The sequence below is a fragment of the Suncus etruscus genome, chromosome 6 (assembly GCF_024139225.1).
Source record: "Suncus etruscus isolate mSunEtr1 chromosome 6, mSunEtr1.pri.cur, whole genome shotgun sequence".
Lineage (NCBI taxonomy): Eukaryota > Metazoa > Chordata > Mammalia > Eulipotyphla > Soricidae > Suncus > Suncus etruscus.
In genome coordinates, this window is record NC_064853.1 from 128547725 (window position 1) to 128619813 (window position 72089).

Consider the following 72089-nt stretch of genomic DNA (forward strand, 5'->3'; position numbering starts at 1 on the left):
TCCATCCTTCTTACATTTATACTTTCCTTTCTTCCTTCCTAGCTTCCTTCCATCTTTACTATCTTCAGTCTTTCCTTCCTTCCTTCCTTCCTTCCTTCCTTCCTTCCTTCCTTCCTTCCTTCCTTCCTTCCTTTCTTCCTTCCTTCCTTCTTTCCTTCCTTCCTCTTTCTTTTTCCATCTTCCCTTCCTCCCACCCTCCCTCCCTTCCTTCCTTCCTTCCTTCCTTCCTTCCTTCATTCCTTCCATCCTTCCTTCTATCCTCCCTCCCTTCCTTCCTTCCTTCCTTCCTTCCTTCCTTCCTTCCTTCCTTCCTTCCTTCCTTCCTTCCTTTCTTCCTTCCTTCCTTCCTTCCTTCCTCCTTTTTTTTCCTTTCTCCCTCCCGACCTTCCTTCCTCCCTCCCTCCCTCCCTCCTTCCCTTCCCTCCCTCCCTCCCTCCCTCCCTCCCTCCCTCCCTCCCTCCCTTCCTTCCTTCCTTCCTTCCTTCCTTCCTTCCTTCCTTCCTTCCTTCCTTCCTTCCTTCCTTCCTTCCTTCCTTCCTTTTATTCTTACTTCTTTTCATCTGTCCTTCCTTTTATCTGTCTTTTTCCTTCCTCCCTTCTTTCCTCTCTGCTATGGCAATTAACAATGCAGTCACATCCTGACTTATACCACTAATCTCAAATCTTTCTCCTTTTCATTGAATTTTTACTTTGAAGTCATGTTATGTGATTTTCAGGTCCTTGCTCCTGCCATGAAGAACTTCACTTGCCTGGAATTTGCACATTCTCTAGTCATAATCACACAGTCCTCCAGAACACTCACTTTTAGTCCTTTGATTCCTCAAGTCTTTGCAAGGCAGCTCCTTTTTTATTGGATTTATTGTTAGACTCACTCCATAGATTCTCACTGATAGTCTCATTATAATTATTTTACTTGTTTTGTGTTTGCTTATTACAGTATCTAAAAATTAGCTTTGTTTTTTTATGTTCTTTTAGTATATACCATTAATAATTTGTATGTTAACAAAAACATGTCTTAAATGCATAAAGAAGATGAGGAAAAGTTTTTTTTTTCTTTGCATCATGACATTGGGAAATTTACTATTTCAGTGCTTGTTATGATATTTAGAAAGCTCTCATTCCATAATATTTATAGTATTTCAGAACATTTTTATTCACTGCAACAGAACCCCATATCTTAGAGGACCATAACTTTTGTTCCACTTACCTCTAAGCAACTACTAATCTTTATATAGATTTGATTCTTCTGGATATTTTCTAATAAGAAATGCATATATAACACTGGACTATTGTGATGGATTTGTTGAGCTTGGCACATATTTAAGGTTTATCTGTATTATAGCACCCATCAGTAGGCAATCTGTTTTATTGATAAAAAGTATTTCTGAGTAATGCCTGATTACAATTCTACTTAATGTTTAAACAGTCAAACCATGTTTCTTTATACAGTGGCTTCTTGAGTCACTTAAAATTACAAAGAAAATATAGACTTATACTCTACATTACATTTTATCTTTCCAGTGCCCTATGCTATTTTAAAAGTGTAGTTTTTGAATCATCCTTTGCTTTAACTTAGAAAATTATTTACGGGGCCGGAGAGATAGCATGGAGGTAAAGCATTTGCCCTTCATGCAGAGGTCATTGGTTTGAATCCCGGCGTCCCATATGGTCCCCCATGCCTGCCAGGAGCAATTTCTGAGCCTGGAGCCAAGAATAACCCCTGAGCACTGCTGGGTGTGACCCAAAAACACACAAAAAATTATTTACTAATTATAATGCACATATAGTAATATCAAGTCATCTTATTTTGTAATCTATCTGGAAATGTCTTTATTTCACCCAGGTAGTGTTTGGGGATAACTTTTTGCTCAGAAATGGGCTTCATGAGGAGTAAAGTTGGGTTCAATAGGAAGTAAACTTTGATTCACTAGAAGCTGTTCAGGGGACCATGTACTGATGTAATCAAAGCCAGGGTTCCTGCATGTGAAGTATGTATTCTAACCCTTTGAACCATCTGGTAGCCTCTATTTTTATTTAAAAAACATTATCATTCTGGGAATTGGTTTCATGGTGACATTTCTTTTCTTTGAGCACTCTGCATAGATTTTAATTTTTTAAGACTCATTTCTGAAAAGGTATGTTTCTTGAATTTCCTTTATAAATGGAGATTATTTTTTGGAATGTGTGCTGATAATAAAATTTTTTCTTGTGTCATGTCTTTCAAAGTTTTATAGTGATGTGTCTGTGTTGAGCTCTTTATGCTTATTGATAGATGATAAGTTGAAATTACAGAGCTCTAAACTCCAAGTAGGATAAACATAATGAAAATGTTTTCTGGTATGGCTTCTTTGACTATTTTTTATTATCCTCTCCTGGATTCTATTATGTGTTTGTTGTTATAATTAATGGTGTTCTATATTTCTCTGAGTTATTCTATTTTTCTTTGGTGTTTTTGCTTTTATTTTCTAGGTTTAATAAATATTATTTATTGTAACTCTAATGACTCTACAAGTTTTTTTCATTCTTTCTGTGTCTGTTCAAACCTACTTTTCTTTTTTCCCCATTATATCCAATATTATTACATTTATTTTTTGAAGTTACATTTATTTTTTGAAGCACTTAGCCAGTAACCCCTGAGCATCAAACGGGTGTGGCCCGAAAAACAAAAGAAAAAGTTATTCCCAAATAACTGGGTGAAATAAAGACATTTGCATTATGTGGCACATTAAAATTATATTAAATATGATTTTAGCACATCTTTTGGTCAGTTTTGTTTTATTGTTATCATTTGTATTGCTGAATCACACTTTCTTGTTGCATATCTAATAATAATTGAAAATAAGTCATTTTAGAACTGATTTTCCCAAGTTAATTTGGCTTATTGACACTTTTCAGAAACAAAAATTACTTAGGTGATCTTCTGAACAAAGACCAAACTTCTTTAAGTGAATAAGCATAAAATACCTCCATCTTCAATTTCAATACCAGGCTTTATCAACCTATTATTGCCTGCCTAGATTTTGGATTGTTATGCACACACACACCAACACACTCCAGAAACCAATTTGTATGCTTTAGTGGTAAACTGTATTGTAGTCCTATGGGCACTTATCAGTCCTCATCAGGGTTTATCTGCTTGAAACTAACTGGGGGATTATTGACTTTAAATTTCTTTTGGTGCATGATGAATATTCTGAAGTCACTGCTGAGTGCTCCAGCCCTGGGCAGATACATGTCCACACTGCAGTGAGAGTAGCCTTAGCCACAGCTGAGTGGTTTTAGCCTTTTTGGATTTACTAATAATAACATCCTAGAGTTATCAGGAAATAGCAGATTTCAATTGCAAAATCTACTAACAGAGATCTGCATTCTAGGCTTTATGCTGGCATTAGAACACACCGAGAAAGCTATTTGCTAAGACTGCATGCTCTATCAGTGTTGCTCAAGAATGATATTCCAAAGGCAAGGTATTGCCTAAAAATATTTAGCAAATCATGTTTTTAGCCATGTCCTCTTTCTGGACAACTTAGTTGGAATATGTTAATAAACCTATGTAAAATATTTATTTGCAAAAATTCATACTTATTATGTGTACAAAATGTCTACATAGCCAGAATAATCTAGTGATAGTCATATATTAGCACATATATTGACATATTTTCTATATTTGTCTCTCCCTGATTTTGAAAAAAGTAGGTTTATCTTTTTATTATACCTCCTAAAGTTTTTGGTAGGAATATTCTGAGTTATTACTAGGTCTCAATATACCACTATCTTTAATATTTGCATCAAAAATAAAACTTCTACCTATGTGTTCAGTTTCTGGAAAGTGAACTTAAAGATTTTGTATCAAATACAGTACTTTTTGGCTCAAGTTGTGGGCAGACTCTTCTTTATTTATATACAACTTTCATGCAATTGAAAAAAAAACAAACCAATAGTGAATTCATTGATCTCAAATAAAACTGAAGCATTAGGTCTAGAAACATGTTTAGAGGTTTTATTATTTAATCAACTTACTAAGATAATAAAAATAAGTAATTGAATTTTTAACAGTAACCCCATTTTGTATGTTAAGTAATCATGAATTTAAACAATGACAATTATAGTTAATTTAGTTTAAAAAACAGTGAGACTTTTATAAGCTGAGTTGGAAAATTACGTTTTCCCCTATGAGTGAATTTAAATGAGCTCTTTGGGCTGTTAAGCCATTAATCACGTTTTTATTTGTATTTCGAGAGTGTTTGGCATCACTCAGGTAACCTTTCTGTAAATTATGTGATTTCTACATCTGGGCTTTTTCTGTCTTAGCTAATAAATGTCAGCACTCACAAATTTTGAATTTGAAGGTGATTTATTATTTTCTCCTAAAGACCTAATGCTTGGTTTCTCAATATTTGGTTATTTTAAATCTTTCTTTCTTAAAACCTCAGGTAATTACTTTTTCTATCATGGCTCATAAAACCCCATGCTTATCACTACCAATGTCATACCATAGCTTTATTGCTGTACTCTGAATTTTTGAAGCTTCTTCACTTTTATCTCTGGGATAAGATTTGTGACTTTGTCTATAATCATAAGTAGGGAGACACTAAAGATGAAGATGCAAATAAAGAAAAGGGATAAGAAATGTTTACTTGAATGTGCCTCAAGATTCCAACTGTCATTCCCTGCAATACAGTAGGTGGCAGTCTTCTCATTTTGACTAAACCCAGGACTTGAAAGAGACGGGCTTAAAGGAGACAAGAGTGCTATAAAACAAATGAAAGAGCTCATCTTGATATAATTTGAGTAAATTGAAAGGTTTTCTTTGCCTGAAATAGTTTTCTGAACAGGTTATCACCTTGATCAGGTTCCATAGTTTATACTTGAAGGACGACTTTAAATATCTTACGATTTATTGTGAGATATTCTAGCCAATGAAGTGACAATATCAGCAAAAATAAGTTCAGCTTTCTTGTGCATGGGGTGGGGGGATCATTGAGTGGTTATGGAAGAAGAAGAGAACAGATTTGGGGTGCAGGGACTGGTTTTGCACTCGAATAGGGTACCTAGTGCTGGTGAAAAATAGGATGAGCAGAACATTCACGTTTTCAGGCTTCTTTGAATTGACTCAGATCACAGCAGAGAAGATATGTCCATGTTTAGGAAGCAATAAACTATAGAACATTTGGGTGCTTGCCTTGCATGTGACTCACACATGTTTCATCCTAAGCACCACATTTGTTCCCCAGGTAACACCAAGCAAATTCTCTGAGTACAAAGCTAGATCTAAGTAACCCCCGACCACTGCTTTTGGGTACAGCCCCAAACAAGTAAAAAAACTGAATTTAATGTGTATTTTTAAGTAAGAATCTTCTCTGGTATCTTCTTGTCTTTATTATATAATCTTAAAGCAGCCTTTGTATTATAACTTTTAACATTTATAAAGGGTATCTATCAATCTTCTGTAATAACTTTTCTGGATTTATATCTTAATGATGAAGCAAATTAGTTATCTCAGGGTATTTAAAATTGCTGTTTTTGCATATGTGTGTTACTATTTTTCTTGCTTAACTTTTTGTTTGGTTTGTTTTTTGTTTTTTTTTGGGGGGGGCGCACACCGGGTGATGCTCAGGGGTTACTCCTGGCTATGTGCTCAGAAGTCGCTCATGACTTGGAGGACCATATGGGATGCCAGGAGATCGAACCGCGGTCCGTCCTAGGCTAGCAAGGGGCAAGACAGATGCCTTACTACTTGTGCCACTGCTCTGGCCCCATTTCTTGCTTAATTTTTGGTTACACATATTCATATATTTAAACAACCATAAAAGTATAGTGTAAGCCTTAACATAGACCTCATTGAAAGGATAAAAGAATTCTACAAAGAATTCTAGAGGCTGGTTAGCAATATTAGAGTCTCAAACAAAATAGTTGAATTAAAAATCTTTTAAGTTCTATGTTAGAGTTTATATAGACTTTTTACATTTTGCATTTATACTTTTGAAAAAAATTTTGAGAAGTAGTAGATGGAAGCTCACACACTTAAGCCCTATAACTCCTATAAGTTGTTATTAACTTTGGCAATCATAAATCTTTTAAATCTGTTGTCAAAGTTGGGTTTTGTAGTTTAGTACTTTAATGTGATAAAAACATAAATATCTCATCTGGCCATAATCATTATAATCAAATTTTGAATGCCCAGCCATTGGCTACTTTGATTTCATCAAGGGGGAAATTTGAGAACTCTTGTATAGTAAATAGTACAAGTTCATAGTAGCATACTACACTTCCTTTATTAGCTGGTGTGCATGAGTAAGGAAGATGCCTGCTCTCTGTTCATATTGCCCTGAAGTTCAGATGGGTGATGTGCTTGTACACCAAAAGGAGCCTGGACCAGTGGTGCCTATATGTGCATATAGATGTATATGTATTTTCTCAATTCCTTTTTCAAACTTCTTATTTGCCATTGTTCTTATCCTCACATAACACAACTTTAGACACAGAATATTACATTAGACATAGAAATTGGAATATTTTGTTTTCTTATTTTGGGGGGGCACACCTAGTGATACTCAGGGATTCTCCTGGCCCTGTAATCAGTGATCTCTTCTGGAAGGCTCAACGGACCATATATTATGCTATGAATCTAACCTAGGTCCTCTGTATGAAAGGGTAACTATGCACTGTACTATCTCCTGGTTCAGAAAATAAGATTATTTTGAGTAATAAATGAGAATTTTTGAATCTTATTTTGTAAACTATATTTTAGGGACTCACAATGTCATATTTTCAGCATTTATGAGACCTCAGATTTCCCTGCACTATACCTCAAAAACGAAATGAAACTAAATAAAAAGTGGATTATTACTTTAATTAGATGTTTCTTTCTTTCTGGAATTATTTGTCCAGTGGCTATAATATAATTAGTGCATATTGCTTTTTCAATATTTTTTAGAATAGTGTTTTACTATGATATAGTATTTTCAAATTTATTTTTGAATAAGTTACTTCAGTTTATGAGATGTACATATAGGACTAAAGGAAAAAATATTTCAACCTTATGATTTATCTGTATTTTTGAACTCACCAGTACCTTTCTTTATATAGCAACAATAATAGTGGTTCTGATATATATGATATGGTGGCTTATTATTCCCTGTAGGTGGCGATTTTTTAAGATATCACTATTAAATTGTGTCTTGGAGAATTTGGCAAAAACAATTAATGAATTTGCCTTTTTATCCTTCACAAATTACTCAGTTGGGGAAGCATTATGTTGTATTATTATTGTTGTTGTATTAAGTTTCAGTGAACTGATACTTAGCTAACTCTGGAATAACATTCTCTATCTTTTGATTTATATATATACACATACATACATATATATACATACATACAAACACACAAATATATATATATATATATATATATATATATATATATATATATATATATATATATATATATATATATATATATACACCCCTTCACCAGTGCAACATTCCCATCACCAATATCCCAAGTGTCCTTCCTCCCCACCCCACACTGGCCTATATTCTAGACAGACTTTCTACTATTTAAGCCTTTCTCTTTTAAATTCTAGCTTTGACACTAACGGTATAACCTTGCATAAGTTATCTGATTTCTATATCTTGCTTTCCTTTTGTGCAAAAGGTAAGTGGAATTAACACTATTGTCTATATGAGGATTCAATGAATTCATGATTGAATTGTGCTCAAATCAGTGCCTCATATAAATAAGCACTACTATAATTTGCTCTAATGAACACTAATATTATTGTTAATGTGTAGCATCTAAATCTGTGGTAGGTTCTGAATTCAGGATATATGTGACAAATGTGCACAACAAAGTTATGAGCAAGCAAAAAAAAAGATGCACTTTGATTAGCATATATTCCCTTTCAGCTGACAAAAAGAGACACAATTTCTTTGTTTCTTTGCTTTCATTCTGTGAGGTATGAGAAATCAAAGATGGTCATCCTGCTGAGTTTAATGAGCTATTTTTTATTTTAAAGTCACATGTTGGCCTCTGTCTATAGTGAAAAGAATGTTAATGGTTGTCTAAATCTTGTAAATTTTTTGGCTAGCATTTGAATTCTTTTTAAATAATATTCAGTTTTTGAGAGAGTAAAAAATAACTCCATCACATCTCAGAGTTTTTACCTTGACTTGGTGTCCCTGGATACCTGTGAGGTCAGTACTTTTTCTGTGTTGCAGTACTTCAGAATTCCATTATCTCTGGCTTGAAAAGTTGTTTTGCATTCTGATGAAACAATCTGAATATTAACCTGCATTCACTTTATTCCCCTGGCTTTTGCATCATCCAAATAAAACACCAAGTCAGGAAATTCACCTTCCTCTCACCTAATCCTCTAATCCTCTTCTAGCTCTGCCTTTGTCCTGCTCCTTTCTTTGATGCCCCAAGATTTAGTTTACAACTCTTTTGCAGAACGTAGTTCTTGTATTTTTATTCTTTTTCTGCTGGAAAGTATTATACAGTATTTGTTTAGTTTTGTTTCATTTTTTTCTTGTTGACTTTTATTACCTAGACCTTTTAAAGGAGGACACCCATTATTTTATCAAAAGACCTTTGATTTGCATTTGTCTTTAGCTCTACAGATTGCATTGAGTTCTGCTGTTTCAAAAGAAATATCTCAGAAAAGAGGTGTTTCCTCTCTGCATGCTAGCAGACATGTACATATACAACTTTAATCTTCAGCATTGCTAATAATGCCCTCTTTGATCACTTAATTAAGTAGGTGCTGGCCAGCCCTTTCTCCTTTAAAATTAATAAATATTTGTGGGAAGATAACTTTTAACTTATATTACTCATCAAATCATGTTCTCATGGGTTTCTATTTTTGTCATTGTTTATCATTAAAAAGTTAGGGTTTTTTTTTTCTTTTTTTGGCCAGACCCGTTAAAGTTCAAGGCATTTTTCCTTGCTCCATACTAATGAATGGGACTTGAGGGACCATATGTGGTGTTGGAATCAGACCCGAGTTGGCCATGTACAAGGAAAACACCCTAATCTTTGGTGACATCACTCTAAACAATCTTACATCTCACCTCCCAATTTTAGAATCTTTATTCTTCTGTACTTTAAAAAGCTGTCTTTTATTCAGAACTAACTTTGGAATAAATCAACATTACAGAATGGAGTTCTAACACCTGAAACTTGTAGGATAAATGTGAGAAAGTGAAGATTAATTAAAGTTCAGTGATGCTTGACTTGGGTTTAGTTAGGCGAGTGTGGTACTATTGACCTGAATGGTGTCCTCTGATATTATGTACTGAGAAGAGAAAGACCAAGCTCAGAAAAGATTGAAATGAGTTGATTATCTGATGATAATATAACGTGTGTGGAGGATCCCAGTGTGTTTTTAAATGGGATTGCTTTGAACTAAACTATTTAATATCTGCTCAAGCTAATTTGCTCTCATTGCCTATTTTTCTGAGTTAAAAGCATAAAAGTTAAGCATTGAGCTCTTTGCTTCTTATATCAAGCTTTTATTTAAAAAACTCAAATGGCCATGCTTTGATAGCACTCATGGGTTGCAACCTTGCCAAAGACTTTAGCTCTGACAATCTCATGTTTCATCTTAGAGAAAGGAGAGAAACAGCAGTAGAAGAGTCTGGAATTTAGCTAAAACACCAGTTTTTATTGAGAAGAATAAAAGTAGATTAGGTTTAGCAAGAGATACTAAAATTCATCACTATCACAATCTAATCATCCAGTTCTAGAAATATTAGCTGAAGTAATAGGAGCTTATTTTGAGAGAAACTTATGAAAGTCTTATTTTTTTGCCCCAGTCAATTCTCTGGTTTTGCGTGTTTCTCTCTCATTTTCTTTTATTAAACTATCATCTTAATAAGGGCAGGCCTTTCGGTTGTTAAGCATCAATGTTTGCTCAAGTATAGAAAGTAGTTAATACATGTTTCTATTGCTGAATTGAATTGGAATTGTTTTTTATAGATTAGGTAAATGAATAATTGATGAAATTCTTCAAGAAGTAAAGATGACATTCTTTTAGAAGGACAGTTGAAAACTGGGAAATGAATTCTATGTGCCTAAATTTACAAGGCTTGATAACAATATTTTTGTTTATTTAGGGGCCACACCTGGCAATGATTAGGGGTCACACCTGACTCTGCATTGCAGAATCACTTCTGGCAATGTTTCAATAACCATACATATGGGTGTCAGAGAGTGATCAGAGACTGATCCCAGGTCAATCTTGTGCAAGGCAAATATCTTACCTACTCTGCTATGCATCTGTCCCCTGGACAGAAGTCTTTTTCTATGAAAGCAGCTTACTAAGTGGTTCTTTGATATCCAGATTTGATCTACATTTTCAGCAGGTCAGCCAGGAATAGAGTAATAAAACATTAATTAGATCTTTCCCAATTCAACCTCAGGTTCATGACTGTGATGTGTATGATACTGTTTAGTCTTCTCCCCATTTTCCACTTCAGTCAAATCTTGGGGACAAAAGGAGCTATGCTAGCACTGAGGAATTTCATCTGTTTATTCATTACCTATTGAGTAACTTTTGGTTCATGCTGATTTTTGAGGAGTATGAACAAAAGTGCTGTAAATATTCATGTTAAAGTTTTGTGTGTCAATAATTGGGTTGTTTCTGAATGTATACTAGTTTGTGTGGTCAGGCCTCCTTTAATTTTATAAAGAGTTGCCAGGGACTGGAGTGATATTATAGTGGGTAAGGTGCTTGCTGACCTAAGTTTGATCTCCAATATCTCATATTGTGCTGAGCACACCAGGAGTGTTTCCTGAGTACAGAACTAGGAGTAAACATTGAGCATCACTGGGTGTAGTGCCAAATAAAATAAAAAAGATGTTATCAAACTTACAAAAAAGCTCTTAAAGTGGTTTTACAATTTGCATTCCCATTAGCTAGAAAATAGTTCTGTGTCTTCATGAAAATGTGTTGTCTGTGTTTTTAGATTTTGTTATCAAATAGGTTGTATAGTGGTACTTAATTGTCATTTTACTTTGTGGCTTCCTAAAGATAGATAATGACAGATAATGTCAAATTATTTATCATTTGCTTAGCTTTTATCTATTATTTGATGAGATTTATTCAGAACCTTTGGCTATTATTTTATTTTCCTCTTTTAATTTTTGATCCCAAACTTGTTAGGTATAGAGTTATTCCTGGACCTGAACTCAGAGTGCAGAACTGGAGATGGTCAGGGGATCATAAACTCTGCCATAGATTGAGCCCCAGTTTGGCTATTGCAAAGAAAGTGACCTACTAATTCTCTGACTCTTTTGGCTTTTGTTTTTAGTTTATTATTATTACCAATAATAATTGAGTTTCCAGAATAGTGTCCATTTGAGATATAAATCCTTTATGATTGATATAGGTGGTTTCCCAAAAATTTCTTGGTCTGTGGCTTATTCTTTCATTCTCTCAATAAGGTCTTTCACAAAATAAGAATGTAGCAATCAAATCCAACTAAATACTTTTCTCTCTAGGATCACACCTTAGTTCTGTAACTAAGAGGTCATTCCTGAACCCAAGATCATGCTGATTGTTCCATGATGTTGACTTTAAGAATACACATCTTTTACTAGGTTAGTGCAGGAAACTCCTCTGACAACTACAAAATGATTTTTTAAAATACCATGCACAAAAACTATTTTATAAGAAGAAAATAACTACTAGTTTTGTATATAAAAGGGCCATAAAGGACTTTTTTATTTGGGTACACACCCAATGGTGCTCAGAACTTATTCCTGGCTCTGCACTCAGGAATTTGAGTGGGACTAAGGCAACCATGTGGGCTGCTGAGGATTGAACCTAGGTTGGCTACATGCAAGGTAATAATACCCTGTTATATTCTTGTTATGGCCCCAAAATTCTCTATATCTAGATAGAGCTATATATGTAGATAGATAGATAGATAAATAGAGAGACAGATGGATAGATATGTGTATAAAGTGAAAGTCATTTCAAGGCACTTGCAAAATAACGTCTCACTACAAGCTACCCAATTAAGGACTAATTTTCATTCATTATTATTAGAACTGCACATATCATAGTTCAATTCCTCCTCCATTGTATATAAATAATTTCTATGATCATTAATTAGAGTTTTGTGTCTAAGAAAAAAGAGTAACATTTAAACTTCATGGGAATAATACAGTACCCATCATCCACGAGGCTCAATTCTCTCAACCAGTTGAAATCTTTCTCTTTCTTATAATGTGGTGGTCTAATTTTTGCCTCTAGTTTTCTGTTTTGGAAACATATTAGGAGAACATATTTTATTTCAGGCTTTCTTTTCCTTGATCATCATTCCAAGCTGGTATTTTTTCCTTCCAGAATAGGAAAGGAGCCAGCATAGGAGACTGCAGCCGTTGACAGAAATGAGCAATGAATAAGCTTGTCTTTCAGTCACTTAGTCCTGAATGTGAAATATTTAACTACTTATTTCTTCATTTCACCTTGGAATGTATATTCTGTTCCCTTCTGTCTATCTGAGTAGGGCATGCTATGATGTTTCCTGAAGATCAATGGGGAAAAAAACCTATCGTTTTGATAAGTTTTAGGACTAGCAGTCTCCCAGTGAACACTGAATACACATCGTTTCCATGGTACAAACCCTTAGCTGCAAATGCTGTCAATGTCATCTGCCCTTGGAGTTTCTCAGGACACTTTATACCTCATATAACAGGGATCTTTTTTATTTTTGGGACACATCAGCGCTGGCTCAGGTGTGTCAGAAATCACTCAGAAATCACTCCTGGGCTGGAGCAGTGGTGCTAGAGGCAGGGAGTCTGCCTTGCAAGCCTTAGCCTAGGATGGACCGGGGTTCAATCCCCCAGAGTCCCATATGGTCCCCAAAAGACAGGAGCGATTTCTGAGTGCAGAGCCAGGAGTAACCCCTGAGAGAAAATGGGTGTGGACCCCTTAAAAAGAAAAGAAAAGAAGAAAAGAAAAAAGGCAAAGAAAAGAACAAAAAGAAAAGAAAAGAAAAAAAGAAAAGAAATAACTCTTGGCAGGCTTGGAAATGATATGAGATGCTAGGTATCCAACCTGGGTTGACTGCAGCAAGGCAAATGCCCTACCACTGTGCTATCACTTGGCCCCAACAGGGATTTTTATAATCCTTCAATAGTTGTGTGTTCATTTATCTCATTTAAGAATATTTGTTGGAAAGCAAAGAGCAGTAGTCTAATTTTAACTAGTATAAATTTAGCTGATAAATATTTATGAAGCTCTGAGTGTTTTATGCCCATTTTAGGTGATTGGAATACAATAGTGAATGATACCATAATTGTTTATAAGACACTTGGGGAAAGGAAGAATTCAGACAAAAAAAAGTCACCAATCAGAATAGTATTGTTACAAAAAAAAACTAGATAGAGAACATTATGGGCAGGCTGCGTTTTCTTCACGGTGGTCAAGATAAGTTTATCAGAAGTAAGGATACAAATTTGAATTCTGAAATATTAATAAGATAAGTAGTAGTATAACAAAAGACAAAGTAAATTTCAGGAAAAATTCCATTTATTTGCTTAATGAGTTCCCAAATCTTGTAACAGTAAATAATAACATATTTTTGTTGTTGTTGAATGAAGATGAACTTCAAAATTCCAAGGCCAAATTTGACAAACTGAACTCTTCTAAATATAGAAAAGTTACTACGCTTATTTAAAATAGCCATTTAGTCATATTGTCAAGAAGAATAGAAGAAATAATGTAAGTTTTCTAAAATTATGAATTTTCCAAAATACCTGGCCCCTTTAGGGGATGTAATTTTAAAAAGCTACATTTAGTTACTGACTAAAATTGCCTATGCAGTTCTAGAGAGCATTTTAAACTTCTAGAAATTTTGGAAGATAAAGATATAAACTTAGAAATAAGACTAGGCATTTCAATCTAAATGATGACATTTATTAAACTATTAGTCCCCTACAACCTAGTCATTGGCTTTTCTTTCTGTGGCTTGTAGTGAACAGAAAAGTGATTATTTCACCAAAGGAGATATTTTCACAAATCCATTATTCAGAAACACCATAAGTTTATTTTAATTTGGATACATATTCATCAAATTCACACATTGTTGTTGGCGTGTCTCTGAATAGCACATTAAAATGAATACCCAGAAGAAGGAAAAACACAGAATGATTCACTTATCTGTGGTATCTATATAAATAACTGGATGAGGGAATACAATGTTTTAAAGAGGAGAGAGAACCTAGCTCAACCCAAAGTATAGGAGAAGAAAAGAAATTCAGTGGGAGAGGGAGAAGACAAATATAAGAAAGGGAAGTAAGGGAAAACAGGGGCCAAGAGCCTTTGGTATACTGGTGATGTGGGAGAGTGATATAACTACATATCCAAAGCACAGACTGAAATGAACAAAACTAAAAATCTTGAGATCCAAAACTACAACCAGCAAACTTTATAATGTGCCTGTCAAGGTGGTAGACTTGGGAAACATATAAGAAGTCTTGTGTAGAAAAGTTGATATTGGTGGCAGGATTGGTACAAGTGTGTTATGTGCCTAAAACTATAGATATAAAAACTAAGATATAAAACTATAGATATAAAAACTAAGATATAAAACTATAGATATAAAACTAAGAACTATAGATAATGCTTTTTAAATTAAAATAGTAAAAATTAATTTAAAAGTTTAATTAAACTTAAAATAAAACTAGATAAGTATGCTAGCAATCTGTTTCAATGGTAAGTATTTTAATGTATAAGTGTATAGTCTTTAGACAATAGCATTATTCAAAAATGGAGTATTTATACAGAATATGTATACAGGAAATATGTATTATACATATATACATATATATGGAACCTTTTATTTAAAAACAATAGACATTTTGGGTTGGAGTGATAAGACAGTGAGTAATGTGATTGTTTTGCATGTGGAAACCTGAATAAATTTTCCAACTTCCTAAATACTCCAACATCATTGAGTACTATCCAGGAGTGATTCCTAAATTATTGATCCAGAAGTAAGTCCTAAGCCTGAAACATCCCTGGGTGTGGCCCCTAAACAAAAACAAAAATAATTAAGTTTTGACCAATTCAAGGTTTTGAAATATGTGCCTAAAACCTTGCCTTTGACCCATAGTTTCCCAAAAATCAATGCTCATGGTCCTGGTCCCATGGTCCCAACCCATTGGCCCTATTTGTGGAACATGGGGCCAGTTGGCCCACTGGTAGGCTGAACTCACTGAAATCTGCCTTGAAGACCTCCCCGAAAATAAAAAGGAGACTAAACTATCTCCATAAGTATGGAGATATTTGCTAGTCAGTGACTTCAAATTTCCCTTTTATAGTTCTTTCACAAGTGGTGAAATTATAGAAGCCATTTTGGCCACAACCAACTCTCACTTGATTAATCTGATGCTGTATGATCAAAGGAATAAGAATTTTTGGAAAGGGTAGTGCTGGAAGGACAAAAGAGTCAACTTTAATGTGATTCAATAAGAAAAGGATAGGACTGTCTCAGTGATTACTTTGGCAAACTTATCTTTACAATAAGAAAGAATCATATCCACAAAAATAACTTCCATAGCTAAGATGGTCTATGAACACGATTTAGTTTGTTAAGTTCCATATGTTTATAATGACATTTAAAAAACAAGGCAAAAGAGTTGTACAGTGTTTGAAAACTAATGTCCAGCAAGCATACCTTCTCATGAATGTATCTTCATAATCTGAAGTTTGGTAGAGTCTGCTTCTGATCTTTAGGGCCTGGCATATATTTTAATGAATTTACATTTAAGTTTATCCCACTGTAACTTTTCAATTGCATTAAATGTATAAAATACATAGATGTAGAAATATATGTGTACAGATATATATAAATATAGAAATAGATGTACACAAAGATAGCTAGGAACACAAAAATACAATATAAAAATCCCTTCCTCACACCTATATTCTGCAGTGCCATTTACAATAGCCAGGCTCTGGAAACAACCAAGATGCCCTTCAACAGATGAATGGCTAAAGTAATTGTGGTACATATACACAATAAAATATCATGTAGTTGTCAGAAGAGATGAAGTCATGCAATTTTCCTATACATGGATGTACATGGAATCTTTTATGCTGAGTAAAATAAGTCAGAGGGAGAGAGATAGACACAGAATAGTCTCCCTCATCTATGGGTTTAAAAAAATAAAAGATAATTTTGCAATAATTCTCAGAGAAAAAGAGAAAAGGGCTGGAAGGTCCAGCTCATGACATGAAGCTCACTACAAAGATTGGTGAGTGCAGTTAGAGAAATAACTACAGAAAACTCTCATAACAATGTGAATCAATGAGGGAAGTAGAAAGCCTGTCTAGAGTACAGGCGGGCGGGGGTTGGGTGGGAAGGAGGGATATTTGGGATATTGATGATGGGGCTGTTGCACTGGTGAAGGGGGTGTTCTTTACATGACTGATAACCAACTACAATCATATTTGTAATCATGGTGCTTAAATAAAAATATTAATAAAAAAGAAAGCTATACATTTATGCTCCTATGTAAAAAGTTGCTTTTTTTTATAAATTCTGTATGCACCTTGTATACAAAATTGTTCATGATTGAGTATGTTATAAAATATACACCACCCTTCACCAAATATTCATTTCCTGCTACCAGTGTCCTCACTATCCCTTTAACCACTCCACCCCCACATACCTTTGGAGCAGGCATTTTACTTCTCTCTCTCTTTCTTTTCCTTTCTTGAAACTGGTTTGCACTATTGTTAATAAAGGGATATCATGCATGCTTTTTATCCCCTTTCAGCACCTAGTTCTTTATTTTTATTTTTTTTAATTTTTAATTTTTAATTATGAAAACAAAGATGCAAAGAAAGAGGACAAGGTAAAGTTACAGTGGAAAGACAATCATCCATAAACAGAATTCTCAGAAATCCCCTTGCTATATCTGAACTTTGAACTTTAAGCCAAAGAACATTAAGAAAAATAAAACAGAACCCATGTACCATTACTTTGTCCCACAAGTCCCCAGATTGTAATACAAAATATTTCTTAGCAGCACTCAAAGCAATCTAAAGCCATTAAACTTATGTAACTCCTTAAACATTGAAGGCAAAGTACTTTTTTACATTTCCATGCACATGCATATTAGTTTAAGTTAACCTCAAAAGTTTAAGTGGGTTATTTCTCTTAAGGATTAGAGTCAAAGGAGCACAGTAAAAACGGTGTTAGAGTGGCAATTATTGTTTGCATAGGTCCACCAAAATATGAGGAACATGGAATGGAAAAGCCTTGGCCTAAATACAGGATGGTGCGGAGCATCCTCTCGTTTCACCTCACAATTAAAGGGCAATGCAGAGAACCCTGTCCTGTAAGCAGGTCATTGTTGTTGTCAAGTCTTCCTAGTGTTAGGGAAAGTCTCTTTTGAGCAGGTCGATGTCAGAGCAGTAGTAGGGTCTTCCCTGGTAGAGGACTGCTTCCAGGTATTGGTATATAAAACCTTGGATGTTTTGTAGATAGCTTCCCTGGTTCAGGGGTGAATGGAGGATGCCCATTCTTCTGAGGCCTGTGCCTGGTCATTAGATCGATGTTCAGGGTGTAAGGTCCCATTGCACTACAAGATTTGTGTGTTCCAATCTCTATTAGTTAAGAACTTATTTGTATGTATAGTATTTTCCCATTTTAATGTGCCTGTGCAAATAAGGAGCAATGCCACATGGCATTATTGGCACATATGGGGGCCGTAAGAACAAGTCCAACAATCCCCATGACATGGTTCAATCATAACCATTAAACAGAGGGACTCTTTCATCAAAATTCCTTATTCAACATCTCACAAAGAGAAGAAAAGATGAAAAGTTGGTAGATTCATCACTGTAAAAGGATTCTTAGTAAGAGTTATAGCTGTCAAAGAAAATACACATAAAATATTCAAAAGACATATGTGTCCATTTTATGTCTTTTGAAATAGTTGGGGGTTGTTAAATCCAATGCACAACTTTGGTTTGTGATTAGGACTGTGCAGTACTGAAGTTAAAAAGAGTAAATGTGGGGTATTGATGGTTGGGAGTGAGAGAGTTAAGGAGTAATAATGAGCTTTGTAGGGGTGTCAGCACCTAGTTCTTTTTGACAGTGATCAATTCCAACTATCATTTTCTATCATAACTGCATTCACTACTCTTTGTGGCAATTATCTTACAATGGACTGGTTCTCCTGGCTGTTATCTCTATTGTCTCTGGAAATTATTACCATACAGTATTTGTTATATCCCAAGTGAGGGAGATTATTCTGTGTCTATCTATTTACCTCTGACTTATTTTACCCAGTGTAATACTCTCCATATCCATCCATGTATAAGCAAATTTCATGACTTTGTTTTTCCTAACAGCTACATAATATTTTATTGTGTAGATGTACTACAATTTCTTTTGCCACTCATCTGTTCTTGAGTTGTTCACACATTCTAGATATGATGAATACTGCTGCAATGAACATAAGATTGTATAGGGTTTTTCTGCATTGATTTGGGGCCCCTAGATTATATTCTTAGGAGTGGTATTGCTAGTCATATGGAAGCTCAATTCTAGTTTTTTGAGAAGATATTCATATTGTTTTCCAAAATGCCTGGACCAATTCACATTCCCACTATCAGTGAATGAGAGTCACTTTCTCCTTGCATCCACTGCAGCATTGGCTGTTATTGTTCTTTATGATGTGAGCCAGATTTGGTAGTGTGAGATGATATCTCATTTTTTTTTGATTTGCATCACCCTGATAAGAATGTGGAACAACTTGTAGTGTGTGTTTTGGTCATCAGTATTTATTCTTTGAGAAAATAAAGGAATATCTGTTTATTTCTCCTCCCCATTTTCAGATGAGGTTAGGTGTTTTTTCCTTGCTAAGCTCCTATTGGTACATTTATTTCTTGGATATTAACTCTTTATTATTATATTATTTTTATATTATTTTATTATTATATATTAACTCTTTATTGAATGGATATTAGGTGAGTAGTTTCCCATTCAGTGGGTAGTCTTTGTCTCCCCATTACCATTTCCTTTGTATAACAGAAGATTCTTAGTTTAATATAATTCCACTTGCTTGGACAATAGTATTTCACCCTTGAAGATGTCAATATCATGGAATACTCTGCCTAAATATTTTTCTTTATGTGTCTTATTTTTTCAGTTTTGATGTGGTCTTTAATCCATTTTGTTTGGACATTTGTGCATGGTGTTAAATAAAGAGAAGTTTGTGTTCACTCTTTTGCATGTAGTTGACCAGTTTTTCTATCACCATTTGTTGAAGAGGCTTTCCTTGCTCCACTTCATATTTATTGACCCTTTATCAAAGATTAATTGATCATATGCTTTATTTTTATTTTTTTTGTTTTTAAAAGAGCTGTGCTCATGGCTTGCTCTTGGCTCTGTGCTCAGGGATCACTCCTGACAATGTTTTGAGAGCTAGATATGCTGCCAGATATCAAACCCAAGTGCCTTACATGCTGTACTACCTCTCTAGTCCTATATACTTGCTTTAAAAAATATCACCAGCTAAGATTTCCTGTCAGCACTGAGGAACTGATAAAAATTGTCAGGGAAGTGGATTGAAGGAATAATGTTAATTCAATAGTTAATATTTGAAGGTAACTTTGGTAGCTATAGTTAAGAAATTAACCACTGTTCTTAAGTTTGACAAAAGACTAGCAGGATTCTGAACTTAAAGGGGGAAAATGTTGGTTGAAATAGAAACCACACTAGTAATATATAGGATAAATTGTATTTTTATACACAACTTTATGTTTAAATCCTTGGTCCTTAACAGTATTAAGTCTCAGTTATCCAAATTTTAGAAGTACCTATTCCCTGAAATCTTGATTTTATTTAGATTTCTCCCAACTGCTTCTTTCAAAATCCTGTTTCATTGAACTAAACCTGTCCTGTATTAGGTAATGTGTTAATAATTTTGCTCAGTATTTGAAAATTTTATTGTACTTCTCAAAAAACATTTCTTAAGGAACTAGAAAGTTTTGCTATTAAATGTAATCTTTAAATAAAATAAAATAAAAAATATCACCATACATTCCAATTGTCTGTATACTATAAACATTTTCCTAACTGTATAATCATAAAGAGAAAATTGATATAAGTGTTCTTTAAATCTGAGAAGTCTACTGTATGGGGAGAAATGCTAAGTTCTCAGTCAATTGTTACAAGGAGCAGAAATTATGCCACTTGTGCATTCATATAAGTAAAACAAGTTTCTTCTAAAAGATATCTGACTGCATAGACTCAATTCCTTATCTTCCAGGTGAAACTTCTATATATATGGCCATTCTAGTTATGGCATTGTATTAATAGGGAAGAATGCATCAACTTTTAGGTGACTTAGCGAAAGGTCCCAAGCATTTGGTGCCAGAGATTAATTAGACTACCAACTTGTAGTGCTCAAGAACATCCATGGGCTACATCTTGCAATATATGTATGTGGGGGGGGGGGCTCAAACTGTACTTGGTTGATAGCATAGAAAGCATACCTTATCTCCTATACTATCTCCTCGGTCACAGGCAGTTCTAGCAGACCAGGGTAAATGTCAAGCTTACAGAATAATGAGATATGTAATACCAACTCAGTGGAATTTAAAAGTACATCTTAGCAAAAGGTTTCAAAATTATTTTTCTGAAGCTAGAGATACAGCATGAGGGTTAAGAATTTTCTGGCATATCACCAACCCCCAGTTTGATCTCTCTTCTCCACAAGGAATGACTTGGGAGTACAGAGCCAGAAGATGACCTTGAGCATGCCCGCTTTCTCACCAACCACCTCCTCCCCCAAAGTACTTGGCAACAAATTATTTTTCTTATGCCCTTTAAAAATCTGATACTTATACCATTTATTATTTTAAGATCATCTAAGACTAATTTAAAATTGACATTGTTTATAAACTTTTAGTATAAACTTTAGAATAGTTAGCTAAATATAGAGTTAACTTTTATAATACTTTTTAATTCTGTATGAATTAAATGGAGTTATCTACTCTACAGTAGATAGACTTTGAAACATTCAAAGGAATCAAATGCACAGTGGTAGAATAATATTCACTCCCTTCCAGAAAAGAAAAAAAATATCCTAATCCCCAGAATCTGTGAATATATTACCTTACATGGCAATAGGGACTTTGCAGATGTTATTAAGATAAGGGCTTGGAGATAAGGGAAATATCCTGGATTATCTGGATGAGCTCAAACTAATAATGAGTCCTTAAGATCAGAGAACATTTTCTTGCTGCAGTCAAAGAAAGATGTGGTGTGTGAAATAGTCTGTGAGATAGAGCATTGCTTGTGCTGCTGACTGCCACCCTGTTCCTTTCAGGAGGCTCTCATGGAGAATGTTTCCTGGCCATTTCCAGTGTCCAGAGGCCGTTTGTCTTGTTTCTTTCTCCATTAAGTGATACAAATTACTTATGTATTGGCTACATCCAATATATGATTTTATTATATATGTCTCAAATGCTTCATACAGCTTAGCTTGTTTGATAGTTTATATTATACAATTGTGATTATCTAAGTAAAAACTGCTTAAATAAAATTTATTATAAATTTCTTAGGTATATATTTGTTATATGTGAAAACATTTCCATAATATTATTATCATACTGATCCTACCCTAATCAATTATTGTAACCACCCTAGGGTGTGACCCAGTGATAGTATATTGGATTATTCTTTACTTGGTATTCTGCTCTCACCCTAGGGTGGTACCTGATTCTTGTCTATAAAAGCAAGGATCTGAGGAAGGCTAGGGGATTTCTTCAGCATTATCCACTTAATAAAGCTGATGTCTCCTGAAGCCTGACTGTCTGTGAATTTTCTACCCTCTGCTATCCTGAACCCTCAGACCCACCAGCTGAAGGGGGTTGCAGACGCATGGCCTGGGCTGAAGGAGAGAGGCCCCTCTCCATCCCATCACTATCTAGCCCAATCCAGGGCTGTTATTCTACATATATTAATATTTATTTTATGTGTAAAGTACTTAATGGTTTTTTTTTTGTTCTCAGTGATGTTGAGGAAAATAGAATACTTTTAAGGTGTTTATAAAAGTTTCTCATTAACAAGAACTGTAAGAAATAGAGAACTTAGATTTTTGACCTAAATGCAAGCATCTAAAAGGGACAAGAGAGAGTCTTGGACTTCAGGCAATATCTAGCTTAGAAGATGTTGTTTTAACTTTCAGTGGCTAAGATACTACTGATATGGGCTCTGCATTACAAACGCAACTTTGAACTCGTGTTTTTTTTTCTTTTATAAATATGGAATGCTTCACAAATTTACATGTCATCATTGTGCAGAGACCATGTTAATCTTTCTATCGTTCCAATTTTAGTACATGTACTGCTGGAGTGAACAAAAACTTATGATTTCTTATGACCAATGAGTTGAGAGGAAAGAGAGACATACAGTTTGTTTAATATTTTCTTCCTCAAGTCTATCTTCATTAAATCATAACTGTATTAAGGTGGTGCTTTCATTAGCCTGGGTTCAGAAGACAGCATGGCAGAGCCCCTTAATCAGTCTAGAGTTTGGTCTAGCTTTCCCTGTATAGAGATAGTATTGTGAGCAACACAGAAATCATTCAAATCAGTGTTATGATAATTATCATAACATGGGGTATCCTATTTTGAACCAATAACTGCTGAAAAATATAAAGAAATTCAATAGTTTAGGCACAGGTCTCAGGGATTTCCAGGGAGACTAGGGCAGAGGTCATATTGTCAGGTTGACCTCTTTGAGAAGTAAAGAAGTGAAATTTACAAACTCTGATATTTAATGATGGTCTGTTTATAAAAGTGGCTGAGTAGATGAGGATAGTGAAATCAATACCTTTCTCATTTGTAAACCCACATATGCTAGCGTCTAGAAAACTATTTTTAAACCTTGGATTCACTACTTATTTTGGTGATCTTGAGTAATTTATTTGACATCTCAGATTGTCAGTTTTCTCACAGGTAAAATGGAGTAGGTTTATCACATTTAGTGTGTCCTATTTTGATTACAAGTGACAGAAATCCAAGCCCAACTACATTTACTAAAAATGTAGTTGATTGGGTTTATAATTTAAATTCAAGAATTATGTTGTAAATTACCCTGTGTACAGCTATTATTAGCTTCTTGGTTCTATTTTTCTTTGGGTTTTATAGGATGTATGTGTTTCTTTTTATATTTTGTTTTATTGCATTGGCTAAATGTTATCAGCTCTTACAGCTGTCAGGTTTTCAAACTTATCTAAATTCTCAGATTAAAATATTAAATTTAAAAATAATCTTTAATGATAAATGCTGATACTTAATATTGTTTCATAATTTCTACACCATAGATGAATCTCAAAGGAAAATGTATAATTATGTTATATGAATGTATATTAACTCTACATAAACAATTTATATTGGCTTTTTACAAAATTTCTAATGTTTCAAATATTGCAAATGTCAAATTTCTTCTAACCTCTTAGTATATACTACCTTTGAAAAACCTAATTAGTTTGTACAGATAACTGTGAAGAATACTGTCCGTGGAATTCCTTTCTTTTTTATTATTGTAATAGTTATCCATTGATACTTAAACAACATTCTTCTAGAAAAAGACACAAAAATAAAGATAAATAGATAAAGGTGTATTTTAAATCTGTTCCAGTTTACCTCTAAAATGGTTTGGATTTGGAATTTACCTCTGACCTATTGTAATAAAATCTTCTAGAAGACTTAAAACAAACATAAGGCCATCCAAACAAGTTGATTTTATTGCATTGGTTTGAGTAATGAACTGTATAAATTGTTTCTCTGACAAAACTATTTTGTTTGGTTAGGATAACTGAAATAAAAACCAAATAAAACATTTTTTGAGTAGAGAGATATTTAAAGATGGAGAGGCTCCTTTTACAGCTAAACTACATCTTTAATCTGTAAAATACATGAGATGCATAATTTACATTCTTTATATAACTTTGAAAATCTGGAGGATTGATAGCTTTATACCAATGCCTTGATTTCTTAAGAATGGACTTTGCTGCTCAAACTGGATTAAAAAATGCATTCATTTAGTAGGCCTAAATTTTATGCCAGTCTTCTTGTAAGAAGTGCCATCTTCACTTCTTTCCATTCTGTTTTCCATATGCAGCTAAAACTAGAATAGTATTTTCAATACTTCTGTCTATAATGTTTTTGATGGCTCTTCATCACCCGTTTAAGAGCAAGATTTCAGATACTTCAGCCTTCTATCTTCTGGCCTTTCTTAAACTTACCTACTATTCACTACTTTATACTTTGTGATAAAACAACACAAAATTATCTTCAGGTTCTTGCAATACTCTGGATAGTTTCTTTCTTTTAGTTTTTTCCCCCTCAAATTACCTCCTTCCTGGAATGTTCTTTTTATCCTTTTTAAAACCTGTCTCATTATAACTCATACTTCACAATCAGGGTGGAATATCATAACCTCCAGACAATGTTCTCTGACCCCTTTCATGTTCTTACAACCAGTGATGAATGCATATCTCTCTGTTTTGAACTTTTCTACTTCTATTTATCCCTCTCTGATGTGCATTTAACTTCCATCACTGAACTCTCTTATCCAAATCTCCACTTGCCTCTGCCCTACTCCTGCCCCCAGAAATTTCTCATTTCTTAGCATAGGTCTGGCATTATTAATAAGTGTTTGTATAATATTTGTTGAATGGAATAAGAAAGTGTCCCTTTAAAGATACTCAGAGAATAAATAAAACACTGAAATTATGGGATGTATTGGTTCAGTTCAAAGAGGATGTAATGCAAAGGTAGTATTCACCAGGAATCAAAGAAGTGGCTTAAGTGATAGAGGAATTTCTTGAATATAGGAGACCCTGGGTTTGGTCCCCACTACTACTTGGCCTGCCCTGCACTGCTAGAAATGGACCTTATAAATGTAGTGCTATGGGGCAAGTTTTGGTGCAGAGGCAGAATGTTTGCCTTGCATGCAGCTGACCTAGGATGGACCACAGTTTGATCCCCTGGCATCCTATGTGGTCTCCAAGCCAGGATTGATTTCAAGTGCATAGCCAGAATAACCCCTGAGTGTCATCGGGTGTGGCCCACCACCCCCAAAGTAGTGCTATAATGGAAGCACTTCTATTATTTTTAATTTCCTGTGTAAGTACCTCACTTCTGGGAAATATCAAGTTCTCTAGAAAACTTTTCATGTATTTTTCCTTGCACTTAGATTTCTCTGTGCATAAATAACTTCAATCAGTATAGTACTTGCCACATTTGATTGTATTTACTTTCTCTATGTGCCTCTGTACTTTAACTATTCCTTGAACGTATATTTTTCCTTTGTTCTTATTTATCTCCATATACTATTCCACACCTTCATTATTTAATAAGATGCCCAACATTGAATATTGGGCATATCTACTAGTTTCACTGTGCTGGTCACAACCACTTTTTCAGAACTGTGTCCTGTAGATGACAGGGACTGTTGATATTTCAGAACAAAAGTAAATACATATTACCACTGATTATAGGAACAACAATTTTATATAATATAAAACGTGCTAGAAATCCAAATCTAGGAGTAAGAAATGGCTGACTATTGGAACTGCCAGGTAAAGTGCTGATTGCTTCACCTGCGAAGTATCCACCCTGCTGTGCTACTTCTGAGGAAACTGAGGACCTGAAGGGAGCCCTGTCCTGTGCTTCTCTGTCTTTTCTGAATCCTTGAAGCTCTCCTCAGAGCCCTGGGAGGAGAACCCCCCAAAAACTGCATTCTGAAGCTACCCAGCGAGCAAGTGAGTAAGAAATGGCTGACTTTACAAGGCTAGAAAGGGGAAGCCACTAAACTCTGCTGGAACTCAGATGCCAGCACCCATATCTGCCTGTCTTCTGTGCTGTGCTCCATTTTCGGCCTGATTTCATCCTGTGTGTGGCTCATCTGTGGATGGCTCACCTTCCCTAGAGCCTTCCCTGGAGGTGAGTTAACAAGCCCAGAAAGGGAAAGCTGCTGAACTCTGCTGGAACTCAGATGCCAACACCCCTATCTGCCTGTCTTCTGTGCTGTGCTCCATTTTCGGCCTGATTTCATCCTGTGTGTGGCTCATCTGCGGACAGCTCACCTTCACTGAAGCCTTCCCTGGAGGTGAGTTTACAAGCCCAGAAAGGGTGGAGCCAGAGAAGCATGGTCGCTCTGCTTTGCTTCCCAGCCATGCTCATCATTTAGCCAATGAATACAACCACAACAAGTAGAAAAACCCACAATACAAGTGTGACAATGGGGAAACAATGCAGGCCAGCGCCAGACATAAAGAATGACAATGGCAACTCTGATGACTTGAACATAACCAACCAATTAGTCAGTCTCTCAGATAAGGAGTTTAGAGTTGCAATATGGAAGATGTTCATAGAACTCAAAGAAAGTATATAAGAGAACAATAATAAGAATCAAGAGAATATAAAGATAGAAATCAGAAAACTCCAAACTGAAATTTCAGGTCAAATAACAGGTCTGAAAAACTCAGTAGATGAATTGACGAAAAAAATGGTTGAGCTTTCCCACAGGTTAACAGCAGCTGAGGATAGAATTAGTACACCGGAAGATGAGATGAATAACAATTCTATACAGCAGAAGAAATTGGAAAAAAAGCCTCAAAGAAAATGATCAAACAATGGAAAAATTACTCAAAGAATGTGAACAGATGAAAATAGAATTCTATGATAAGCTCAACAGAAACAACTTAAGAATCATTGGAATCTCAGAGTCCCAGGAAGAAAATCTCCAGAAAGAATCAATGGTCAAGAACATCATTAAAGAGAAACTATCAGAGCTAATGAATACATGCAATCAAATCCCGCATGCACAAAGAGTACCAACCAAAAGAGACCTCAGAAAAACCATCCCAAGACACATCCTAGTCACCAATGACAAATCCCACAGATAGAGACAGAATTCTGAAAACAGCAAGATCAAAAGGGTAAATTACATTCAAGCAAGCATCCTTGAGATTTACAGCAGACCTGTCACCAGAAACACTCAATGCCAGAAAGCAGTGATGGGATATTGTGACAAAACTGAATGAAATAAATGCTTCACCTAGAATACTGTACCCAGCAAAACTCACTTTCCAGTTTGACGGAAGAACACTGGTTTCACAGACAAAAAACAGCTCAGAAACTTTACAGACTCAAAACCAGTCTTAAGAGAAAACTGAAAGACCTAATTTAAGACAATACTAACCAAAAGGCACACCAAATTTTGATATAAAGATGGCATTAAATCCCAGGACAATTCTTTCTCTCAATGTCAATGGACTAAATGCACCAGTTAAGAGACACAGTTTCGCTAAATGGATCAAAAAACACTATCCAACCTTTTGCTGCCTACAAGAAATGCACCTGAATAGTCAGAACAAACATAGACTCAAAATAAAAGGCTGGAGAAAAATTATCCAAGCAAACAACACCCATAAAAAAGCTGGAGTGGCCATACTAATATCAGATAATGCAAATTTTATACTGAGGAAGGTTGTAAGGGACAAAGGTGGACATTTTATATTAATCAAGGGGTATGTAGAGTAGGAAGAAATAACTCTCCTAAACATATATGCACTGAATGAGGGGCCAAAAAATATTTAATACAACTGTTGACAAATCTGAAAAATAATATCAATAACAACACAATAATTGTGGGGGACCTCAACACGGCTTTGTCAACACTGGCTAGGTCAACCAGACTGAAACCCAACAAAAATATAGTAGACCTGAGGAGAGAAATGGAAGAAAGAGGCCTAGTGGATATATATATATATATAGGATACTCCATCCCCAGAAACCTGGATACACATTCTTCAAATGCAGAGAAAGGATTCGATAAGGTCCAACACTGTAGTGTACCTGAGACACACCCATTTCTGGGAGGGTTCTTGGGAACTGAATATTAGGCGTAACCTTACCTGCAAGACCCTCCCATTCCTGGGAGGGGTCTTGGAAAAGTTAGATAAGGCTGGGACCAAGGGAATTCGGCCCTTTTGGCCGTTTCCTTTGGCCCTGAAGATGGCTGAAGTGAGTTAAGACGCAGGGCTAGCCAAGAACGGCTGAATGCTTGAAAGGTTATGAGTAGGCCACACACATGTGGTGGATAGGGCATGAATAAAATTGTTGCTTCCTGACGCCTGCCTGTGAGTGAGTGATTACACCGATTACCTGGGCCTGGAACCTGCTGGCTAAATGGGGATGCGGAGCCAAGTGGCCTGGGATGGCAGAAAGAAATCCATCGCTATCCACCGCCATCCAGCCCCATTCTTAGTTATGTAATGCAAGACAACACCCATTCTTGATCAAAACTCTCAGCAAGATGGGAATGGAAGGAACCTTTCTCAATATAGTTAAGGCCATCTACCACAAGCCAGTGGCAAATATTATCCTCAATAGAGAAAAACTAAAAGCCTTCCCTCTAAATTCTGGCACAAGACAAGGCTGTCCTCTCTCACCACTCCTATTCAATATAGCACTGGAAGTACTTGCTATAGCAATTAGGCAAGAAAAAGATATCAAGGGAATCCAGATAGGAAAGGAAGAAGTCAAGATCTCACTGTTTGCAGATGACATGATACTCTACTTAGAAAACCTTAAAGACTATCAAAAAGCTTCTAGAAACAATAGACTCATATAGCAAGGTGGCAGGCTACAAAATTAACACACAAAAATCAATGGCCTTTCTATACACCAATAGTAATAAGGATGAAATGGACATTAAGAAAACAACCCCATTCACAATAGTGCCACACAAACTCAAATATCTTGGAATCAACTTGACTAAATATGTGAAGGACCTATACAAAGAAAACTATAAAATTCTGCTCCAAGAAATAAGAGAAGACACGTGGAAATGGAAACACATACCCTGCTCATGGATTGGCAGGATTAACATCATCAAAATGGCAATACCCCCCAAGGCATTATACAGATTTAATGCTATCCCTCTAAAGATACCCATGATATTCTTCAAAGAAGTGGATAAGGCACTTTTGAAATTTGTTTGGAACAATAAACACCCTAGAATAGCTAAAACAATCATTGGGGAAAAGAATAAGGGAGGAATTACTTTCCCCAACTTTAAACTTTACTGCAAAGCAATAGTTATCAAAACAGCATGGTATTGGAATAAGGACAGGCCCTCAGATCAGTGGAATAGGCTTGAATACTCAGAAAATGTTCCCCAGACATACAATCACCTAATTTTTGATAAAGGAGCAGGAAATCCTAAATGGAGCAGGGAAAGCCTCTTCAACAAGTGGTGTTGGCACAACTGGCTAGCCACTTGCAAAAAATTGAACTTAGACCCCCAGCTAACATCATGTACAAAGGTAAAATTCAAATGAATTAAAGACCTCGATATCAGACCCAAAACCATAAGATATATAGAACAGCACATAGGCAAAACACTCCAGGACATTGAGACTACAGGCATCTTCAAGGAGGAAACTGCACTCTCCAAGCAAGTGAAAGCAGAGATTAACAGATGGAAATATAATAAGCTGAAAAGCTTCTGCACCTCAAAAAAAATAGTGCACAGGATACAAGAGCCACCCACTGAGTGGGAGAAACTATTCACCCAATACCCATCATATAAGGGGCTAATCTGCAAAATATACAAGGCACTGACAAAACTTTACAAGGAAAAAGACATCTAATCCCATCAAAAAATGGGGAGAAGAAATGAACAGACACTATTACAAAGAAGAAATACAAATGGCCAAAAGACACATGAAAAAATGCTCCACATCACTAATCATCAGGGAGATGCAAATCAAAACAACTATGAGCTACCACTTCACACCACAGAGAATGGCACACATCACAAAGAATGAGAATAAACAGTGTTGGTGGGGATGTGGAGAGAAAGGAACTCTTATCCACTGCTGGTGGGAATGCCGTCTATTTCAACCTTTATGGAAAGCAATATGGAGATTCCTCCAAAAACTGGAAATCGAGCTCCCATACGATCCAGCTATACCACTCCTAGGAATATACCCTAGGAACACAAAAATACAATACAAAAACCCCTTCCTTCCACCTATATTCATTGCAACACTATTTACCATAGCAAGACTCTGGAAACAACCCAGATGCCCTTCAACAGACGAATGGCTAAAGAAACTGTGGTACATATACACAATGTAATATTATGCAGCTGTCAGGAGAGATGAATCATGAAATTTTCCTATACATGGATGTACATGGAATCTATTATGCTGAGTGAATAAGTCAGAGAGAGAGAGAGAGAAATGCAGAATGGTCTCACTCATCTATGGGTTTTAAGAAAAATGAAAGACATTCTTGCAATAATAATTTTCAGACACAAAAGAGAAAAGAGCTGGAAGTTTCAGCTCACCTCACGAAGCTCACCACAAAGAGTGATGACTTTAGTTAGAGATATAACTACATTTTGAACTGTCCTAATAGTGAGTATGTATGAGGGAAATGGAGAGCCTGTTTAGAGTACAGGCAGGGTCGGGTGGTCAGGAGGGAGATTTGGGACATTGGTGATGGGAATGTTGCACTGGTGATGGGTGGTGTTCTTTACATGACTGAAACCCAAACACAATCATGTATGTAATCAAGGTATTCAAATAAAAAAGAATAAATAAATGCAATAATCCCAAGGTAATACAGTTTTTGTCTGTCTACTGTACTCCCTCCTTCATTCTTGTTTTCCCTCAGTACCTGTGAACTCTGATTTTCTCCAATGAAACTCTACTGTGTCCATTGAGAAAGCATCACCTGTCTGAACATATTAGCAACCTGAATAAACTGAGTCAGATAATAACATGTACCTCTCTGAGTGTGACAATTTCTGGATATTCAATTGTCATGATAAAATTCAAGAGGTGATATAGGTCTGCTTACCTAAGCAGGAAAAATATGAGAAGCAAGCTTAGCAAATACAATATGTCAAGGAAAAGATACTGTTCCAACAACATCTTTTGAATATCTGTCTTGAAGTCTACCTAAATTCAAACTACCCTTAGATATTAATTTACATTGTTTCTCTGGCAAATACACTTGAATTTGGATTTCTTTTTTTTTAAATCTTTTTTATTTAAACAACTTTATTACATAAATGATTGTATTTGGGTTTCAGTCATGTAAAGAAAAATTTAATTCCATTACAGTGGCATCCAGAGTTTTTTTTTTGTTTGTTTGTTTTTTTTAACAAAGGCCAACATCGCTTTCCTGTTTCTGAAATCATGAAACCTCTTGAGAAAAGCTTCCCTCATATTTAAAAGTGCTGTTTTAAAATAGTATTGTCAATATCAGAATTATTTTCTTGGCGATGTTTCAAAAGTCTTGGAAAGTGAATCAAAGTTTCTTTGTCAAAATCTTGAGCAAAAACAGATAATTTGTTTTCAAACTAAATAACTTCTTCTAACATTGAAAAAGTTGTGTTTCCTTTCCCCTATAGCTTATGATTAAGCTGATTTAGATGTGAAGTAACATCCACCATGAAATACAGTTTTTGAATCCAGTGATCATTTGTTGTTTTTGAATCCACTGATCATTTGTTAATTCTGGATAGTGAACACCCTTCTCAAGGAAAAATGCCTTGATTTCTGATAATAAGAAAGCAAAACATTTCAAAATGTTTCCTCTTGATAACCAAAATGTCCTGAAAATTTGAAACCCTACTATACGGAGATGGAAGAGGTAAAAGAGAAAAAACTTTCAACAGTCTTTTAAAGCAAGAACAGTGTTAGAGAAAAGTAGTGATTTCACTTAAAGAAAAAAATCTATTTCCACTTTAGTGTGTGCTGCAAGAAACCAAACTAAAATACACACAAAAACAAAAGCTGCACTTTGTTAAAGACATATGATATCATATCATAAAGGAATTATGATAGAGTGCCTGAAACATTCTAAAAATATTTTTTTTTATTTAAGCATATTTGTTACAAAATTATTCATACTTGAGTTTCAATCATAGAATGTACACCACCCTTCACCCGTGCACTTTCCCCACCACCAATGTCCCTTGTTTCCTTTCCCTTTACCCTCCTCTGCCTATGTCAGGGGCAGGCATTTTGCTTTTTTCTCTCTCTCTCTTTTCTTTTATGACACTGAGGTTTGCAAAATTTCCTTTATGACATTGTGGTTTGCATCCAGTTCTTGTCCAGAGTGATAAGTTCCAACTATCAATATCATAATGTACCTTTCTGTATTATAGCTGATCTCGCCACTTTTTATGGCAAGCTTCCTATCATGAACTAGTCCTTCTCTCCCTCATCCCTATTTTCTCTAGATATTATTACCATATTGCCATTTATTATTCTTATATCTCACAAATGATTATTCTGTGTCTACACCTCTCCTTCTGACTCATTTCACTCAGAATAATAATCTAATTATTGATGTATGTACAGATGATGCACTGTGCATGGCTCAGTGTTTTTGTGTAGTCACAAAAAACAGAAGTTGCACACCCGTACATTGTATCCACTCATTGTATGATAGACTGAATTCAAAAAAACTCCCTGCTGAACTAAACTCTGTGACTGATGACACAGTAAAGATAATTTGTGATATTCACAATTGTGATCAAATCCAGGCTATTCACCACTCTGAGTGAGAGTATGGATGCCAACTACTAGCATCTTCTCCATGAGGAAGTGAAGTAGCTGTTAAGGAGAAGGGTGCCTCTCGCCTTGCTGGCAAGAGGGAAGAAGTGCAATTCCTATGAGAGCAGAACTCTGACTTTGTACAGCTCCTTTGGACAAGGAATGGGTAGCAAAGCTTGTGTATTTCTGATTGGCACTTATATTATGTAAAAGTCATAATCAATATGAAAAACAGCATTTAAGGGCATTAGCTCACAATTTAATCATGAGTAATCTGAACATGAGAATCCATGGAAAAGAAAACTCTGGGTTGAGAATCCCTTCATGGAAGATACACACTCTTGTGCAAAATAAAATATGTGTTTTAAGATCACTCCAGGCACTGTATTTCTTTTTTTTGTTTGTTTGTATAAGAACCAATTTTTATTCTTTTTTTTATTTTCAACATTTTTTTTATTTTAATTATGACAACAAAGATGCAAAGAAAGAGGACAGGGTAAAGTTACAGTGGAAGCACAATCACCCATAAACAGAATTCTCAGTAGTCCCATCGATGATATCCCAGCCTTGAACTTTCAGCCGAAGAACATTAAGAAAAACAAAACTGAACCCATGTACAATACAATTACTTTGTCCCTCAAATCCCCAGTTGTAGTACATACTATTTCTTAGCAGCACACAATATAATCTAAAGACATTAGACTTATGTAACTTCTTTTTTTTTTAATATAATTTTTATTTTGATCATAGTGTCTTACATATTGTTGACAATAACATTTTAGGTACATATTTACATAAAATCAGGAGGGATTCCCATCCCCAAATTGTCCTCCCTACCCCTCCGTTGTTGTCCTACCTCCCATTTCCTCTTCCCTCACCCCCAGGGCGGCTAGAATATGTGGTCCCCTCTGTATCCAACCCACTACTTAGTAGTCTTGCACCTGTTTGGTCTTGATGCCTCCCTTATCTCCCCCTCTAACTGTAGGCAGGACTAGCTAGTTCAAGTTGCGTGGTTTTGCCTGAGAAGGAGAAGATAAATAAACTGGGGTAAGAGTCTAATACTCCCAAAATGGGTGGAATCCTTCTAGAGGCTCTCATCATCGATTTGGGAGATGAAGGAGAGAAAGAAGGTGAAACACTCCATCAGTACTAAAAAAAGTGTCAATTATCCAGTGAGGACTCCAGCTATATCGATAAGCACCACAAAAAAACAGCCGAAAAACAAAGCAAAACAGACAGACAAACAAACAAACAAAAAACAGAACAAAAACCAACAAACAAACCAAAAACACGCCATGGTCTTGAAATAAGAAACATGGCATAGCACATAACGAGGGAAAAGAAAAGAATAGAAAAAAATAAGTATAATTGGGGACGACGATTTCAATAATCACACCCAAACAGAGAAATCGACCAAAATAGATAGGTAAATAAAAATAATAATAACAATAATAAATGAAGGTAAAAGATATATATGTATATATATATATATATATATACACACACACATATATATACATATATATAAAATACTAAGTTTTTGTGCTTTTTGTATTTTTGTTTTTTCCCCTCCTGCCCTGGCACAGTAAATATTGGGGTCATTCGAAAAGGAATTCACATGGCCTAAGAAATATGGGGTTTCTCCGTCCTTGGAGTATACTGTCATGGGATCAGCTCCAGACTTTGCTCAGGATCATTTATTCTCCTGGTGGTGTTTTTTGGCGTGTGGAAGACTTCTGTTCTGTCCAGGGTAATACACTCAGAGCTCTGTGTTTAGAGGTCTCAGTATCTGCACAGATCCTGAGGTAGGACTTATGGTGAGGTCAGTCTTTGTGGTTCTAGAGGTTCTGTTACCTCAGTGTCGTTTTAGTCCATCTTCTGTGGTTGGTGACCTTGGTCTTTGCACTGAACCTAGGATGGCACCTAGGTTAGCGTCTTTCTTTGTGCTTCCAGAAGGCCCATTCTGTTGCAGTTGTCTCTGTCAGACCTTTGGGACTGGGGGTCATGCTTATTGTGCAAGTCATAGTTCAAACCCTAAACTAGGGCTTTTTTATTGGTCCCAAGATGTATACTGTCTGGTCGTGGTTCTAGTAGCCAGTCATCTGTAAGTCACGATCTTGGCTTTTGGACCTACCAAAGGGTGCCGAGTCTTCTGGTTTTGTCTTGTCGTTAGCTGGTAAGGTAGGCTAATCTGCTCTAAGGTCAAGTTGTTCACATTTTCCTCTTTGTCAGGATATCATGTTAGAGCTGGTCCTTGTTGTTGACCCCGCAGTATTAAGGCTGTTCCGGATGGAGTTTGTTTCCTGTAGCTGTTGTGAAGAGCTGTGCCGATTCTATGTCTGGGATCCAGGGTTCAAGGCTGGATGAATGGCATCTAATCATCTGAGGTCTAAGTGATTCCACATGACATATTTTCAAGGTAGGAGATACCCCTGTATTGTAAACAACTATGAGTTCCCATCTCTAGTAGATAAGAGCTCTTTTTTTTATATGTAAGGTTTCCCCATTATTTAGTGTGTCTTTGCAGGGGGAGGTGGAGCCACATTGTATTGTCGGTGTGGTTGGGGGTGGACAGAGGGGATAACAGACACAGGTCACATACCCAAAAATGATAAAAAAAAATATATAATAATAATAATAATAATAATAAAATAAAATAAATAAAAACGTATGTGCTCACAAATGTATATATAGGACCAACATTTAAAAAAATAAATAAATAAATTTAAGAGGAAAAAAAAAAAAGAACGAAAATGAGTTAGCGAAGTTTTTAAAGGACCAAAGTGGTGCAAAAGACTACCTTACATTTGGGGGAGAGCAGATAACGAAGTGGTGTGTTACAGGTCTTATGCCTATGTTGGAAGTACAGTTTTTCCCATTGTCTTTTGGGTTTTTCTTGTGATGTGTGGGTTCCCAGGCATCTTCCTATCACACCCCCTGACCTTCTTCAGGTTGGTAAAAATTTGCGGCAGGGAGGTCTTGGAAGAGTTCTTGCATTGGGGATACTTTTGGACCTAGGTCCGGTTTCAAGAAACAGTCCACGTTAGGGGGAGTTGGTAGGGAGGGCCTCGCAGCATGAGTCCGCAGGGGAGTTGGCTGTCTTTTCTTGCCCAGGACGAGGTGTGGGTTTGACTGGGTGTCCCTTCTCTTGGGTGCTGGGTACTGGTTCGTTGGGGTAGGAGGTCGATCTTGTTGCCTAATAGATTAAGGACTGAGGGTGAAATGTTTTAATATAGAGGGAGGTCTGGATGGGATTGAGGGGTGGAGGGATAATTCCAGAGGGGGGAAAGGGTAAGGTGTATGGAAGGGGTAGGGAGGGAGAAAAGAGAAAAATACATTAGAAAGAAAGGGAGAAGAGAAAGGATAGAAAGTAAAGAAAAGAATAGAAAAGAAAAAAATAACCAAGGAAGTGGTGAGAAGAGAGGAGAAAATAGCAAGGGAATGCTGGTTTGCTTGAATGTGTTCAGTGAATAGAGCATGTAGTTTGGGTCTGTACGTCGCTGTTACTGCTTCGGTGGTCTGACTGGTCACGTGCTTGAAACCCTAAAAGAAGGAAAACCTAGGGATAAAGTGTATGTTAAAGAGTTTTCTCAGGGCCAACTCGTAGTGCAAACTGGGTATGGTATCTCGTGTGGTATCCCGAGTTGCCATCTTAGCTTGTCCGCCCTTTGTATCCAAGAACGCCTGTGGACAGAAAAGCTGAGAGGTTATTTTAAATATAGTAAGATAAAGGCATTAATACGTAGTTTTATGGGATGTTTCCATTGGAGCCAGTGGTTTGCCTTGGTATTCTTTACCTGTGTTCCTGTATACAATCTCTACATGATTATTATGGGCCATTATTGTAGAAGGTTAATTACGTACCTGTTCTCTCTATGCTGCTGTTCTGGTGTTGCTGTTTTCTTTGTGGTATAATGTGTAGTCGCGAGTTTGTGTTGTTCCTTTTTCATGTGTTTTGGGCACTGTTCCGAGGTATATGTTGACTATTACAGTGGTTGGAGTTTCTACCCTGTTAGACCCTGTTATTTGATTGTTAAGTATTAGTTGTGATTGAGATGTATGTTCTATGTGCTTCAGAATAGTGCTACCATTCTGTGTTTATCTTTTGTCTTCTGACTTACTTCGTTTAACATAACATGATCTAAGTCCATCCACGTTGCTGCAAAATCTGTGATTGTATCATTTCTGACTGCCATGTAATATTCCATTGTGTATAGATACCACATCTTAATGATCCATTCATCTGTTGTTGGACATCGCGGTTGGTTCCAAGATTTGGCTATTATACTGAGTGCTGCGATAAATAGTGGGGTGCACACGTATTTTGGAATGAATGTTCTTCCAACTTGGGGGTATATACCTAGGAGTGCAATTGCTGGGTCAAAAGGGAGCTCAATTCTGAGTTCTTTGAGTACTCTCCAGACTGTTCTCCATAGATGTTGGACTAGGGGGCATTCCCACCAGCAGTGGATGAGAGTTCCCTTCATACCGCATCCACGCCAACAAAGATTGTTCTCAATATTTTTGATGTGAGCCATCCTCACTGGTGTAAGGTGGTATCTCATTGTTGTCTTGATTTGGATCTCTCTGATGATGAGTGAAGGTGAGCATGTTTTCATGTGTTTGTTAGCCATCCTTCTGTCATCCTCAGAGAAGTGTCTATTCATTTCTTCTCCCCATTTTTTTATGGCTTTGTTTGGTTTTGAGGGGCTCAGTTTTCTGAGTGCTTTGTAAGTTCTAGATATCAGCCCTTTATCTGATATGTCTAGTGAAAAGATTTTTTCCCATTCTGTTAACTGTCTTCTTGCATTAAGTAAGGTTTCTTTCGCCATGCAGAAGCTTTTTAGTTTGATGTAGTCCCATTTGTTTATGTTTGCTGCTAAAGTTCTTGCCATTGGTGCTCCATTCTCAAAGACCTTTTTGATATATAGGTCTTCGAGTGTTCTCCCTATTTTATTCTCAATAAACTTTATAGATTCGGGTCTGATTTCAAGGTCTTTGATCCATTTTGAGTTGACTTTTGTATAAGGAGTGAGGTATGGGTTGATTTTCACTTTCATACATGTGGTTTTCCCGTTGTGCCAACACCATTTGTTGAATAGGCTTTCTTTGTTCCATTTCAGATTCTTGCCTCTTTTATCAAATATTAGTTGGCTGTATATCTGGGGGTTTATGTCTGGGAATTCTGTCCTGACCCACTGGTCTGAAGTCCTGTCTCTGTTCCAGTACCATGCTGTCTTGATTACTATGGCTTTATAGTATAGTTTCAAGTTAGGTAAGGAGATTCCACCCAGCTTCTTGTTTTTCAGTATGTGTTTGGCTATCCTGGGTCTTTTGTGGTTCCAGATAAATTTTGTTAATGATTGTTCTAATTCTTTAAAGAATTGTGTCTGGATTTGGATAGGGATTGCATTAAATCTATATAGGAGTTTGGGTAGGATAGTCATTTTGATTATGTTAATTCTACCTATCCATGAGCATGGGATGTTCTTCCATTTCTTTAAATCGTCTTCAATTTCTTTCTGGAGTGTTTTGAAGTTTTCCTGGTATAGGTCTTTCACTTCTCTTGTAAGGTTGATTCCTAGATACCTGATATTTTTTGATACTATCTTAAATGGAATTGTATTTTTAATCTCTCTCTCCTCAACTTCATTTTTTGTATATAGAAACGCTACTGTCTTTTGTGTATTGACTTTGTATCCAGCCACTTTGCTGTATTGGCTGATTGTTTCTAGGAGTTTTACTGTGGACTCTTTAGGGTTTTTAATGTATATCATCATATCGTCGGCAAATAGAGATAGCTTGTGTTCCTCTTTCCCTATTTGAATTCCTTTGATTCCCTTCTCTTGTCGGATTGCTATTGCTAGGACTTCTAAGGTTATATTGAATAAGAGTGGAGAGAGTGGACAGCCTTGTCTAGTTCCTGACCTTAGTGGGAATGCTTCTAGTTTCTCGCCATTAAGTATAATGTTGGCTGTTGGCTTTTCATATATAGCTGTAACTATCTTGAGGAAAGTTCCTTCTAACCCTATTTTTCTGAGTGTCTTTAACATGAAAGGATGTTGGATTTTGTCAAATGCCTTCTCTGCATCGATTGATATGATCATGTGGTTTTTGTCTTTCGTGTTGTTGATGTGATGTATCAAATTGATTGATTTGCGTATGTTGAACCAACCTTGCATTCCTGGTATGAATCCCACTTGGTCGTGATGTATGATCTTTTTGATGAAGTGCTGAATTCGGTTTGCTAAGATTTTGTTAAGTATCTTTGCATCTATGTTCATTAGTGAGATTGGTCTGTAGTTTTCTTTTTTGGTGGTGTCTTTGCCTTCTTTGGGAATGAGTGTGATATTAGCCTCATAAAAAGAGTTGGGGAGGATTCCTGTGTTTTCTATGGTTTGGAAAAGCCTATGGAAAAGTGGTAGTAAGTCTTCTTGAAATGTTTGATAGAATTCACTTGTAAATCCATCTGGGCCTGGGCTTTTGTTCTTAGGGAGTTTTTTAATTACGTCTTCAATTTCCTCTGAGGTGATTGGTCTGTTTAGGCTTTCTAGATCTTCCTTTTCCAGTCTTGGAAGAGGGTGTTTGTCTAAGAATCTGTCGATTTCTACTGGGTTCTCTAGCCTAGTTGAGTATAGTTGTTCATAGTATGATCTCATGATATGTTGTATTTCTTGGGGTTCTGTTGTAATCTCTCCCCTTTCATTTGTGATCCTGTTGATTTGGGTGTTTTCCCTCTTTTTTTTGGTGAGTTTTGCCAATGGTTTGTCTATCTTGTTTATTTTTTCGAAAAACCAACTCCTGGTCTCATTGATTTTTTGGTATTGTTTTCTTGGTTTCGATGTTGTTTATTTCTGCTCTGGTTTTTATTATTTCTTGCCTTCTGGTTGTGGTTGGATTTCTCTGTTGCTGTTGTTCCAATTCTTTGAGGTGATCTTTTAAACTGTTGGTTTTGTTATTTTCCTGTTTCTTGACATAGGCCTCTATTGCTATGAGTTTCCCCCTAATTACTGCTTTTGCTGTGTCCCATAAATTTTGACATGTTGTCTCTTCATTGTCATTTGTCTCAAGGAATCTTTTTATTTCTTCCTTGAGTTGTTCTTTGATCCAGCTGTTGTTGAGCAGGATGTTGTTTAATCTCCAGGTACTAGTTTTCCTCCATTGCTTCTTCTTGACATCAATTTTAACCTCTGTTGCATAGTGATCTGAAAGGGTACTTCTTATGATCCTTACCTTTGTGGTCTTATATAGGTTGGCTTTGTATCCTAATACATGGTCTATTCTGGAGAAGGTTCCATGTGGGTTTGAGAAGAATGTGTATTCTGCTTTCTGGGGATGGAGGGCTCTATATAAATCTATTAGCCCTAAATCTTCTAATTTTTCATTTAGAGCTCTTATTTCTTTGTTATTTTTCTGTTTGGTGGATCTGTCCAGTGGTGATAGTGGAGTATTGAGGTCCCCTACTATTATCACATTTCCCTTCATGTGTTTCTCCAGGTTTGACAGTAGTTGCCTCACATATTTTGCTGACTCTACATTAAGTGCATAGATATTGATCAGGGTTAGTATTTCTTGATCTAATGTTCCCCTGATCAGTAAGTAGTGTCCCTCTTTGTCTCTGATCACTTTCTTGAGGTTGAATACAATTTGTTCTGATATAAGAATTGCTGTCCCGGGGGCCGGAGAGATAGCATGGAGGTAAGGCGTTTGCCTCTCATGCAGGAGGTCATCGGTTCGAATCCCGGCGTCCCATATATGGTCCTCCCGTGCCTGCCAGGAGCAATTTCTGAGCCTGGAGCCAGGAATAACCCCTGAGCACTGCCGGGTGTGACCCAAAAACCACACAAAAAAAAAAAAAAAAAAAAAAAAAAAAAAGAATTGCTGTCCCTGCTCTTTTTTGTTTTCCATTGGCCTGAATAATTACTTTCCATCCTTTTATTCTAAGCCTGTGCTTATCCTGTAGCTGTAGGTGTGTTTCTTGCAGACAGCAGAAGTCCGGTTTATTTTTCCTAACCCAGTTCTCTACTATGTGTCTTTGAAATGGAGAGTTTAGTCCATTCACATTTAGGGAAATTATTGATAAAGAGGACTGTTGTGCAGTTGTATTGTGTGCAGTGGTTGTTGTTACAATAGGGGGTTTGGATTGTGTAATTCATCTCTGAGTAAGTCGCTTAGGATCGGCTTAGTTTGCACAAATAGTTCAAGTTCGTTCATGTTTGAGAATGTTTTTAGTCTGCCCTCCCATATGAATGATAGTTTTGCTGGGTATTGGACCCTGGGTTGGAAGTTTCTTTCATTCAGTCGTGTAAATATGTCATTCCACTGTCTTCTTGCTTGAATTATTTCAAATAAAAGATCCGGTTTGATTCTTATGTCCTTTCCTTTGTACTTGAGGTTTTTTTTCTCCCTTATTGCCTTTAGGAGTTCCTCTTTCTCATTGTTTTTTGCCATTTGGATTATTATGTGTCTTGGTGTGGGTTTATTAGGGTCTATTTTATTAGGGACTCTCTTGACTTCCTGGATTTGTCCTGAAGTGTCTTTCCAGAGTGTGGGGAAGTTCTCTGTTACTATCTCCCTGACTACCTGTTCTTCCCCCTTCCCTATTTCCTCCCCTTCTGGTATACCCACAATTCTTAGATTGTTTCTTTTGTCTTTGTTCATTAGATATTGGATTTTTCCTTCCAGTTCTTTGCCTTTTATTTCTTTGTTGGTTTCTTGATCATTTTTTGATTGTAGTTTTCCTTCGAGTTCTTCGATGTGCTTCTCCAACTCTGTGTTTCTGCTCATAAGACTTGCTACTTTGTCTTTTAAGTCCTACACTTCTTTTTGTATGGAATCTCTCATGTTCTTTGACATTTCTTCTTTAATTTGGCTGATTCGTTCGTCCATGGATTTCTTATACTCGGTTGCTAGGGTTTCTTTCAATTCTTTTATTAATTCTTGCATTTCCTTCCTCATGACAGCTTTTAGGTCTTCTTCCCGTGGATCTGTGCGTTTTGGTGGACTTGAAAATTTGATAGGGTTTGTCATGGTGTCTCCAGTTATTAGCGATTTCCTTGCTTTACGCATTGTTCTTTGTATTTAATGGTGTATTTTGGAGTGCTGTGGCTTCTAATTTTGGCCTGCTTTGACCCCTTCCTGAAGGTGTTTCTAGAGGGGCCTGTTGGGTGAGTTTGTTGAGCCTAGCCCTTTCTCCTCCCCTTTGCTTCCTAGAGTTCAGCCTTCCTGCTGTGGGTCTTTTCCCTTATCTGCTCCTTATTTCTGTCAGCGGTGCAGTTCCACTCCTGGCCACAATGGTTACTGGCGCTGTTGAGCCTAGCTCTCAATCCCCCCTCTTTTCTCTGGGAGTCAATGGATTTCCGCCCCCTCCAAACCTCCCTTGAAGGAGTTCCCTCAGTCTACCCTTTCAGGCTCTGCCCTCACCCTTGGGGTGTCCCTGATCCGCTCCAGGGCCCAAGGGGGTGGATTGCTCTAGGTCACCTGAGAGTCCAGATAGCTGGCCCTATCTCCCCCGACTATTCCGGTTGCTCAACTTGCCTTTCCAGGCGCCCACCCGGGGGAAGGGACTCACTGGGGGGGGGGGAGGGAGTCGGTCCTGACGACAAGGAAACAAAGTTTCACCCAAGCCGCACAGGAAACAAAGTCTCCCCCAGGCCGCACAAGGGAGCAAAATCTCACCCAAGCCGCACAGAAAACCCTGTCTCCCCCGAGCCGCACAAGGGAGCAAAACTCTCACCCAAGCCCCACAGGGAACCAAGTTTCCTCCGAGCCGCACAAGGGAGCAAAACTCTCACCCAAGCCGCACAGAAAACCCTGTCTCCCCCGAGCCGTACAAGGGAGCAAATCTCTCACCCAGGCCGCACAGGAAACAAAGTTTCCTCCAAGCCGCACAAGGGAGGGAACTCTCACCCAAGCCGCACAGGAAACAAAGTTTCCCCCGAGCCGCACAAGGGAGCAAAACTCTCACCCAAGCCGCACAGAAAACCCTGTCTCCCCCGAGTCTCACAAGGGAGCAAAACTCTCACCCAGGCCGCACAGGGAACCAAGTTTCCTCCGAGCCGCACAAGGGAGGGAACTCTCACCCAAGCCACACAGGAAACAAAGTTTCCCCTGAGCCGCAGAAGGGAGCAAAACTCTCACCAAAGCCGCACAGAAAACCCTGTCTCCCCCGAGCCGCACAAGGGAGCAAAACTCTCCCCGGAGCCGCACAAGGGAGCAAAACTCTCACCCAAGCCGCACAGGGAACCAAGTTTCCTCCGAGCCACACAAGGGAGGGAACTCTCACCCAAGCCCCAGGCACTGTATTTCTAAACCCCACCCAACCTGGTCTGAAGAAGCAGGGTAGCAGGAAAGAAATAATAAACCAAGCTAGCCAGAAAAGGATGATCATGGAGTCCATGGCCTTTTACCTTGTACTCTGCTCTGCCTTGAGCCCAAAAAGCTAGAACACCTCTTTATTAAAACCAATTCCCAATACCAGGAGGCTTTAGGTTGAGAGAGAGAGAGAGAGAGAGAGAGAGAGAGAGAGAGAGAGAGAGAGAGAGAGAGAGAGAGAGAAGTTCATTTCAGTGGGTTTTTATCAAAGGAAGAGATTTAAGAAAGAATGACTTTGGGGAACACCTTTGTTTGGAGATGATACTGGGTATCATCTTACACTCTTGGAGCTGGCCACCAGGGCTGCACATGGGGATCGCACTGACAGAGGCTAAGAGCAGAGTCCTGACTCCTGGAACGTTCACCTGGCACACAGAAGAGCCAAATTAAAAGTGTAAAGAGCCCGATGTGGCTTGCGAGCCGCAGGTTGCTGACCACTATCCTAGTCCAACCAAAAGTCAGACCCTTATAGATGAGGACCTAAAAAAACTAAAACCCAACTTTAAACATATTTGTAATCATGGTGCTTAAATAGAGGTATTACCATATATTTTTTAAATATGGAAAGCTTCACGAATTTGCGTATCATCCTTGTGCAGGGGCCATGCTAATCTTCTCTGTATCGTTCCAATTTTAGTATATGTTCTGCTGAACCGAGCACTATTACCATGTTTTTTAAAAAAAGAAAATATGTTCTTTTTAAATAAGCATTTAAAATATGCATTTAAAATGCATATAGGAAGGGATAATTCTTTAAGATATTATTTTTTGGAGCCTGGAGCAATAGAAGAGAGGGTGAGACATTTGCCTTGCACACAGCGAACTCTGGTTTAATCCCTAGGCATCAAGAGCTTGCAAAACGTGTTTTCAAAGCATAGAGCTAGCTAGGATTAACCTCTGAGCACTGCCAGGTGTGGCCCAGAAACAAACAAAAAAGATAATGTTTCTCCATTGAGGATAAAGTAAAAAATCATGGCTAAAAGAAAATCAAGAAATATTTATTATATATATTTGGGGGGGACCACACCCGGTGGTGCTCAGGAGTTATTCCTGGCAATGCACTCAGAAATCACCCCTGGTTTGGGTGACCATATGGGACACTGGGAGATAGAACTGCTGTTCATCCTGGGTCAGCTGCATGCAAGGCAAATACCCTACTGCTGTGCCATCACTCCAGCTCCTGATTTTTTTATTATAAAAACTGGACTAACACAACCACACATATATCATCAGAATATATCTCCTATCATTGTGGCAATTCCTTGAGATACAAATGCTGTCTTGAATATAAATTATTCTTATTTGCAATCAAGTAAATGAAGTCCCCAAGTATGAATTCTTGCCCAAATCTGTGTGCCCAAATCAGTCTTTATATATTGAATCACAGTCCTGCTATACAAAAATAGTCTTTGGGGACTAGAGAAATAGCATGGAGGTAAAGCATTTGCCTTTCATGCAGAAGGTTATTGGTTCGAATCCCGGCATCCCATATGGTTCCCCGAGCCTGCCTGGAATGATTTCTGAGCATGGATCCAGGAGTAACCCCTGAGTGCTGCCAGGTGTGATTCCCCCCCCCAAAAAAATAAAAGTCTTTGAAGTCATAGTGACTATTGCCCTTTAGACTCTATCAGATGATAACTCTGGCACCCTCCAAAATATTTGTAACTATACCTTCCTGAGCCCAGAAATTTATTATCAGGTCTATACCACAGGGCCATGTCTTTTTGGCAGTGACCCTTCCCAAAATAGCATATGTTCAAAATGGTTCATTCTAGAGACTATGCTGCTGAGTAAAGTCAGTCAGAAGGGAAGGAGTAGATACAGAATGACCTTGCTGATACATGGAATTTAAAGATGCAAAGCAAAAGAATAACAAAAGGCCAAAGGTAAAGCAATAGGAAAACTGAGACACAAAACTGCATTTTGAATAATAGGAAAGGGAAGGGCGAGTTTCAGCCAGCATGGTGTTTGACAGGCCTCTGCCCTGCCAAAAGCCTTTTTAACCAGACCTGGGAGGGGTGTGGGATGTGGGTCACCCAAGCACCCCTGTACCTCCTTCCTCAGGAACTCCAGGGTTCCCCTGGGCCACATGCCTGTTCAAGCCATTGAGATAGGTCCCGACGAGGAGCTTAAAAGTTACCCTTGGCTATCCCCATTTTCCACCCAGCTCCAGAGGGAGTGTGTGGGAGGGGCCCTTGAATTTCCGGCCTTTCAGCTCTTGAAGGATCTCTTTCCTTCCTGGGAGCCGGGAGTTTCAGCCAGCATGGGGTTTGGCAGGCAAGCCATTGAGGTGGGTCCTGACGAAGAGCTTAAAAGTTACCCTAGGCTCTCCCCATTTCCCACCCAGCTCCGGAGGAAGGGTTTGGGTGGGGCCCTTGAACTTCTTGCTTTCCAGCTCTTGAAGGATCTCTTTCCTTCCTGGGTCTGGAATTTTCTGCCAGCATGGGTAATGGCAGCACAAGAGGTTCTGCCTTCAAGATGTCCCAGGCATATTTCCTTACTAACCCTGTCCATTGTGAAACGTAGAGACAAATATTTGAATGTCATTTTGCTTAATCTGTTTGTTATATTCAGAATGCAGCACAGAAGCTCATTTTATTTCTTTACTCCCTCACTCTCATCTCCTATTATCCCACGTTTAATCATTTTTTGTACTAATTATTTTTATTTTCACCAAGGTGGATTGCATATCTTTCACAGTAATGTTTTGGGGGGTCTGAAGTTTCAGCAGGCAACACGGGGATGACATGGCTCTATGCGGTAGGCTTTCTGGCCAAGCTTAGGGGAAGATGCAGTCTCAGCTACCCCCCATAGCCCTCTCTCTCCTTCCTCCCATTCCCCAGGGTTACCTCTGGCCGCCTGCTCAGGGTCCCAGCAAGTGAGTTCTGGTGAGGAGCAGTTTAAAGGAGACCCCAATTTCCCTGTTCCTGCAGGAGTCGGGGAGGGGACTGGTGAATTTCTGGCTTCCAGCATTAGGAAGCAAATGCCTCTCAGGGAGTTGGAAGCTTCAGCAGGCAACATGGCAATGGCATGGCTCCATGCACTCTTCACTTGGCCAAATCACAGACCAAAGAAACAATAACCTCCCTTTTTACTATTTCTAAAACACATAAGGGACACGTGTATCTCCTTTGTATATCTCAGATGTATTCCCTTAACATCTGTAACTCCTTTCGAATATCCTCCTATATAGTGACAATTTTGCCCACTGGTTTTTCATTTGATTTTTTTTTTTTTGCTTTTCCTCCATTGAGATCTGTTTTATAAGCAATAATGGTAGAAGAGTATCTCTGTATAGAATTCATGTTTGAACCAAGTTATGGGGAATGTTGGACTTTATTCGTCAGCCCCCAGATGCACCAACAATAAATAATACATATGCAAACAAGTTCTTATCTAATAGAGATGGGAACATAAATTTGGTAATTCAGATAGACCTTATACCCTGAACATTGGCATAATGATTTGGCTTATGCCTCAAAAGAATGGTCAATGTCCATACACCCCTGAACAATGGATAAACAACCACAATTGTCTATAACATTACCAGGATCCAAACCTCTACCAGGGAAGATCAGCCACTCTCTGGCATTGTCTTACTCCAAAGAGTGCTCTCAACACCCAGTTGACTCAGCTACAGCCTACTTGCAGGACAGATCGCTCCACATCTAATGGTGTACTGAAACTAGAGGATGCTCCACATCAGCCTGACTTCGATTAAAGAAATGTATAGAATCCAGAATCTTCAAATATAGGAACCTATATCAACAACAGCTAAAGTGTGAAAAAGTTTCACAAGGACCATGAAGAATTGAACAGACTGGTATACCTGAAGCCCAGAGTAGGTCTTATGCCAATAAACTTTGGGGGTGAGGCCTTCTTGTAATCAGGCCAAGGATTTTTTTTCCATTTTCCTTATATTTTTCTGGGCCTATGCAAACAACAGCAAATGCCACTGTCACACCTTTATTATTCTTTCTTAACCCTTATCCTTTAAGGAAAAAAAAAACAATTTACTGAACTTAAAAACAAATAACTGTAGTAGAATGCCTATCTTGAATACAGGCAGGGGATGGGAAGAGGGGAGGGGTCATTGGGAGGGGAGAATATTACACTGGTGAAGGAGAGTGTTGTGTTTGTGACTGACCCAAGTATAATCATGTTACTTTAATAAAAATATATTTAAAAAAAAAGGAAAGGGAAGGGCATTGATATCCTATAGAGAGAGAGCTGGGCTCACTGGTGATGTTGTGAGTGTTGGAATCCTGTACATAGGAAACCATCGTTATCAGTATTCTAAATCACAGTAATTCAATTAATAAAAAACATTAAAAGAAAATATTCTGTTTGTATGACACACATGATAGTCCAATAAGTGGCACTCAAGGGGTCTTCTCATGCACCACAGGAACAGCAAGACTCAGAGATCTTCACAGGGCCAAGGTTCCAAAAGGCAAAAAAATTCTGTTATGAAGTATCTGAAGTAACTTCCCAGAGATGCTGCGCACCACAACTGGTTCATCTTTCCGCATACCGTGCATTCTGCTGTTCTGTTTCATAAGCATAAAATCAGCATTAGGGAAAGCAAGGCATTCACTGACACCGACAAGTTGAGTTCTGTGAAATGACACCCAGATGCTGGTGGAAGTAACCAAATGCTGACTCGGTGACACACTTGTCACAGCAATTTTCTATGGTGAGGCAACCTGGAGCAACCTTCAAAGCAAAACTTGTATTCTTTTAGTTTTGGAGAGATGTTAAATAAAAATCAACATTTGATAGACTTTGGCAATCTAATTTGTTTCCCTTAATTTAATTTTCACATGAGCAAAGCACAGACTAGAAAGGTGTTAAAATGCAGAGAGAAACTTTATAAGATTATCCTTGCTCCCTGTAAGGGTGATTCTTGTAGGGCTCTGCTAAATTTTAATGTGCGATGATATTTCAGTAAAGGGCTGATTTTTTTTTTTGAGATTTTATTGTGCACACAGATCAAAAAATGCCTATCTGGGGTCAGAGCAATAGATCGTACAGAGAGTAGGGCATTTGCTTTACACAAGACTGATCCAATTTTTATCTCCAGTGTTGGCGAGCCTGTGTCTCCACAGTGAGGGTTCAGTGAGATACAGGACTAGAAGCAAATATCGATGTAAGAAATAAACCACACAGTGAAGAGGTACAAGAATGGGTTCAGAAGATCCAGTGCTCAAGCAAGGAATTCAACCACCCAAGTTTTCTGCTCCTAAGACGGAACACAGTTCAGTGGAAGAAGACTAAAGAATGAGCCTCTCTGCCTTTCTCAGACCCCTGCTTTTATTGACAAGAATCAGGCCTCACTCTAGGATGGGAGAGAAATACCAAGTAGGGAATAATCCAATAATTATATTGGGATAATTATTATCCCAATAATTATATTGGAATTATTATTATATTATTATTCCAATATTGGGATAATCCAATTCCCATCTCCAGATCACACTTAAGGCGGAGTACGAATATTGATTAGGGTAGGATCAGTAACCCAACACTCCAGCATCCCATATAATCTCCTCCAAGCACTGTCAAGAATAATTCCTGAGTTCAGAGCCAGAAGAAACCCATGAGCATCACCAAGTGTGGTCCATCAAACAAACAAAATGCATAACCTTGATACTTTCCTAAGGTCTTTATCTTTGTTTTGTAGGCACCCTATTAAACAAGGGAAATACTAATGATATGTTCATTCCATGAGTTTAGTGAATACAAGTATCTCCTGCAAATAATACCTCTTTAAAGAGTACAAAGAACCAACAATAAAAATAATTTCAATTACATACTTGAAACAAATTATACATTTAAGGAATAATTTAAAAACAATATAAAGAAACAAGTGACCAGTAGATGATAAAATACCTTAGTGTTTATGAGAAAAAATAGGCATTTTGTTTAAAGTCTAAGCTAAGAGTATATTTTAATGCCCCCAAGAATATCCTTAATTAATCACATTTTTATGCACTTTCTTCCTAATTTTCTTCCTTGTCTTATTTGCTGCATGCTGCAAAACATCAATAATTTGTTGTAGACATATTGCTTACTTTCACAATTTAGAATTAAAAAACAATACTCTAAATATTCTAGTCTGAATCTTGCTACACATTTTAGTCAGAACCAGAAAACGTATGGGTTCTACGATAATGGAAGAACACAAAGTGGCCACTACAACTAATTAGTTAGCTCTAAACAGTGTCCAGTAAAGGTACCTGGGGTTGAACAGAAACCTAGAGAAAGGCTATTTTACTGGTAAATACTGAAATACTTCACTCTGGACAAGACCAACACTAATGCCTAGGCTTGTCCCTCTGATGGAGGAAGTTCCTGCCCTCCTGGCAGATGATACCATATCCTGAAGGCAGATAAGAAAACTATTCCCCCCTCCATGGAATAAAAGCCAAAGATGTTTCCTACATAGCTTATCCAGAAGATCCCAAGATTACCCCAAGCTGCCTAATATCACAAGATGGCAGCTGCTTAGATTTTTGTCATCATAGTTCTTCTGTGGGACATGCCCTAGATGAAGGCTTACTCTGGAGTTGCATATTGGGTACCTTAATGGTTTAATGTGAGCAGCTTTGGGGCAGGGATTGAGAGGCCTGTTATAATTTTGGACACTTTTCTACTGTTATTTGAACATTTCTGGAATCATATTTTTCTTCTCTGATCTCCCAGACTCATCAGGGGTCACATCAGTCCAACTGGATTAAGACAAGGGTCCAGGGTCTGATCCTTTCTCTCCTAAAAGGTTTTCTGGCATCTTCTATAAATAAAGCCCCTAATTCCAAGACAAACTTCAAGTCAAACCAATAAATGCTTTCTTTGGGCAGAGAAAATGGAATTCTACCTCAATAGCCAGAGTTTAGAACTCTTCATTAATGACACAGTGCTCTGCCATATTAAGGTCAGAGTTCAAATCTCCTCTCATAACTTTGGCCAAATTTCTATAAATCTTTGATGTGTAGGCTTCCTCATGTACACAGTAAGGATGATATTAGTGTCTTCTTTCACAGGGCAGAAAATCCATCTCAGAGCTAACTTGCTTAATGCAATTTTAACAGAGCACAGAGCTAACAATGAAACTAGACTAGCTAATACTATCGTGATTCTTTTCACATAAGATTATAAATAACTCCCCCATATTATTTTTAATGGCAGCTTATTCTCTACTCAAATGAATGTAAAATTTTTCAATAAATTTCCTTATAATTAGATGTTTAGCTTAGCAGTTTGCTACTATTACAAACTATATTGAGACGGATATCTTTGGGCATGAATTACATTATGTTTAATCTTTCATCATCGTGTCAATGTTTCTTAAATGAAAGTGACTAAATCAAGGAATAAGCAGTTAACATAAAGCAATTACATTTTTCCAAAATATGCTATAGAACTAATCTGATCATTTTCATAATTTTAATGCCAGTTTAGTCCTAGATACCAAAAGATAACCCAAAATAACTCTTCCAAATTTAAGGAAAAAATTGAAAACTAAACTCTTTGGACACTTATTTTCCTCACCATTTTCCTGAGTGCAATAATTCTTTGCAATGGATCTCCCTTACTTTTGCTTATCTAGAAGTTAAATTTAAATTTGACAAAAATGTAAGGTGATAGCTGATCCACACACTATGTCTCAATCTGTAGATCCCTCAGTAAATACAGAATTGCATCAAAAGAATTAATCCATCTTACATTGGTATCAGAAATAGCAAAAGAACAAAAAAAAAAGAGACAAACATCTAAACCAGGAATACATGGATTCAGAATTGCAAAAGAACAGTTAGAAAAGTAAATTCATTCCTTGCTCTCAAAAGGCTACTATAACTGAAACTAAACTAATAATTATTTTATTATGTATGTAAATTAAACTGCCAGTTTATATGCTTTAAATTTATGAGGTCATACACCAATTGTTTCCCAGTAAATTGGAAAACCATTAGTGCACATTAGCAATACAGCATAATGTACATGACATAAATTCTGGGTGACACTAGTGTTAGGTAAATAATACTGAATTTATGCTTTGAATGTTTTTTAAATGAGTCAGAGTTTCTTGGAAAGTTGAAAGAAATATTTTGTTTGTAAGAGGTCTTTTACATGGTTAGGATATGACTGGTTTTAAGTAGTCCCTTACATTCAATTCACCCTCACCTTAAAATGTTGGATGAGAGTATTGAGCAATAGCACATACAACAGGTATGGCTTTTGCATTGCATGCAGCCAAACCAGGTTCAATCTTTGGCATACTGTATGGTGTCCTGACACTGCTAGAAATAATTCCTGAGTGCACTGCCAGGTATAGCCCCTGAGCATCACCAGGTGTGGTTCAAAAATAAAAAAAAGTGTTGGATGAGTATGAAGCCATCCATATACAGTGCATTTCCCAGTAACCCCTGCATCTGAGTTTGGTCATACAATAGAGTTCGTGCTATGGAAATACAAGGAAAAACATGCATGTGAAATACCTGGAAATTTCCTTCAAAAGGACATGTAGATACTCAATAGACTCTGAAAATTTTTAGTGATTGATATATAGTGAAATATATAGGATCACAGTCAAAATGCAAACGTGGTAGATGAAAGCATATGACTGGCAAGTAAGTATGTGCTAAATACTTTCTAAGTAGGATTAGAGAAACTTAATGATATTCCCACACAAAGTATATAATATGAAACAGAAGTAAGTTTATTTTGGGCTCAAGTACTTAAAATTAATTTATGAACCATATTCATAAGTGATTCTTGTATTATTTCATGTTATTACTCCAACTGCTATGAACAATTTTGGTTCCAGATCTTTATATGTCAACTCATCATGGTTCACCAAATTTGTAGATCACCTCAAAGATTACACTCTAAGAAATGGCCTAAACATTCAACCCTTTTGGCATCTGCTTCCAAAAAGTTCCATCTGCAACAGTAATACCAGGCATGATCCAAAACATGTGCTTGGTGCTAAAATCAGGTCTGTGCTTATGTTGAGAACTCCACCTAACCACCTTTCCAATTAGGGTTTCTAACTCTTATATCTGTTTCCATTTCTACCTTCCTTATGGCCATGCTTCACTTCAGTCTGAGGTGCTTCAGTCTCAAGCATCATAATATATGCTGTATAGAAAGAATCAGAACTGTTCAGAAGTTCACTTCTCAGTGCAGCCTGCTGCTAGAGTGACACTACACTATGACATTTATTCAAGCTAAATAAGGGAAGGAGGGGGGCATTTGTGGTGGGACTGTTGCACTGGTGAAGGGGGGGTATTCTGTCTCAGATGACTGCAACCCAACTACTAACTTGCTTGTAAACATGGTGCTTAAATAAAGATTTATATATTAAAAAAACACAATTAAAAAATTGAAAAAAAGCATCAGTGGCAGCAACAAGTATCACTTTTACTCTAAAGTAATTATTTCCCTTTATCTAGCCTTCCTCTGCCATAATGGTCTGTGGGTCATGTGTTCCTGAAATGTAGTGGTAAAATAGAAGATACATGAATACTTGAGTCAGCATCTAGAAAGCTACCCAAACTGCCTTAGACTAGGTGATGAGGAAGGACATCATTTGACTGCATTGTTATTGAGATCTCTATATTTTTGTCCTGTAGATACTGTATTCATTCTTCTAAGAACAGACAGATCTATGCTAATCATGGACAAGATTCTGTACCAAAAAAAAGTAAATAAAAATGAGTGGTATTTTCTCTGGAGTCAAGTGTCAGGGCAGCCAACAAAACAAAGCTGGGAATAGAAAAGGCATAAATTCATCTTATCAGAAACAAGATATGATTATGTATCATGTATAGTTACTTAAGATATAATCAGTATTGTGCCAGAAATTCTAGGAGGAAATGTGGGGAAATAAATGGCAAGTTTGTGTTTGATGTCTAGACCAGGCTAATAAATGGACTTCTGCATTGGGAATAAAACACCCTACCCTAAACTGTCATTTCAGACTTTCTTCATCCTGATCTATGTAACTTTGACATGCTCGCTGGTATCTCAAGTTATGATGTGAATTATCTTTTACTGGACTATATGTCTCACAAAAACAAAATTCAGTGCCTACCATATAGTAAAAGAAAAATTCTAAAAAAATGCCATTCTAAGGATGAATTTGAATGGCCTCCATAAGGGTCGTGCACATCTGTCTTTGCTTCTCTTTCTCATTCTTTTATTTTTATTTATTTATTCAATTATTTTATTTTAGGGTAACACATACAGTTCACTGAACTTACCAGGAATAATCCATAAGCTCAGGGCCAGGAGTAACCCCTGAGCACTAACTGGGTGTAGCCCAAAAACTAAAAAATAAACATACCTAATACCTTTTAAATGGTGACTTTCCTATCACTCTACTTTAGTGGAATCCATTTGCATTGTGATGTGAAAAAATCATTTTATTATATAATTTTTTATCATTTGAGAATTCTTTAATGTACAAATGGCACACATATTTGTATAGATGTGTGTGATATGTTTAATTTATATCTCTATAATCAGAGTGTTGTTTTAAATATCATATTTAAATTATCAACTCTATTCTCTGTTCTACCTCTTGACTCCTGTCCGAAAATGCTCAAATTCCTAAACTTATTCTGCACTGTTCTCTTGTTATTCTATCTCTTAACTCTTGTCCTAAAATGATCAAATTCTTTAGATCTTATTTTTTTCCATTGCCCCAAACTGTCAAATTTACTACAGTATTAATTTTTTTCTTATTTTACTTCACAAAATTTCTTGTTTCCTTCCACATATCAAGTTAAAGATATATTCTAAAATGTCATAGTAGATGACTTATTATTTTTACTGTAAAGTTCTGAAACTTAATTTTTTAAGAAATACATGTGCTTTTTTCTGCCCTTAAGATATGTAGTCTAATAAATAAAAAGCATTAAGCCTTTACAATGTGCCAATTGGTGACATAAAATATAGTAACTTATTTTATTCGTTGAAGCCTTTCTCCTAGGGTTAACATCATTTTAAAGATGTAATCAAAGATTTAAAAATTCTGAGTTCAGGTGGTGTCCTATTGTAAGTGTTTAGCTGTCTAACTCAAATGAAAATATTAATCAACGTAAGTTTAAAATGCTATATGATAGACTTTGGGCAAAGAACCTTAGAACTTTATAATCTGCTGTATCAAACACCTTCTCCATGCAGATGAGGAAGGCAAATACACAAGCCATTCATAGTGGAAAAATCAATGCATTACTTTAATAATAGGTAGATTGCCAATTCAGGCTGTAGCCTGAATCAAACATGCAGCTTAGATCCAAAGGGCTTTCTCTAACAGAGTAGATTGGATTGATACTCTCTGAATGTGTGAATGTGGAATGTCTGGAGGGACAGAGTATAGATAAAAGATAGGTGGTTGCCTTTCCATGTTGAAGTAAGTCCTCTTGTTTGTAGAGACAAGGAGAAAAAAGGAACAAAGAACTTAATTGAGATCCTGATTACTAACAAAAATGGCCCAATCAGTGAACCAAATTCTGAAGAATTTTATTGATCTCTTTCATTAGAAAAATAAAGGTCAGGGGGTGGGCTCTTTGAAGAGATCATCACTTCCTCTCTCATGAAGATAAATGTTGAAGCCAGAATATAAATGATATGATATTTGATATAGATTGTTTTTTCACTAAGTATTTTCTTGGAGAATGGAGACTTGGCAATACCTGCTGATGAAATATTCAGAGGACCATAAAACACCAAGGTTTGAACCTGGATTAACCACATGCCAAACAAGTCCTTTACCCAGAGTACTATCTCACTGGTCCCCTCCCTCTAAGAATTACTATTTGAACCATTCTACCAGAGAAAATTATTATCTGTACATTTTTAAAAGAATTTCATTTACAAACATAGCTGCAACACAGTGCTCTAAGGATCACTGTAGAATATAAACAATTCCTCCTAACTTCTCTTTCCAGAAAACTACTTTCCAGTATGCTACTGATTCTTCTCAGTCTTGCCAAAGCAGCCTTCTCAGGTCAGATAGTGGGTTATCAACTTTGTCATTTGATCAGAAATCTAAAGTTCTCCATTAGTGATATGTGATTAGCACTGATAAAAAATTACCATGATATATGCAAAGCAATGATAGTTTTGGAGGAAAAAACTAATAATGTAAGAAATAAGTTTTTCTTAAATTTTTGTGTTTTGGGGGGGCCACACCCAGCAGTGTTCAGGAGTTACTCCTGGCTCTGCACTCAGAAATCACTCCTGGTTTGGGGGATTATATGGTATACCAGGGATCGAACCTGCCGAGTTCGTCCTGGGTCAGCTGCTTGCAAGGCAAATGTCCTACTGCAGTGCTATAACTCCAGCCCATGTTTTCCTTAAATTTTAAGAAAAACTATAAACCTGAAATAATAATGAAAGGAAAAAATCTTTTAGTTTATTTATAAAATTTTTAAAAGTTGGTTCCAACCAGGCCAGCTCCATAGACTCACTCTTTTCTCAAATGAGAGGTAAACCAAACTATGAAAAATCATGGGTACACTGGCCTTGCAGCTCAAAACTGGCTACCTCATCCTGCCAAAGCCATGACTGTCGCATTCCTCACCCAGAATCACTGTTTATCTGATATCCATTTATCTGACGGCCCTGCTTTATCACCCCTCTACAATTTCTTTTCAGGACACCAATCTGACCAAACTTCAGATATGCCATTTCTGGGGCTGATATCACCAGGTCTTTTTGGAGCAAGTACAGGTTCTCTCCCCCTATATCTTCCTTCTTCCAGGAAGCCTAGCACCTGTGACCGTACTCAGAAATTCAGTTGCCATGTTAAAATTGGGCCCTCTCCATAGATACTTTGCTCAAACAAGATGCAAACCAATTCTTGAATCAACATGGGTACACTGGTCATGCAGCAGAAAGCCTATCATCTCAGGAAGAGAGGGCAGATCAAGCTCTTGTCCTGTGAAAGTCATGCCTGCTGTACCTATCACGCAGAATCATGGTTTTTTCAATAGTCCTGCCTCATCATCCTTCAATGGAACATCAATATGACCAGGCTTCAGTTATGCTGGTTTTGGGAGCTGCGTTTTTTTTAAATATCTTTATTTAAACTCTTTGATTACAAATATGATTGTAGTTGGGTTTCAGTCATGCAAAGAACACCCTTCACCAGGGTATTTTGAAGCGAATGAAAGCACCCCCCCCTCCCATCTTTCTTCTTTCTGGGAGCCTAGAGGCTGAGAACATACCTCTAAAAGCTTCAGTATCAATAATAATGATTTGAATTTCTGGACAACTTCATTTGTTTGGTGCTTCCTATTGGAATATTCCAATTTAACAGAATGGACAGCTAACAATACAAGTTTATTAAGCCTTTTACCATTGTATTAATAACTTTATTAACGATATAATAATTTTCACAAATGTGCTTACTACTGTACTTTTTATTTTTTTAAATCTTTCTTCTCTTTCTTTTATTTTATTTTTGTTTCTTTTCTTTAAAGTAATTTGCTTTTACTTATCTGGAAACAAATATATGAGGTCAACTCAATTATGTGATGCATTTTCTTTAGTTAAAGTAGAAAATAATAAATAGCAATTAAGAAAAATATAAAAGCTATAAAATCTGTACTCTTTCCAGAAAATATGAAACTTATTGTACATGATATACCAAAACCACTGTTTATAAAATATAATTAATTTATTTAAATACATTATATCACATAGTTGACATAGTTGATAATAATGCATCTATTTTGGGTACATGGGAGCAAAATTATTTTTTATAAAAAAGAGAAAGAATTAATAGAGCAGAACAGCAAGAAAATTTGTGAAAATAATTTTATCCTGCAGTAAGGTTATTAAGTTGTGTCAGAGGTTTAATAAAATTTTAATGCGAGTTGATCACTCTGCTACTTCATTTGTTTTTGAACATGAGGTAACTTGTGTCAACATTCATGTTTCCTACAGAGATAACAGTAATAAAAAATTGAGTTATGGGGGCCAGAGTGATAGTATGGGGTAGGGGGCTAGAGCACTTGCCTTGTATATGGCTGACCCAGGTTCAATACTTGCCATTCTATATGTTCACCCAAACTTGCAAGGAGTGATTTCTGAGCACAGAGCCATAAAGTAACCCCTGAGCACTGCTGGGGGTAACCCCAAAACAAACAAATAACTACACTGACAACTTCCATGACAATAGTAGTGAATGAGAGAAATAGAATGCCTGTCTTAACTACAGGCAAGGGATAGTGGTGGAGGGAGATGGAGGGTATTGGTGGTGGGAATGTTGTACTGGTAAAGACGGAGGGTATTTTTTCCTAAGAAATTAAAAAAAATTTTACCAGGGCAAAAGAGAGAGAGAGAGAGAGAGAGAGAGAGAGAGAGAGAGAGAGAGAGAGAGAGAGAGAGAGAGAGAGAGACAGGGAGACAGAGAGAGAGACAGAGAGACAGAGAGAGAAAGAGAGAAATGGTCTTAATGAATTAGACTTTTTAAATCAGTAGTTTTGTGGATAAATCACCTATGGTCTACTCAGCCCTTCAGAGTGCAGAGTCAAGGGTAATCCCAAGCACTGCTGGATGTGGCCCCCAAACAAACAAACAAACAAACAAAAAATGCTCTACAACGGTATGATGCACCATTACAGGCAAATACAGTCATGGCAAGGTTGCTGAGCCAATGATTAGTACACAATGCTTTCTCTCCAGTTGAGACATAAACATAAATATGAAAACCTAGGTCATAGTAAAAGTTTTGGCTATAAATAGATTTGTTTCCCTTAAATAGAAGCAATATTTTATTTTTAAATAAAATGATATGTAAGTAATGCTATTACATATTATATACTACATGTAATTAATTGTTATCTCTTATACCTTTGTACTAACTTTTCAGGACTATTTTGTAGTATTTTTTGTTTGTTTTGATTTTGGAGCCACATCTGGTGACACTCAGGGGTTACTCATGGCTATGCACTCAGAAATTGCTCCTGGCTTGGGGGACCATATGGGACAGGGGTGGTGGTGGTGGGTGGGATTGAGCCATGGTCTCTTCTAGGCTAGAGCCAGCAAGGCAAACGCCTTACCACTCCGCACCACCGCTCTGGTCCCTATTTTGTAATATTTTAAGGCAAATGTACATGTGTATACAGTATAATTTTTCTATAGATACCATCCCTGTTTTAATTTTGTTTCTTGAACATCCTTTAAAATATTGAAACCATGTTATATACTTAAAGGGTCTTAAGTCATTTTCAGAAAAAATGAGAAATAAATAAATAAATGAATAAGTTAATGAATGGTAAATTAAATTTACCTCTCCAAAAATTCTTATATAACTGAAAATAATATCCCTCTACACTTAGTTGAATACTGAAAAAAAGAATTATTATTTTAAAGTTAATGTTGGCCATTTTCCCTATACAATTTTCCACATCAGAAAGTTAGAGTTTTACTGCTCTTAATTCCTGTCTCCAAACTCAATTCATATCCAAACAAGCTGTTTTACTCAATAAATATTTATAAAGCTCCCTTCTGACACACATTCAAAGTTGTTCTGTCAAAGAGAAAAGGTTAGCAAAGCTCAATTAGACCAAATGGGATGCTTGAGAGAACAAAACTGTCTTTGGCATTTTTTTTGAACATTAATACTGAGAAAGTCGATTCTATGTCCTTGAACAAGGAATTTTGTTGCTCTGGACTGGAAGTAACAAATTGTCAGTAGCACCTGCCAATGCCAATCTCTGTATGGGAGTGGGTGATAAATCCATTATATCAGGGCTTATATGAGCTATTATAGAAAAAAAACTCAGGTAAGCATTCTCAAGCTATTTTATAGCATTATAAAAAAGCTAGCACTACTTCTAAAACTTTCTCAGAGCAAGGTACCATTTAATACAGAAATATCTTTTAGGTAAGTCTTCTAGGATTTCCAATATTTAGGGTATCTTCTGAGAAAATAAGATGTGATTTCAATTCACTGAAATTCTATTTCCTCATCTTCTAATTGTACTTCTTTTTGGTTTTGGGGTCACATCCTGTGGTGTTCAGGGGTTACTCTTGGCTCTGCACTCAGAAATTGCTCCTGGCAGGCACAAGGGGCCATCTGGGGTGTCAAGATTTGAACCACGACCTTTTTACTGGATTGTCTGTGTGCAAGGCAAATGCCCTACTGCTGTGCTATCTCTCCAGCTCCTGCTAGTTTGTCTTCTTAAGTAAAAACTAGAATATGCAGAAATTCTCTTCTTGGTCACCAGAACATTCCCACTTAAACACTCAATATAACATTTGAAATTAACATTTAAACTGAGCAAATATTCACTTTAGTTAGGCAAGAACAAGTTATGGCTGAAGATGTGAAAAGAACCGGCTGGTTCTAAAATGTAATTCCTGTTTCACAATGGGAAACAGGAATAAAACACTATGGGATAGAGCAATGAAAAATTTGTATTGTAACTAGATAGAGATTTCTATGTATCATTAAGGAGGTACATGGGAACATAAAGTCATTACCCATGTGAATGAAATAAAAAGAAGGGAATTTGTTAAATATCAGCAGTTTAATTTTCTTACTCTTATATATGTTACCAGCAAGAGCTATTGAATAAGTATATTCCTAACTCATAAGATGATGTTACATTTTTAAAGCACAAGATGATGTTACATTCTTAAAGCACAAGATGATGTTAACTATTTTTCTCTCCAAATAAAAATACAAATGGAGTAAATAATATATTTTCTCCACATCTCCGAAGATATAAAGATAAAATAATAGGCCACAAAATCATGACATAAACCATTCAAAGTAAGTCCAATGTTCAAATATGGGACAGGAGAAATCAAGCGTTAAACTAGTGTTTCTGAACTGAAGGCTACTTGGCTCCCTGTAGGCTCCCAGATGATTCCAAGAAGATCACAGGTGGAAATCGCATAAAGGTGAGCTGCAAATGAGACAAGAAAACAGGTTTGAGGGGAACAGATTGAGAAACACTGCTTTAAACTACACGGATGAAACTAAAGTTTGACTGCTATGAAAGGACATTTCCATTAAGTGGCTGATAAGTCCAAGATTATAAAAAACAAACAAAACCATTTTCTAGCTGAAAAGAAAGAAGATACAATTCTTTGTCCAGTAATGTCAATCAGACATTGCTCAGAAGTTGGAGAATCTACTCCTAAGAAATTGGAGGTGAAGTAGTTGGAAACTGTGACAGGAACAAACTTTGAAACAATCTGGAATGATTTCCCAAGACAAGTAAGGGTAGAGTGTTGTTGATATGTCACAATGAAAAAAAGAAATCTAAGTAGATGTATTCCTGGTAATTAGAGCTGCCCATATGTGAAAAGACTTCTACGATGTAATAAACTCCCTGTCATTAGCAGAGTTCAAATGCAGGCTAGATACTCAATCAACTGACAACTTGCTATAGAGACAATAGTGCTATGTATGCCCCAAAGTCTCTCCAACAAGATAATTACACTTTTGTGAATATAATAGTGATTTTATTATTAACAATCCTATAAAAAGGAGTGACACTGTCAGCTTGTAGAAATATCTTCTCCAGTGGAAAATCATCAAGCATTGTGCTAGTATGTCATCATTCAGTAGATTGTGATTTGAAGTGGTAAAAAGAAGAGATAAAGCACAATTAACTCTCATGTACTTATTTTTGAGTATAAGCTTATCAATTGACAGTACTGTCAAGTTCATGATTAAAAACATATTTTGAATGCAAATATACCATTTGGCTTTTATTTCTATTAATGGTGTCATGAATAGTTTGTTTTGAAAATAAACTATGATATGTTCTTCAAAGAGAATTGTTTGAGGAGATGGAGAGATTCTAGAGTGGGTAGGTAACATATGCCCAACCCAGGTTCAATCCCTGACATCCCATATGGTTCCCAGATCACAGCCAGGAGTAATTCCTGAATGCAGAATCAGAAATTACTTCTTGGTGTTTTTGTGCTGGGTGTGGCACAAAGACAAACTAAAAAAAAAAAACAAAAAACAAAACAAAAAAAACAAACCTTGAACAGAGAATAAATAATTTATTTGGACTAAATACTAGGAAAACAATCTTGAAATAAATCTATTCTAAAAATGGCAATTTTATTATGATATAAGTTATAATCTGAAGAAGTTCATGGATATAAGTTATAATCTGAAGAAGTTCATGATAAAAAACTGTTTTAATTTTTAATTTTTTGTGTTTTTTTAAATCTAGAATAATCTCATTTCAAAGTGAAATTTATGGCATAGAATTAGATAAATTTTCAGAATATGCAATTATTTATGATTTCTGCAATTTGAAATCCTCCTGACTTACATAGTACATGTAAAGTCTACGGAACTAGAATGATAGTACAGCAGGTAGGACATTTGCCTTGCGAGTAATTGATGGAATTTGCAAACCAGGGTTAATTCCTGGCACCAAATATGGTCCCTCAAGCTTGTTTCAGGAATGATCCCTGAATACAAAGTCAGGAGTAAGGTCTGAGCAACCACTAAATGTGCCCTCCCCAATAAAACTAAAAGTATATGAGGCTACTTATCAGTAAATACTTATTTTAAAAAATATCTTTATTTAAACACAGTGAATACAAACATGACTATAGTTGGTTTCAGTCACAAAAAGAACAACCCCTTCACCAGTGCAACATTCCCACCACCAATGCACCCCATCTCCCTCCTCCCACACTATATTTTATACATATTTTCAAAAATAAAAACTTATACTAAAATTATAGTTGTCTAAAAAACAAATTAAATAAATAATTTAGACCATTTAAATTAATTATTTTTGGCAAGTATACTGAATAAATACAGACATTATTCATTGAGCATTGCAAAATCCACATATCTAGAATCATATGACTTATGAGACAATACTGTTGAAATCTTTTGGAGGGAATCACAGAATCAGTAATTTTCTGGAAAAGGCAGGTAGCAGAATGGTGGAGTATTAGGAGGGATGGAACTTTTGTAGAATTAAAGTCTATCCCCTATTACAGTGTATTAAAGTCTCATGAAAACTGTCTGATGCCAAAAAATTTTGAACTGAATCTGACTCAGAAGCAACTGGATAGAATTCCAGATCTAATGTCCTGTGTCTTATTTAAAGCCAGAATCTAAAACTGATATTGGGTTAAGCAAGTGACTTATTCAAATTAAGATGTGACAAAGATAGATGCATTTTCTAAGATTCTGTCTCTTGGCAGACTATTACATACAATAATTGACTCTACTTCAAATGCCCCTGTGCTTTTTGTTCTAGCATTTAAAATAATTATATACATTTGAATAGTATTTTAGTATATATTGATGTGTTTTATAGTTCTAATGCCCCATTCTTTTTTGGTTTTCTCTATTAATAACAGATACCTCTAAAAATAAAATATGGTAGAAAACTTATAAAAATATTTAGACGATATTCTTCTAAATGTTGTTAGGAAAATTATATTATTTTGTAAGTTATAAAGAAATAATATTTTCTATTGAGAGGTATACTTAACTAATAATAAAAACCAAGCCTACCACACTCTTTATTCATATCTAGTTCAGCTTGATTTGCATATATATTTCCTTTGGGAGAACAATAAATCATTTTGTAACTCTCTATGTGGTTGGTTTGCATGGATATTCACTATCTAATATCAATAAAAAACTTTGTTAGGATATATCAGATAATAATAAGTGCTTTCCCAATTGCAAGTCACTTGCTTATAAACTATGCTGTCCTTTTATTCTCTTTTGTCCTTGCCCTCATTTGTAAATATGCCATTGCATCTTGGGAAAGATTGATTTTTGTTAGGTGAGACATAGCAAGCAACTGGAGCTTTCAATCTGGTGATCTGCAAGTACGTTGCATCAGATATAATCAACATGTTTGCATTGGGAAAGTCCAACAGGACATTAAACAATTGTTGCTCTTAAATAAACCAGATAAAAAAAAATCTAATGATTATCTGTGAGGTATCCCTCCCCGATTGCCTGCCCTAAGCTTTCTCTTGAAATGTTAATCACATCTGAATTACAGGGCTGCACCCCACCATAGTGGTGGGAATCTAGAGGATGAAGAAAAGGGTCTGGCTGAGGGGAAGGGAGGAGAAAGAGGCAGAGAGCCAGAGGAGAAGCAGCAGAGAGGAAGCTGCTTGGTATAACCTTAGCATAGAAGCCATGTGAGAAAAAGCATATGGTGGATAGGGCCTTGGAGTTAATCTGGCTGACTCTAATGAAACTTTGCTTGTGTATTATTTGTCTGCCAGTACCACCTTGCATCTTCAAACTCATCCACCAAAGGGGCTAAAGGCCTCACCCAGACATGTGGTCATTACATTTTATATTAAACATTACATTTTATATTAAATCAGTAATTATTGTGGTTGAAGAGGTTTCAATATCTGGGTCCAAATTACAATTGTTATTTGCATACAAAGCTTCTGCTTATATAGGAATTCTTCAATAACAGTTTATTTATGCTAAAATATTTTATTTTCTTTCTTAAAATAGGAGCCTGACTTTATCTGGCACACAATGATAAAAGATGAGAGCATGTAGACCAATCTATTTGTATGAATGTGTTGGTTTGATTTCCCTTTTTGGCAACTGCAAACTCTAAAGCATTAGGAATAAATGTGTTCATTCAACAAAAAATGTGTCATGTGGATTAAAACTGCTATGATCCAAGCAAAAGAGTCTTAGAATAATGGAAAAGATTTGTGAGGAAGTCAGATATTTATGACATAATGGATATAAAACTACTTAATGGGATGTTTTATGAAGATACACATACATTTTCTGAAGATCTTCCTAACTGACCTATAGTTTCTAAACACCAATGGTTATTCAGTTACTTCCTATTCCCACAACCAATTTCCTATCAAGATTGTAATGTTTGTACTGCTAATGTCAGTATTTTGTTGAACCAGTAGAAATCAACATTGAATGTCATGGATCAATTGGTCTTGACACAAGAAAATCTTCTGGGGTCCCTTGAAAGGTGTGTAACAGAGGCCAAGGAGACAAGTTGGGTTCAAGCTCTGTTCCATTTATTCAAAGCACAAGGTGGAATACTTATACTCAATTTCTTGACAGATCATAAAGCTAATTTACAAAAAATTGCATATAGGCAAATTGTTCAAGACATATTTCTGATGCAGGATAGTTTCACTTTTGAGGCTGCTTCTTGCGATCAGTAGTTTCTCAATAGCAAGATCAGTTGATATTATTTTGGTTTTATGCACACTGAAATGGGGCCTAAAATGTTAACTTTTACTATGACTGCACATAGGCTAAGAGCAAAATTAGATTAGAAGATGAGTAATTATTCTGTAAGACTAAATAAAAATACCTGAATCTATAGCAAATGCTCCTCATAAGGTGTGTTTATATATCAGTAATTTCTAAGAGAGACTAAGAAAAGTGAGTAATACTTAGATAAAGAATATTTGAATTCAAGTAAATATTAAATCTTAGTAATCTTAGAATGTCAGCTGAAGTATGTCTCAACTAAAATTTATGTCATGTTCATTTATTTCCTGAATGCTTCATGGACAGGCAACCAGATTTTTATCAAGTCCCTAATGCCTGTGAGTACAGATTATTCTTTCAAGCACCTTTTCTTACAGATGCTACTTTTTCCCAAATGTCCTCTATGCTAGGATAGACTGCTTTGAAAACATTTCTGTAATAGCAGGCAACTTTTAAAAAACTCTCCTTTAGATGACTACACTAAAAACTATCATAACAATGTGAATGAATGAGGGAAATAGAAAGCCTGTCTCGAGTACAGGTGTGGGGGGGTGGGGAGGAGGGAGATCTGGGAAATTGGTGGTGGGAATGTTGCACTGGTGAAGGGGGGTGTTCTTTACATGACTGTAATCATAGAACTGTAATCATGTTTGTAATCACGGTGTTTAAATAAAGATAATTATAAAAAAAACTCTCCTTTGGGCAGTTAGGATCTTCATAAACTTGGTGTCTTCCTAGGTCTCAAGATTTGTTATTACAGGGGACGTAGCAGTTGAATGATCACAGAAGATAATTACCAGGTGAAGACTGGAGAGCTAGCACAATGGTATGGTGCTTGCCTTACATATAGACAACTTGTGTTAGTCCCCTAGCATTACATATGTTCCCCAAAATAAATATTGACCACAGGGTCAGGAATAAGCCCTGAGCATCACCAATGTGGCTCCAAAATAAAACAAAATAAAAAGGAAGAAATAAATTTACCAGATCTTTGTCATATGATATATAGATTCAAATATTACATTTCTGAGCTAGATTTTCAAGGGAAAGAAAGCAAAAGACGCATTGGAAAAATATAAATGATATAATTGCCCTAAAAAGGATCTCAGTGGTTTAATTTGGAACTACACTAACTGTAATCGCAATGCTTTGCCATTCTTCACAAAACTCCAAAAAAGAATAGAAATTCTCCAAAAAGGGAAAGGGGGAATTGCTATCAAATATGGTATACTGATAGGTCCCATGTTCCTTTTCTTCTTTGTCATTGATAAATACAAGACCAAAAAAAGTAGACAGAAATATTGATATGAGCCTTTTTCTGGGCCTCTCAATTCAAGTCCATCTGACTTGACTCTGACAAGCTACTTGAAGATATATTTTTAAAATGTTTGTGCTTCAGAACCAAGACTGTACCTGGGTTTACATCCTATCAAAAGCAGACAGTCAAAAAATATGCCAAAAATCCTTCTTTTATGTATCAGTTTGAAAAATCTGCAATTTTTATTTTTTTTGGTGCAGGAAACATAACTTCTTTCTGTCCATAGCTTTTGGATGTTGCTATGTATCAATCTACACATTTATCATAAAGAAAATAATAATAAGCAAGAAAAATGGTTTCTATAAATCAAAGGTGTATAACCACTTTGTTTTTTCTTCTGATTTGTAAATGTTTAAACAAAATATGGAAATTACGATTTAGGGAAAATATCTATTCATGAAGGGCATCAAAAAACAGTTTTACATTGTTTATATGCAACAGAAAGCTTTCTGACCAATGAATATTTTATTATGTGCTTAGCAGCAGCAATCTCAGCAAAAGCAGCAACAGCAGCTACTAAAATTTGATGTTTAAGCCTTGTGATGGATGCTTTACAAACGTCAATGACTGATGCTTCTAGACACTTGTGTAAGTAATGGCACAATTTTCATGTCATAAGTGAAGACACCAAATATACCAGGAGGGACCTGGAATCATTTACCTAATAAAAACTTAGAGTTGGCCTGGATATAGGAGTTATAGATTTCTTGGATCCCTATTTTCATCCACAATGCTATAGTTGTTCAAAATAAACCACCAGCTTTGGACATTATTGTCATAAAATATCTAAGCAGTTGGGAAAATTTTCTTATGTAAACACCGAAAAGACAGTTTGCAAACTAAGAGCACTCCAAGTAAAACATAAACTAAGGCATACGTATTTTGTTGCAATGTATCTTAGAGAGTGAGGAAAAGGTGATCCTTCTTCATCCATATTGACTAAAACGTTTTTGTTTTGTTTGTTTGGGGGCCACTTCCAGCGGTGCTCAGGGCTGATTGCTCAGGGATGACTTTTAGCTCTGTGCTCAAGAGATCATATGGTATGTCAGGGATCAAACCAGGGTTGAGGGCATGCATGGCAAGCACCCTGAATGCTTATTCCTTCAACCCCTAAACTTTAAAAAAAAAGTGATTAGTTTTTTTCTTCACATGGCTCAGAAGTCTTTATCTAGTTATATTTATTACTGATGGAGCCTCTAGGACTTTAAATAAACAAGTGGTATAGTTTCATAAGGGGGTCATAAGTACCAATATCATTCCATTTTTAAATTTTACTGTACCTCTCATAAATTCAGTTGGAACTGACATTTAGAGACCTGGCATAACTATCTAGTAAAAAACCATAGCTAATGTTCATAGGGAGCTCATAATGCAAGCTAACAATATGCGCCCCCTTACTTCTTCATCCTATGTCCTTATCTTTTTCTTAGAGTGAAGTTGTCTATCCACCAACACATTGGGGGAGTATCACCCTTTGTTATGGGAACTAGACTATGTATTACAGGCTATTGAGCACAATCCTTGCCCTCCACCCACAATAAATGCTGATTTCACTGTAAAAGCCTCCAAGGCATGACCACCAAAAATGCACCAGAATGTCCCAACTTGGTTGGGGCCAAACTCATACCTCATTGAGAATCACAGCACTGGGGGTAAGAATGATTTATAATACAATTGATAGCAGAGTTTTAGGAAGACAAAGTTTGAAGCATAGTTCAGAACCATAATGTTAGTATCTCCCACCAATGTTTCAAGATCCCAATCCACCCGAGCCCACCTAATCCCATCGGCAGAATTATTATTGGCCGATGATTATTGGCCATGTGTTAGACCTTTAACATGTTTCTTTATGTTCCACTGCATTGAAATGGCCATTGTATATTTTTTCATCTTTTTGAATGACTTCATTTAACGTGATGTCTTTTAGCTCCATCCATATAGCAGAGAATTTCATAGTTTCATCATTTTGAAAAATATAATTGTTATAGTATAGGTGTCAGCATTTATGGTTATGATAAATACAGTTACCTCACCACCACCCAAGAGTCCAATGCCCTACTATTACATCCCTTTTGTCTCCAAATTCACTTACTCTCTGGAATAAGTGATCTATATAATATGATTTTGAGTAATATGATCTATGCCCAATGGTTTATTACTATTTAATGCTGAATATGCCCTTATTCTATTTCTCTCTATGCTATAAATGTAAACTCACACTTTTAGTAGATTATACCCTTTGATATAAATCTTTATTGACATAATATTTGTTTAAAATTACATAGATTTTTAGATATACTATCATATAAATCAACATATGATGTAGTATCTTTTGTTGACCATCAAGTCTAATTTTCATTCTTCATGTAGCAATGGATCTATTCTGCATCATTACATCCCACCCTTATGCTCTCTTTACTTCTAGGAAGGATTGTTTCATTCTTCTAGTTTGAAAATTCTGGCACTTTTATATCATTTATTTTGTCTCTTCATATTCCATGTGAAGAATGGACTCATTATATTAACTCATTAACTCATAATTCACCCTAAGACTGCAATAAATACTATTATAATTTATAGGTAAACAACTCAAATCGAAGGTTTAGGAATAAAAAAGAAAAACTAACATTTGAACCTAGCCTAGTCTGACTATAATAATAAAAATGATTCTTTTTATTTTTTTACAATGTGGAAACTCTTGTTTTTATTCCCCTTCTCTGTCCTTTGCTTTTTTAAATATCATTATTTAAACACCTTGATTATAAATATGATTGTAGTTGGGTTTCAGTCTTAATGAAGAATAGTAAGTATACAAAGAAAGAACTTTGTAAATCTCTGGTTAGTGGTGAAAATGTCTAGCAAAGAAGTAATAAAGAAAAACTATGAGAACAATCTTCAGTGGCTCAAGGAAAAGAAAGTGGGTGTACTTATACAATTCCCTTTCTGTCTGCTCTGCTTTTTGCTTCTGCTCTGCTCTGAGAATTTTATAATTGGGTTTTAAAGTTAGAAGCTGTTCTTTAGAAAAAAATTTTTGATTCAGCCTTAGGTAGATTGATTTTTGAAGCTTTACAGCTATTTCCAAAAGCATGGCTTTCCAGGATAAACTGAGGAAAGAACTTAAATATAAAGCTGGTGTTGGGAAGAGCTGCTATTACACCTAAAAAAGAGGATAAATTATATTTATAATTTTACATAAAATTAAATAAAACCTGAAGTGGAGAATATGGCCAATTGTTTTTACTAAAGAAATGTGAAGCTTGGAGCAGAAGAGACTCCATTTTGTCAGCCCAAAGTTGAGTTTCTATTAAAGCTAGCAAGGCTAAGTTTCCATTTAAGTGCTTAGTTTCTATCGCAACAGTAATGACATAGAACTGAAAGCCCTATAAACCACAATTTACCACCCTGGATATCTAGCCATAAAAAGGACATGATGAAACACCTTAGGAACACCCTATACAACAGCCAATTAACTTAAAGATCAAGACTTCTTGCTTCTAGTCTTATATAACCTGGCTTGCGACCGCCTGGGCGGGGTCACCTCTTGCAGAAGATGGACCTTATTGGTCAGTTTGTAGCTTGTTGGTTGACTGAATTAGGCTTTGCTTTGTTTTATTTTAATTGTGTGGTCTTGTCCTTCAGCTCTGAACCCTAAGAGTACAAAGAAACATAGCTTATATTAAAAAAATATATTTAAAGAGCAGTTTTCTAATGTACACAAAGTTCCCTTCATATATTCTAAACCAAATTTTCTGAATTTTCTAATATTCATTTAACATTTTTTGCTGGAGACATGCTTCATAAATTAGAAAGAACAATAGCTTACATAGTAAGCTTTGATTTTATATTATCTTTGTATCCAAACTTTAGTATATAAATGCTTGTGCACTCTTCCCTAATTTATATTTGCATCACGTCACTTAGAGATGTTCATAATATGACCTTGGGTGTCTTTTCCAAAACTTATTATCCACCAATGGCAAATGAACTTAAAAGAAAATAGGCAAGGCAGTGGGTAAAAATTCCATTTTCTATAGTCAAAATTTAAGACCACATGGAAACTGAGACTATAGAGTATAGACTCTCATAATTCAACAAATAACCTAAGAAGTTCAAAAGCACAGGTAAAAATTGTTCCTGAATTCTAAAATATCTGCTATTCTAAAGAAAGCACATAAACTCACTTTACATCATTGGTTTTATAAATACAAATTTTAAAGGATCACTTATGATACCTAGCATAAAAGGAAAATCTGTCACGTTCAGACAACATGAATCTTATTTCCAAGATCTGTAAATATAAAACTTCTTTCCTCATTGAACCATCCAACTTTATTAGCAGACCCGACAGGAACTTCTATCAACATTTTCAGATACTTCACCCAGCTAGGCACTTCTCACATGAAATATCATGATCACCTCATTTGTCTTCATGTCCCCATATTTCCTAGGAATATTAATTTTTTTCAAGAGAGCAACATTTAAATATATAATGCAAGATTTCATCTAAAGGGATAGCTGGAGGGAAAAGATTATTTCCTTTAGGGTATTCCCTTTGAAACATTTAACATTTAAGCACTCGGCTATAACTTTAACATTAAGCATAGAAAGAAGACACAAGGAAATCTTGTGTCAATTTTAAGATATTAATCTTTAAAATGAGATTACAATTATAATAATTCATGTCTTAAAAATTACTATGAAGTTTATATAAACTACATACTAAATAAGTTCCTTGAGATTAAATATATACCTTTAATAATTCAACCACTCACTGTTAAATTTATGGTGCTTAGCAGAGTACTCAATGTATTTCAAGCAACCAGTAAGGCATTTACTAATAATAGAATACTATCTTTAAATACCTAGATATTTTATAAACAGTTCTATGTGGAAGTGAACACTCCATGATGCCAACAAAATTTAATTATACAAGATCAAAGAGGAAATTAACAAAACCAAAATGCATAATTAATCAGTAACCTCAAAACTAATGAGGCTCTTTAGGTATAGAACTTGGTGTGAGGATAGGACTAATCAATGTATCTAGCCTGCAGATATTAAAAAATATATATATTAAAGTACCTTCAGGAGAAGGGAAAAAGAGATGAAAAATAAGTGCTTAGATCCCCAGTGACAGAAGTGAAATTTCTGCTACCTCTAACTGAAAGACTGTGGACATTGCTAAGGATTTATCTCCAAATAAATAACCAAAGTCACCAGATTATCTTGACCAAGTTTTTATTTATAGACATTTGCAGTGTGAGAAGAAGGCCATTGAACTACAAGTGGGACAGGAATCATCCAATTACCTTTATATAGAATAACAAATGAATTGAGAGCATCAAAATATAGAATATACCTAATGACCTGAGGTCCATCTGTTGATTATTTTACTGCTCTTGGAATTGCTGTATTAGATTGATAAGAAGAAGTTAACTCAAACTATTACTTTTTTATATGCATTCTTTCCTTTGTAGCAGCATTTTTTCATCAGTCATTCTGACTTCCACAGCATGGCCATGACATGAATGTGTGTTTAGTCACTACTTATAAGCAGTGATTCCAAGACACAAATGCTTTAGAGGTTTAAAATATAAGATGGTTGGGGCTGGAGAGATAGCATGGAGGTAAGGCGTTTGCCTTTCATGAAGAAGGTCATCAGTTCAAATCCCGGTGTCCCATATGGTCCCCCGTGCCTGCCAGGAGCAATCTCTGAGCCTGGAGCCAGGAATAACCCCTGAGCACTGCCGGGTATGACCCATAAACCACAAAAAATAAAATAAAATAAAATAAAATAAAATAAAATAAAAAATAAAATATAAGATGGCAAACAGAGACTGAAACAAACACTGATCCTACTCAATGTGGATTTTTCATTTGAGTTAATTTGAGTTATCACAAAGTTTGGCACGTAGGATCCTCTAAACCAGGGGTCTCAAACTCAATTTACCTGGGGGTCGCAGGAGGCAAAATTGGGGTGAGGCAGAGCCGCATAAGGGATTTTACAAAATCAGTCCTCAAATGTCATTATTAACAGTTTTAATGATTTATTCTGAACATGAATAAAACATTGAGTGAAGATCATGAACAGTTCTTCTGAACATGGCATCTTTTGCCTATTCCTTGCTGCCAGAGATTTGACAGTGCTTCTTCTCACAAATCTGAACAACATTTGGATTTAGAGAGGAAGCAATTGAGACCCATATGGCTTGAAGATGATCATCATTAAGTCTAGACCTGTACTTTGACGTATTGAAGTTCAATGTGGAGAATAACTTTTCACACAAATATGTTCTTCCAAAAAAGCACATGGTGCGCTTGAACATTTAGGAAAGCTCAGGGAAGCTGGGGGGCAATTCTCTCAAAAATTGCCCATGCATGTCTGCTTTTCCACAAATATCCCTGAACTTGGCTTTGAGATCAGAGTTGCATTGCAGGTCAATGAGCTCCATTTGAAGCACAGGAGGGGCATCTTTCACATCAAAGAAAAAGGGGTCCACAAAAATTTGGAAAGTGGCTCTGTGCTTT

General features: G+C 36.3%; 2 non-coding genes across 2 annotated transcripts; both read right to left on the reverse strand.

Moving 5' to 3' along the window:
* Positions 1-22291: 22291 nt before the first annotated feature.
* LOC126012380 (U6 spliceosomal RNA) lies at positions 22292-22393 on the reverse strand. Its single transcript, XR_007496875.1, has one exon. It is a non-coding gene; the product is annotated as a U6 spliceosomal RNA (small nuclear RNA).
* Positions 22394-43553: 21160 nt separating this feature from the next.
* On the reverse strand, positions 43554-43660 carry LOC126012984 (U6 spliceosomal RNA). The gene has a single exon (XR_007497323.1). It is a non-coding gene; the product is annotated as a U6 spliceosomal RNA (small nuclear RNA).
* Positions 43661-72089: the final 28429 nt, after the last annotated feature.